Source organism: Cannabis sativa, chromosome 6 (assembly GCF_029168945.1).
Source record: "Cannabis sativa cultivar Pink pepper isolate KNU-18-1 chromosome 6, ASM2916894v1, whole genome shotgun sequence".
Classification (NCBI taxonomy): domain Eukaryota; kingdom Viridiplantae; phylum Streptophyta; class Magnoliopsida; order Rosales; family Cannabaceae; genus Cannabis; species Cannabis sativa.
In genome coordinates, this window is record NC_083606.1 from 66,394,251 (window position 1) to 66,466,339 (window position 72,089).

Genomic DNA, 72,089 nt, shown 5'->3' on the forward strand with positions numbered 1-72,089 from the left:
AGGTAAAGCAAAGGCTAAGGAGTAGTGAGCTCGAGCATATGAAGATTGTACATACCGGGGCGGTTAGACCTAGAGTGTTTAGATCTTCAGAATAACATGCCTCATTTTGATGGTCGCTAGGCGACAACTTTTGTAACTACTATATTTTGAAAACAGTTGTAACTTTGAAGCGAGATCCCAAATTATGTAAAGTATTTATGTATTTAAAATTAAAGTTTAATTATAAAAAAGTTAATCATTCGCATTTTTCAGTAGATCCTTTGGTTAGCAAAGGAGTGCAAAATAATTTGAAATCACAATAACATGCCTAATCTAGTGTAGGGCATTATAATTTGGTATTAGAGCCGCTACGTTGTCTTGTAAAGATCATTGCAATATGTACAATCATCATCAGAGATAAGCTCGACTCACAGTTCAATAAGCCTTTTTTTTTTGAAAAAATTCATCATCTTTATTAATTGCAATCCATAGTGATTACATGATTAAAATCTAAAGTAACATCACTACTCCTGATAACATGATCAGCAACTAAATAGGATGCTCGAGCTAAGAAATGAGCAACACTATTTGCAGAACGTCTAATAAAATTGACATAAACATCTCGCAAGTCATTTAACAACATCTTACAATCAGAAATAATAGTCCTAAAGTATGAAACAATGGGAATAGAGCTACGTAACGCTTGCACCACAATAAGATTATCAGTTTTAATGACAACCTTCCTCCAATCTTTCCGTTTAACCAAACTCAGTGCCTCTTTAACACCCAAAGCTTCCACCATTTCAGGTTGCAACACCCCTGACAAAGAGCAGGTAAAAGCTTCCACCAATGCGCCAGTTTCATCCCTAATTACCCCTGCAAAACTATAAGTTCCAGATCTTGAAAAAATGGCAGCATCTACATTAATCTTCAAGGTGTTTTTAGCTGGTTTGGCCCAAGTTTTAGCACCATCGACATCAGTAAGGAATGCAGCCGTAGGATTAAATGTTGACTCTTGAGCCCGAGTCCAATCTGCGAGTAAAGCTTGAGCTAAGTGAGCAACACTCGCAACAGTAAGGGACTTATCAGACCATACTAGCTCATTTCGATGTTTCCAAATTGCCCAACATGTTATTGCGATCAACCTCCTTTTCTCCCCATCCGCCTGTTGTAGAACCGTAGCAAACCAGTTGGCAAAAGAACCATCTGCCGTCAAATTAACACCAACAGCCAACTGTTGCCAACACGCTTTGGCAAAAGAGCAATCCACCAAGCAATGATAGATGGTTTCATCAGTTACTTTGCACACAGGGCAGATGGTATCAATAGGAACATGTCTAGAACGAAGTCTGGACTTCGTAGGTAGACAGTTAGTAGCAGCACGCCATAACAAGTCTTTCACTTTCGGAGGAACACTTAGCTTCCAAAGGGTATTCAAAAAGACGGAATTATCATCATGTGCACCCAACTCTTTGCTCAATTGTAAGAACTTATAAACTGATTTTACCGAGAAATGGCCCGAGCTCTCCCAACTCCAATACCGAACATCACATAAACGACTTGAAGACAAGGAAATACTAAGAATTAAGTTAGCATCCCTTTCATTAAACATATCATGCACCAAGTCAACATCCCAAGCCAACGTATCAGTTTCCATAAGTGCTTTAACATTTTGATCAATAAGAGCAGGATTATTCGAAGTTACTCTTGGATTATCTTCATTTGGCAGCCACGGATCCAACACTATATTAATTCGAGAACCATCACCAACTCTGCATATCGCCCCTTTTCGAACGATCTCTTGAGTTTCATAAATACTTCGCCACACGAAACTTGGATCGCTCCCCAACGCAACATTTAAGAAGGTACCATTACGGTAGTACCTAGCTTTAAAATCTTACTGACAAGTGAGTCCGGACGACCAAACAATCTCCATCCTTGTTTACAAAGTAAACTCAAGTTAAAGTCATGCAAGTTGCGAAATCCCATACCACCTTTAGACTTATGTATCGTCAATCTATCCCACTTTTTCCAATGGATTCATTTGTTGTTCTTCGACGATCGCTACCAAAACTTACACATCCATTGCTCCATCTCATTGCAAGTTTCCACAGGTAGCAAAAACACATTTAATCCAATAAGCCTTAAATATTTATTTACTCATAAAGATTTGAATATGAGACAGAGACGGTGATTGGAACTAGTTAAAGATTACAATTGTAAAATTCTCTATCATCCCGTGAAGGCCAATGTAGTGGCAGATGCCCTAAGCAGGAAAGGTCCCAGGCAAGTTTTCTGCATGAGTATTGTAACGCCCTAATGCTAAGGCACGCTACAGTGCTTTTTCAAATATTGTGCAATCTTTGCTAATCAAAGAATTTTCTCGAAAAACGTGTCAAATTAAAACTTTTGCTTTAAATACTAAACTTTGTATTATAATATAATATTTACAAATTCCGGGATCCCGTTTTCAAACTTTGTAGAATTTACTTTCTAAAGTATACATTTCAAAATACACCATTTCCAGGTCGCACAGCGACTTTCAAAATACAACTCCCAGATGTCCCGAGACCGAACACTCCAGGTCGCGCTGCTTGACATGTACAATCTCACCCGAGCTCAGGTTCACTCCTGTTCAGCCTTCGCCTAATCCACATTACTAGAGCGGTCATTACAAGTATGATCTCACCTCAGTTGGCAGATGACGTGGTAAAATCAAATATTGAGTTTATGGTTGACGAACTTAGTACTTTAACATTACAATCAAACTTGTTGGAGAGGATTAAAAATGCTAAGTTGGAGGATCCAGAATTGGTAAAGATCCAAGAAGAAATCTTAGCTGGCCAAACTAAATATTTCACAGTGTCCGGTAATAGAATGTTACTTTATAAAATCCGAGTTTGTGTCCCGAATAATGTGAAACTTAGAAAAGAGATTATGATTCTAGATGAAGCTCATACCACTTCATTACATCTAGTAGAATCTTGTAGATTGATATATAACTGCAACAACTTACTTCGAGGCTTCGAGCATTTTTCTTCATTAAATAAACGGTGCCGTTTGGTATCAAATAATGGATGATCTAATATCAACTGGCCAGTTTATTAGTGGTTTGTTTACTTGATTGTGAGAGACGATGCTTTATAGGAGGAGGTTGCACTACTGAAAAATGAGGCTTCTAACTTCAGATTTTACATATTTTTATCTCTTTTGAATAACACATAACCGAAGTTAAAAAAGCCTTTACATCACTTTTAACTTCAGTTTCGGATTCACCGCGGCAAAGAAATAAGGGCCGCGTTTGATTACGAGAAAAAAAGACATTAAACTTCCGTTATAAGCGAGGCGACTTCATCCCATATTCCTAATTGCAGGCTAATCACATGTTTATCATCTGCAAATTAATGATAATCTGTTCACTGAAACTAATATATGAATAAGTTGTATAGGTTATGTTTAATTAATAATAAATCATCCAACAAGAAAGATAATGAATGATTATTAATTCAGCAACCACAATGCTTATTGTCAAAAAAACAAGCTAAGTTTCCAAACAAAAAAGAAAGGCACTACAGCAATATTTCTTAGTATTGAATCACCTACGGTAAAAAAAAATAAAAAGAAAATAATCTCAATGCAAATAATTGTTGGTCTATCAAATAAAACTATACCTCACTGGAAATCTCAAACTCAGCACCTATTGGTAAATGATCACTCGGGTGATTTGAGTTCGGTAGTCCACCAACAACATCAGAAGAATCTGATTCCGGAAGCTCAAGCAAACTCACTGGTTTTATGTTATCAGAAGGAGAAAAGAAAATGTAATCCAATGTATCTGTAAAGTCGGGTGTGCAGTTGGTGAACTTCGGCTCCCCTTTTGTTATGTTGTAGACGCTGCATAAACGAATAGGAATGTTTTCTAGATCTTCTTGCACTGTCTCTGAGGAAGAGAACTTGTTGCATGAATTAAGGTATTGGTAAACCTGAAATAGAATGGAAAAGAAACGACACATTCACATCAAGCTTAAGGAACTTGAAGCCAGAGACTGTAGAATGTTCTACTACTCTGTTTTACTATGATTCTATACTTCCAAAAGAGAAATCAATTGTGTTTCTTTAGCTTACACAACTACTATTTTAAGTTCTTTAATCTTTATAGCATGGTAAAATTTCAGAGTTGCTTCAAATGTGCTGATGCAGAGCCTATGAGAAGCAATATGCATGTGTAGATTCATTTCATCAAGTGGGGTGTGTGTGCATTGCTAAGTAAAATGCATCAGGCTTCCCAAAAGTGATTAACTAAGTATGAAATCAAATTGAAGAAAACATTAAGGAATGTATACCAATTAATGAGAGAACGGAAGTAGACAATAAGCAAGAAAAAGAGAGCTATGAATAAAATGCTTAGTCTAGTGCTTACAAACCTTATCCCCTGGGATTGAATTGAAATCACCAGCCAAAAATAGTGAAGATGAACAGTTAAATTTGTTGGATACCAATGCTTTAAATTGAGCTAAACGAGATACAAGATATTTAGCCTGCGCAAGCTTCACATCGGCCCAGGCTGGATCCCTGTGGCGAAGACATTGATTAGTTCGAATATAGTCCAAGCTAAATACACATTAGCAGCAGTTGCATAGTAAATTATGCAATAATATTGAAATTTTACCAATAAAGATGTGTGCTTGACACTATAACAATAGGACTATGAGGACGCTTAAGTCTGAATGCAGCCATAATGCCAACACAATCACGTTTTAGCCTCACTCGAGGATCATTTGGATCCCCCCGATCTTGTGAATTACCTATTAGTGTAGTGCAAACAGACAAGAAGAAAAGTAAGCTTCCAGCAAACTGTTCCATTTGTAACCAAATCCTCAATGGGCAACAAAGTATCATAAAAGGAAAGGCAACATGAAAAGTATAAACAACGGAGAAATAAATGACAAAAATCCAGTGTAGAAGAAATATGCAGTTTATTGCATCCCAAGATCCACTGTTTATGGATTTATAGAAATAAACTGAGTAGCAAATCGGATGTTTGATAAGTCAATTTAAAGCTCTCAAATAGAGATTAATATTCATGTGGATGGCCACTCTTGTTAACATGTCTTCCCTTTATTTCTTTGTTTCGCATACATCATGTATAAGGGTTCGGCCAAAAAGCAAAACTACTCAAACAGAGAGTATACTTTAAGCAATTTGTAATCTGATCCAAGGAACAGACAACTATATAAATATAAAGAAAAAAGCAAATCGACCCTCAATCAATTAAACAAAAGAGAATAGGTGTACGCAGCATTCTAAATATAATTGAAATGTGTTTTGCTATTGTTATATGTAATCTAGGTACTACTGTAGCATATCTAAGGGCAGGTATTTAAAGTTATTTAAGCTCGAAAATTGAATAACAGATCATTCATTAGTCTATGCAATGACACCCAGTAGTACACTTGTGCCTGAATAATGGACTCTTAGGTGCACAGAGCTTCTTTCTAAACCTTTATCTTGTTTCCTTCTTTAGAAGAAGAAACTGTTTCCTTCTTTAGAAGAAGAAACTGTTTCCTTCTTTAGAAGAAGAAACTGTTTCCTTCTTTAGAAGAAGAAACTGTTTCTTTCTTTAGAAGAAGAAAGGAATAACTTAAAATGTCTACATAATAAAAATAGCAATTGTTGTTAACCACTTTACTTTTATAGAAAATCTAAGTTAAGTTCATAGAAAAACTTAAATTCCTGTGTGAGAAATAAAAACAGCAAAATTTATACAATAGACTTACCACTTGTCACTTCAGAATCTCTATTGTCGGAAGCTTTCTTGTCACTTTGTTCTTCATTGATCAATAAGCTTCCATTTTGAATTGAGTTTACTAGATCATTGTAGTCTATATTCTCCTGTAAAATTAACTCTGCACTGAATCAAACGCAAGACAGATAATTAAGAAGGCAAACATTGGTGTCGTATAATCGTAATCAGCAGTAGTACAAATGTGCAACTCAAACTTTTTATTTTTCGTCAAGCACACTGAACAACACAATCCTATAGTACCCAGCGGATTTAATGAGCATACACATTCAACTCCCATGTAGACATTATGAAAACATTCAGCACATAATAACTAATAAGTAGGTTCTATATACTCGAAAGATTACAGAATGGAACCTACTAAAGATAATTATCCCATCAATGATTGAGGTTGTTGGGTTTTATGCCCTAAATAAAACTCATTTCAATATAATCAGATTTACTTATTAATATAGATCAGAAATAACATTTAATGTTGCATGGTTCACATGATTTATTTCATGATTATATGTACATAATGTATAAATTCATCTGAAACCCTTTTCACATACTTGATCCTGTTTATTGTGCCGTCAACACATTGGAAAGTAAACATGACTATGTGAATAAAGTTTCCTAGATTTATCAGACACAGGGTTTTACTGATATGATAATCTACAACAAGAGTTTACTTGTATTTGGAGAAATACTATGTTCTTTCCAGAACATTGGTTAAAGTAAAGCTCAGGTTGGATGCATGGAATATGCATCGGAAGGGACCGATATTGAACTTTGACTTAGATTTATTAAACTTACCGTAATATCTATTCAAGTCAATATCGCCTAGTTGATCCTAGATCAAATGATCTTAATCCTGATATGATTAGGCTCAATCTTGAAAGGCTATTCGTGTTCTTTGATTTGTTAGTTAAGCCTACTTTTAGGTCAGGGTGATACGTACATTTTGGGAACACGGTAGTGCAATTGAGTGGGAGCGCTATCATAAACATGGAATCTATAGCTTCTATCTGGCGAATAGTAAGCAAAGGATGATCTCCTTCGAGCTTGACCAAACGAACATAAATGGTGGAGTACTCATTTCACATTAGCTGAAATATCATTTATACGGGGTCAAGTGTTTTAAGGAATAAATACATTGTAGGGTGTAACGGTAATTTAATCCCTTTACAAAGGTAGATCATTCATATAGAGGATCATTGATCACATTAGGATTATAACAATGGATAACTAATGATGTGTCTATATGGTGGAACATATAGAGCATTCTATATACTGAGAGTGCAATTCTAAGTTCTATGCGTGGATTCAACAAAGAATTAATAAGTTAGTGAATTTTAGTGTTAAATTCTTGATCTACTTATTGGAAGCTCGGTTATATAGACCCATGGTCCCCCCACTAGTTGAGATAATGTTGCTTGTAAGACTCATGTAATTGGTTTTGATTAATCAATTATAATTCACAAATTAGACTATGTCTATTTGTGAAATTTTCACTAAGTAAGGGCGAAATTGTAAAGAAAGAGTTAACAGGGGCATATTTGTTAATTATGATACTTTGTATGGTGCAATTAATAAATATGATAAATGACAATATTATTTAATAATTATTTATAGTTATTAAATAGTTAGAATTGGCATTTAAATGATTGAATTAGGAAATTGGCATTTTTGAGAAAATCAAATACAAAAAGTGGTAAAATTGCAAAATTGCAAAAATCAAGGCCCAGTCCACCTAGCCTAGGGCCGGCCACTTATGTCATCTTTTTTAAATGATTTTTTCATTATTTTAATGCCATATAATTCAAATCAAGCCCTAGAGGAATGCTATAAGTAGATAGTGAAGGCTTCAGGAAAATTACACTTTCTGAATCAGAAAAACCTGAGCCTCCACTCTCTTCTCTAGCCGCCACTCTCTCTCTCTTTTCTTCCTCAATATTTCGAACCTCTCTTAGTGATTAGAGTAGTGCCCACACACATCAAGTGATACCTCAATCATAGTGAGGAAGATCGTGAAGAAAGATCATCAGCAAAGGAGATTCAGCATCAAAGATTCAGAGAAAGAGATCCAGGTTCAGATATTGATAATGCTCTGCTACAGAAAGGAATCAATGGCTAGATATCTGAACGGAAGGAGTCATATTATTCCGCTGCACCCAATGTAAGGTTTCTTAAACTTTATATGTGTTTAATTTATCGTTTTAGAAAGTTCTTATTTAGGATGTTAATAAACATACTTGTGAGTAAATCTAAGATCCTGGTAAAATAATTTCCAACAACTGGCCTCAGAGCCATGGTAATTGATTTACTTACATGTAATTTGGACTTTAAAACGAATGTTTGTATGTTATTTGGATGGTATCATGTTGTATTGAGTGTTATTTGATGATTGATTGATGATTGTGAAATTTTCGTGAAATATAATTGTTATTTCGGTTCTGGCATTATTTTTATTGGATAGTATGGAAAAAATTAAGCAAGTTAGCCTTTTACAGAACTCAATTTGGATTTTATTTGAATTAGTTATGATTTTTTAAAGATTTGACAAAATCGGGGCTGTGCTGATAGTTTCCTGCGATCGCAGAACTGTCCGTACAGTTTCGAATTTTTTCAATTTTCTTCAATTTTTCATACTTTTTCATGGAATTAACTTCCAATTTTTTGTATGGTTTTGTATATATACTATTACTATTCCTAATTCAATTCTAATTATCATTTTGAATTAATTTAAATTTTTTTTTTAATTTAATTCAAGATATTAGTGTAATTTGAATTTGAATAGAATTAGTATTTATCTTTTTGCTTAAAAATCTATCTTATTTTTAAATTTGATTATATTTTTTTTAAATTTAAGGTCAGATATTTTAAGATATTTTAAAAATATCTTATCTTTTAAGATTTTTTAATTAAATCTTTTTAGATATTTTGACCATATTTAAATTTAAAATAAGATATTTATAATCATGTAATTTTAAATAGATATAAGATATTTTGCTAATTTTTTAAATTTTGTTATTTTATTTATTTAAATTACATTTGAAAATTTGAAAAAGATATTTATTTATCTTTTCTAATTTTTATTTAATTTTTATTTATAAAATAACATTTAAAATTTAAAAGTAGTTAGCAAATTTTTGAAATGATATTTAGGTTGGTTGAAACCTAATTTTTCAAAAAAAATTGTAGGTTTAATTTTAAATTTTTTTTTAAATTTCGAATTTTTTTAAATTTTTTAAAAATTTTCGAAATTTTTTTATTTATTTTTTATTTATTTAATTAATTATTTTCGAAATTAAATATTTATTTAAAATTAAATAAATCCTACATCCAACTATCCAGCTAACCTTGTTGCAGGAGTATGTGTTTTAGCTTATGTGTAAGTTTTTAAAACCTATTATTACTTGATTGCAAATAGCCATGGTTACTTTTTGCCAGATCTAATGATCTGATGGCTCCACTCGTCGAAGATAATAATTTGTAACAGGTATATTTACAATCTTCTTTCATCTGTGTATGACCTAGCAACATGATAGGACCCATCCAAAGTGTGCCTGTGTGAGCCTATGTGTTTAATTTTATTATAGATGCATATAGGTTAATGTTGCTAAATAAAATGTCATAGTCATTGATAGATTTTATTTAGGCCCATTTAGTTTTGGGCTTATTCAATTAATAACAGTTGTTCTTATTAAGGTTAAATTCCTCTCTTTTGGGCCTTGTGTGAGAGTTGGGAGCCATAGAAGTGGGTACGACATACTGAACCCGACTCCCCTCACACAAACCACCCCAATTGTGAAGGCCCATTTGCCTGATTTGAATAACTGTACTAGGTTAATTACACTAGTTTAACCTAATAAAAATTGATTAGCAACATAATTAATTTCATTTATTTTGAAATTAATTTAAGAAAAATATAGTTTAAAGAATTTTTTTATTCTAAGCTAAACTATATGTATTTTCTTGTATTTAATTAAATATAGAATTATAACCATCTAGATTCTTTCTGGAGCTTAATTTAAATTTTTCATTAAATATTCCTATTTAAGTTGATATTTAGTTATCTACAACTAACCAACTCAAATCTGAATATCTTTTGAATTTCAAATTTCAAAAAATTAAGTTGAGGAATTTTAGGCATTGGTTATTAAGATTCTTTAGATATTTTTTTTTAAGTTAATATCTTTTCGAATATTAACTTAAAATGGAATATTTTCAAATTAAGTGGTTACAACTTAATTTTTGATATTTAATTAAATTTAAATTTGAAAATATTTAAGTTCTAGATTTTTCTAGTACAACTTAAATTAGATATTTTTTCAAATTTTGTGGAAAAGATACTTAGTCAAATAAGATATTTTCTAGATAGTTATTTCTAGACTACTTATTATTTCTAATATTAAATGGGAAAATATTATACATTGTGAAATTAATTATTTAAATAATTAATTTTGGTACAATTTATTTTAAGTATATTTTTCTTAGTATTAAACTAGAAATTAATAATTAAGCCTTCTCTACACTTAATTATTTATTTCTTGAATTTAATACATTTAATTAATTTGAAAATTAAATATCTAAGTTGATTTTTATCATCATACTTAAATATTTCTTTTTCATGACATTTAATTAAATAGAAAATTATTTTTAGTTGAAATTTAATTTTTCAACAAAATTTAAATAATTTTCAAAATATATTTTTTCTTTATTTTATTAATCAATTTACGAAATTGCATTTCTTAAATGCTAGAATTTCGAATTTTATCTTGAAAAATAGATTAAGTTGTAAATTAATTATTTTAATTAATTCTTGGATCAACTTAAATCAATGATTTTTTCATTTATTGATTAATTTAAAATTAATTGAATTAAAGTATATTATTAGAATTTGAATTAATTAGTCAAAAGAAAATCTAGATAGGTGATATTTTTGCTTGAAGTATTTTTCTAGTGTATTTAATTAAATAGAAAATTAATATTTAAGTTGATTTTCATCATCATACTTAAATATTTGAAATTTTTCTTATATATTTAATTAAATAGGAAAATTATATTTTTTGTTGTAAATTAATTTTATTAATTAATTTTGGGCCAACATTAAATTAGAATAATTTTTCCAGGATTTATTTTTTATTTTACTATGCATTTTTCGAAAATTGTATTCTTATATACTATAATTTTTCGAAATGCAATATATATTTATAGAAAATTAAATTTGAGTTGTAAATTAATTTATATTAATTTTGTAACAACTTAAATTGAATATTTTTCTAAATATTTATTAGAAATTATTACTAAGATGGAAGAAATACATGTTATTTTCATATCCATCTAAGTAAAATTTATAAATATTAAATTAAAATTTATATTTAGAATTTTTCATTCTAAATTGGAAATTTTAAATAAATATATATTTAAAATAAATAAATTAAATAAAGAGAATCAAAGAAAATACAACTCACTTTAAATAATGAGCTTGATTATTATTAAGATATTCGATCTCCATTGTTGGTCTTACAAAAGTTAAATGTTTTCAATATAACCTCGAGACGCTAGACTTCGTCCCCCTATGGATGGTTATTCGTTGAACGCATTTAACACCGTAAGATTTCATTTGATAAGTATTTTGTAAGTTTTCGTCTCTATTAGACTCTCCCCTACGGTGACTACTTAGAGATAAACTTATGAAACATGAAACAATGGTGGAAGCTCATAAAATGAGAATAACCTTGACTCTCGCCTACCGGGACAACGTTGGATTCTTATTTTGATCGAATAAAAGGTTGCTAGAATGGTTTCTATTTTAGATGAGCTGACAACTCTATTCAATAAATGATACTTTGACTCTCGCCTACCGGGACACTGTATCAGCTTGTTGAAAACCTTGGAAATTATTTAGGATTGTATGTTTTAGTATTTTCACTAGTCATTCCTACTTGCTATATGTTTATAATTTCTGAATTGTGTATGAATTTATATTGAACCATGTTATTTTCTGTTATTAAGTTGTAGTTTAATTTCGAATCTTCATTGTTGGTCTAACATGTTTGTTTTTCTAATGAGATAAATCCCTAATGGATTTTCACCATTAGACATACATAATAGTGTTAGATCTCGAAAGATAAATATTGTATATGCAACATCTAGTTGTTCATCAATTGATGACACCTTAGACTAGTATTTTTACAATATGAAACAAGAAGATTACATAAATAAGATTACTTTGTCTTTCGCTAATCGAAGCATCGTTGGATTCTTATTTTAAACGAAATTATCCTAATTCCTCTTAGCTTATTCATTTCGAATTAGCTTCAAAACATATCATTGGATGAATGGTCTATAAATCATTTCATGTCATTCTATATTTTCTCATGAGAAATTAAATGACGCATATGATTATAATCCCGAAATTCTATTCCCAATTGATATAAAACCTCAATCTTAGAAATCTCCTACTTGTATGGGCAAATCTGACTTAGAGTTTGTATTAGTAGTGGTGGTCCAAGAAAGAATTACTCATTATATTTGGTTGAATTTAAGTCTTTGACTTTAATTTTAGAATCCAAACAGAGATTTTCTTATATTTCTAATTCCAGATACAATACAGTTACACTTTCTCAAGTGTTTAATATCCATATTTTATTAATGGATTCAAACTGTATGGAATATGAGTTAGGTATTCTGTGACCAGGATCCACTTGCACTATTCTAAGAACTCTTTGATGTAACTAAACCTATGTCATCATAGACACTACCACATTTTCTTAATCTATGGCATTTGTATCTTGTTCATAGTGGATTTGACAAGATGAATCTCTGCAAAGAGTTAATATGCCTATATCCACTGAAAGTAGTTCATCTCATTCGCAGATGAATGTACATTCAGGGGTGGATATGAGTTTTTCGTTGTATTCTTAAAACGATAACTCTAGATTATACCTTATGCAAAGAAATTTGAAATGTTTGAAAAATTTCATTAATTTCTAGCAATGGTTACACACCATTAAGGTAAGTGGTTAAAGATCTTGCGAACTGATAGGGGTGGAGAAATAGTTAGTAGATATGCAGTTCAAAGATCATTAAATTGATTTTTGAATTATATCCAAACTTACCTCCCGTAAATTTCGAGTTGCATGTTGATGATTAGTTACTAGTCGATGCCTAAATCCTTCTATGGTAATACAATTTCAGAATGATGTAATGGTTGTATACTTAATGTAAATCATTACTAGATTCATGGATGACCTAATCAAAATCTTAAGAAAAGCTAGAACTGTTAACCATGGTTTCTTAGCTATTCTAAGTGATTAGGGGTGGACCATCCCATTGTCAATAGATAAGAAAGTGTTTGTTCAAACAAATACTACTTTTCTAAGAAAATGACTAAGTCTGAAAAACAAGTAGCAAATAAAGGAGATATTTAATTCTTGATTCCAAAAGTGTTCTATCATCTTATATGACATATGATGATCCCACTGCCTCTGTTGTCTTGTCACAACCAAAGAGGTTAATACCATTTAGTTTTCTTCGACATAATTCGCGGTACCTTGTCGTAGTGGGAGAGTTTCTAGGAACTCACCTTCTTATGACTTGGGAGACACTAGTGATTAAAATCCATTGTGAGTTTAAACAAGTAATGGATTGTCAAGATAAGAAACTAAGAAGAAAGCCTATAGAACTATGGTTTAATCCATTCACATGGAATAACCTAAAGTTTTCTATTACAAGGACATAAAAGGAAATTTTCGTTTATAAGTCTATTCAATGGACTTAACAAAACTTCCTGTTCCTAGTATTACAGGTTTGAGTTTATCTAAACCTATGGCTTGTGGTATACACAGTAATTACTTACTCTAATGCAAGCAACTTACTTTAGTAAAATGTCAAGCATTTTCTTTCTAATGGCAATCTATAGAAGCTTCACAACTTCTTAGGTATAGATTTTATTTATCTAAGGAAAAGTCTTAACTATTCCAGAAAAGATAAAGCCATGAAAGAATTTCTTATATCAACAGTGAGAGGTCTTAGATATGCTTTTGTATGCCTTAGACCAGACATCTGCTGTTGAGTGGGAGTAATGAGTAGGTATCGATTAATCCAGAGAAGAACATTGGAAGACAATCAAGTAAATTTTAAGATTAAGAAGAGGAACTATATGTTAGTCTATAAGGGTGTGTTTAAAACTCTTAGACTACACCATATCAGATTTCGAAATTTGCCTATGTGCTAGTAAATATTTCTGATAAGATGGTGGTTACTACGGGGGTGGAATAGTGATTTTGGAGAAGTGTAAAAACCTATACGAATTCTCTAAGTCTACCGAGAGAGAGATTGAATGTTAAAGCTGCAGGAAAGTTACTTATTCAGTCTAAGGAAAGTTCTATACATCTTTGGCACCATTCCAAATTGCCTTAAACTACTAGTGTTAATTTCCTGATTAACCAAAAGTAGTTGCCAAAGGTATAGAATCCAGTATCCCAAGAGCGTAGACATATAGAGAGGAATTTCACATTATCAATGATTTTGTGATTAAAGGAAGAGTAATGGTGGAGAAAAGGTTGTGGTTAATTCAACCTTTCAGATCCTATTACGAGGAGTTTACTACTACTACACTTGATTTGTATATCAAGGTGTTGAGATTATTTGAAACGCACTTTTTGTTTTATATTAGTGCAAGTGGGAGTTTGTTGGGTTTTATGCCCTAAATAAAACTCATTTCAATATAATCGATTTACTTATTAATATAGATCGAAATAACATTTAATGTTGCATGGTTCACATGATTTATTTCATGATTATATGTACATAATGTATAAATTCATCTGAAACCCTTTTCACATACTTGATCCTGTTTATTGTGCCGTCAACACATTGGAAAGTAAACATAACTATGTGAATAAAGTTTCCTAGATTTATCAGACACAGGGTTTTGCGATATGATAATCTACAACAAGAGTTTACTTGTATTTGGAGAAATACTATGTTCTTTCCAGAACATTGGTTAAAGTAAAGCTCAGGTTGGATGCATGGAATATGCATCGGAAGGGACCGATATTGAACTTTGACTTAGATTTATTAAACTTACCGTAATATCTATTCAAGTCAATATCGCCTAGTTGATCCTAGATCAAATGATCTTAATCCTGATATGATTAGGCTCAATCTTGAAAGGCTATTCGTGTTCTTTGATTTGTTAGTTAAGCCTACTTTTAGGTCAGGGTGATACGTACATTTTGGGAACACGGTAGTGCAATTGAGTGGGAGCGCTATCATAAACATGGAATCTATAGCTTATCCGGCGAATAGTAAGCAAAGGATGATCTCCTTCGAGCTTGACCAAACGAACATAAATGGTGGAGTACTCATTTCACATTAGCTGAAATATCATTTATACGGGGTCAAGTGTTTTAAGGAATAAATACATTGTAGGGTGTAACGGTAATTTAATCCCTTTACAGTGTAGATCATTCATATAGAGGATCATTGATCACATTAGGATTATAACAATGGATAACTAATGATGTGTCTATATGGTGGAACATATAGAGCATTCTATATACTGAGAGTGCAATTCTAAGTTCTATGCGTGGATTCAACAAAGAATTAATAAGTTAGTGAATTTTAGTGTTAAATTCTTGATCTACTTATTGGAAGCTCGGTTATATAGACCCATGGTCCCCCCACTAGTTGAGATAATGTTGCTTGTAAGACTCATGTAATTGGTTTTGATTAATCAATTATAATTCACAAATTAGACTATGTCTATTTGTGAAATTTTCACTAAGTAAGGGCGAAATTGTAAAGAAAGAGTTAACAGGGGCATATTTGTTAATTATGATACTTTGTATGGTGCAATTAATAAATATGATAAATGACAATATTATTTAATAATTATTTATAGTTATTAAATAGTTAGAATTGGCATTTAAATGATTGAATTAGGAAATTGGCATTTTTGAGAAAATCAAATACAAAAAGTGGTAAAATTGCAAAATTGCAAAAATCAAGGCCCAGTCCACCTAGCCTAGGGCCGGCCACTTATGTCATCTTTTTTAAATGATTTTTTCATTATTTTAATGCCATATAATTCAAATCAAGCCCTAGAGGAATGCTATAAGTAGATAGTGAAGGCTTCAGGAAAATTACACTTTCTGAATCAGAAAAACCTGAGCCTCCACTCTCTTCTCTAGCCGCCACTCTCTCTCTCTTTTCTTCCTCAATATTTCGAACCTCTCTTAGTGATTAGAGTAGTGCCCACACACATCAAGTGATACCTCAATCATAGTGAGGAAGATCGTGAAGAAAGATCATCAGCAAAGGAGATTCAGCATCAAAGATTCAGAGAAAGAGATCCAGGTTCAGATATTGATAATGCTCTGCTACAGAAAGGAATCAAGGGCTAGATATCTGAACGGAAGGAGTCATATTATTCCGCTGCACCCAATGTAAGGTTTCTTAAACTTTATATGTGTTTAATTTATCGTTTTAGAAAGTTCTTATTTAGGATGTTAATAAACATACTTGTGAGTAAATCTAAGATCCTGGTAAAATAATTTCCAACAGAGGTTCCCTTTTAGCCAGTTATGTGAATTTGCCATTATAAATTGATAGACACTTGAACACAGTTCAGTTCTTGAAAGAACTATGAAAGGCTATTTATTGATAAGAGCCAAAGAATAATACAAATTCCCAAGTTATTCGAGAAACTTGCCGAAACTCCTGGGTGATCTTCTACTCTAAACAATCACAAAACAATAATCAATACCTTTCATATGATTTAATCTGAATATTTACTAACATATACTCCTAACCATTCAACCAATGGAACTCTAAATATTTGACACCCTACCAACAGTACCTCTCAGCCATTAAAGACTTAACAACTGAGCAACCATAATCCTAGCTAAACTTTTCTTGTGCAATAAAATATATTTTAACTAATTTGAGGCCTAACATAAATACCAAAGCTGTCTAATTCAAATCTAACAATACATGTGTTTGGCTTTCACAACAACAAAATCAACATACCGATCATTCTTGAAAAAAATCCCACAGCCATCGCGCTTCTGACCACTTCTCTGAATGTAAATACTAGAATAACCATTTTTCTCCATATTTGCTTTGTAAAAACTCTCATACTCATCAACTTCCTGTGAAGTTTCACAATCATAAGCAATGAGATTGTATTAAATACCAAATTTCAATAAGAGTAAAATAGGCAAAATGTGATTCCAGATACAACATACCTGAAGGCAAAGAAAGTCAGCCCCAAGATTCTTGAGAACAGTTAACACTGCTTGTGACCGAGCTTTCCACCTATAACCAAAGCCATTAAAGATGAAGAATTCACCAAAAACAACAGCTTCAAAAAGTATAATTAGCAAAATAACTTTCTCATTTTTACACTAAGCGACCAAAAGGGGGTCAATTCAAATTCAGTATTCCACAAAAATGAAATCATTCAATGTAGTCAAATTCCATATACCTGAGACAAGGAGATGGAGAATGCGGAAAATAAGAGCTCTTCACATAAGCCTATATACATATATGAGAGTATGAGTTTATATATATAAATTGATAAATAGATGTAATGATAAATTAATATTAACCTGGGCGAGAATGTTATAAGAGACCAAAGTGAATGTGGAAATAGAGTGAGAGTGAGTTGGAGAAGGAGTTTGTTGAATGGGAAAGAATTTGGGGATTTTTGGAGTAATGGTCGTAGTTGGGGGTTTGGCTTTGGCTGAGACTGAGAGGGAATCCATTTTTCTGGAAGTGAGAAAAGATGGAGAAGTTTTTTGTGTTGTGAAAGTAAACAAAGAGGAAGGCAAAGGAAGCGAAAGAGAAGGGATGGTCTTCTTTAGCATCATTTGACTTTACTTCTTTCTCTCTCTCTCTCCTTTTTGTTTTTTAATGTTAAAAACTCAACCCAACACAACTCCTTCGCCGCCGCCCTAGTTCCCGTTCCTCAAACAACTTCCTTCTCAAAACAAGCTTAAACATACAAATTTCCTATAATATATTTGGAAATTCTAGGATAAAATAAAGAAATAAGAAAAACCAAATTGGGTCCATTCTCTATTTTTATATTATAAAATATAAAAATTTACATGTTCTCTCCATTTTTTTTAGAAAAAAAAAAATAAATGATTTATAATATGCATTGTCAACTAAAAAGAAGAAGTTTTTTTTATTTTTATATTTTAAAATATTTTTTTTGTATTTTTATGGAAATTAAAATAGCAACTCATATAAAAACTACCGAAGCAACCACTAGAACAGCTAAATTTGAAAAAAAATATAAAAAATAATGTATAGAGTAATTTTCTAAAAAAAATAACTATGATAAATATGAATTATAACATGAATTCCAAATTGAATACTTGGTAACCTTTACTTCCATCGGTGATTGGTCAGAACCAAGAAGACCACAATTCCTCAAGTGTGGCTCATGAAGAAGAAAACTAGCAGCCCTTATGCTATCTAACAAATTAACCAATTGCTAATGATGTCTCGCCACAACTCCAGTTGAGTCAGACTTCAGCAGAATTGCTAATGAGAGCAACAAATAATTTCGAGTTAGAAAAGTATAAAATGTAAAAAATAAGTACAAAAGAATAAAACTTATGTGAGTTTTTGAAAAGTTATGTAATAGCATGGATAAAGTTTGGTGGTCTAAAAGAATTGATGCTTGAATTCCTTATTGTTGGGAAGATCAACAATAATCGTCGTGCACTCGTCCAAGTATGTCCCAAGATAAAAGAATCCCCCAAAACAAATCTTCCTCACAAGAGTCACTTTTAGGGTGTACAACCATATGATTTCATACGTGTGGTCATTTGGACTAGGACATTTCCTAGTAAAAAATCATTTTCAGGAGTTTTAAAATATAAAACAATAATTTTTTCTAATAAAAAATCATTTCAAATAATTTGTTACTTAAATATTATATATTACTTAAATTTAAGTCTGATTTTTCCAAATACTAATCTAATTACGATTTTTGTTTTCTCTATTTTTCAGCACTAATCTTGGGATTAGATTAATTACTTTCTATGGTGGGGGTTTCATTTTAGGTCTCCGTCGGTGGTGGTGAGTTGTTTCCATCTCAAAGAAGGTGGGACAAGTCCTTTAGCGCACAGAAGATCGACTCTTTTGTCGTGCAGAGAAAGTAGATTCGGGGATAGAAGGGAGGAACCATGGGGTTTTGGAGACCAATGTTCCTAGGTTTCTTTGCGAGATGGTGGGGTCACAAATCTGCCGCCATTAAAGCCGGTGAAGCTCCATTTTTTCAGTGAGAGAAAGATATGGAACAAAGAGAGATGAGAGCATAATGAATTTTGAGAGGCTGCAAAACTTATGGCAAGTGAACTTCTACATAGCTTCATAATGGTTGTCCTTGCATGTCCTTGCAAGATTTCATTGCTTCAGTGAATGGTTCAAAATAAAGTTCTCTAAAAGAACAAGAAGTTAAGGCATTTTTGAAATGCTAAAAGTCAATTAATTAATGCATTAAATTAGTATTTTTGCAACGAGAGATGCTCGAGGGCACCAGTAGTGCCTAACACCCTCCTATTTTTATGTGTCAATATCGTTATTGGTCCAACTAAGTATCGGGTCCCATATAATTTAATATAATAACTTTTAGGGAGTATCGCTAGTCAATCGCAACGCGACATATCGAGAAGGTGCTAGACACCACTAATGCCTAATACCAATACTCTTTTGCAATATCCATAAAAATGAGTAAGCATGTAAGAAAGAAAATTAGTCAGTGTGAACCAAAATACAAACATCAACATGTTTTAGATTTATGAAATTAATTCTGAACAAAAACATACATATACATTAATGAGGAGCCTCATTACTTCACTCAACTCATTCTTACTCTTTTTCTCATTAGTAATGAGAACTTCCATGGCGATTATTGATATTAGAGCCCTTTGAGTACAAGTACGGATAAATATGAAAGAATTTATATTAGAGAAATGCTAAAGGGCACCACTGGTGCCTAGCACCCTCCTACGTGTCAATATCGCTATTGGTGTAATTAAGTATCGGGTCCCATATAGTTTAATATAATAATTTTTATAGAGTATCGCTAGTCAATTGCAAGTCGACACATTTAGAATGTGCTAAGCACCACTGGTACCCAATAGCAATGCTCTTTATATTAAACTAAGTAAACAAATATGCTAATTACATGGCGAATAGTAATAAAGTCATCTCTTATTCTTCTTCTTCTTCCCTTTTTTTCTTTCTTTTCCTTTTTCATTTTTTTCTTGGGTAATTTGCGGCAAAACCTCCTAAAGTGGACATGTTTTTGCAACTAACCCCCTTATCTAAAATTTTGGTGGTAAAACTACCTAAACCTCTAGTCCGTTAGCAGTTAGCCCTTTCCATCCATTTTTGACTGTTAAGTGCCAGGTTGGAATGTCCACGTGTACACAGTGTACACGTGGCGCAATTTTATTAGTCCACATAAATAAATATTTAAAAAAATAAAAAAATTAATTATTTTAAAATTAAAAAAAAAAAAATTATTTTTCTTTAAAAATTAAAAAAACAATTTTAAAAAAATAAAAATTTAAAAAAAAACTCTAATTCCCTCACGCCCTTCTTCTTCTTCTTCTTCTTCTTCTTCTTCTTCTTCTTCTTCTTCTCTGCTAAAAAAACCCTAACCTTTTTAGTTATCAATGAATATTCTCTAACACAATAACCCAAAACCAGATCATTTCTTCTCATTTCCCAACAACCAAACACAAAAAAACCCACTTAACAATTCCACCATAAATTTCATCTCTACCCAGTACATCTCCAACAATATAGAAAAAAAATCAAAACTTAGTTTCACCTTGGTTCACATTCCCAAATTAGCTTAAGAGTTTAAGCATTGAGCCTCAAATTTCCAATACCCAATTTACTCACCTTAGTTCACATTCCCACTATTTATTAATACACAACAACAAAAACCCAAATACCATATCATTTTCTTCTCATTTCCCAGCAACTAAACACAAAATCCCATCACAAATCAGTACAGCTCTAACCATATGAATAAAAAAGATCAAAACTTTAATCCCAAAAATAAATTACATACAAAAAGCCCAGTTGAAACCTTTAGCGCCTTCTTCTTTCAGCTCCGATTTTCCAGGCTTATGATCCTTTGAATACGAAGAAGATGATGGAGAAGATGATGATGATGATCGCACCACCACCGCCTCTACCACCCCTCTTATGCTTATCTCCAACTTCCGCCCCAAACCCTTCATTCCTTCTCTCTCTAACTTCCGCCCCAAAGCTATTTCATCCTTCCCCCAAACTCACCGACCCTTTTCTCTCCCCAGTTGCTCCATCACCATGAACTTGCTCAACAAGCTCGGCTTCGCCTCCAAATCCCCTGAATATTCCTCTGAATCATCGTCCATCGCCTAGGGTCCCGATGAGGACGTGCCTGTCCCAGGCCAGGAGTTTGCCCAGTTTGTCCTAACCCTAAAAGAAGAAGAAGAAGAAGGAGGGGGAGGAGAAGGAGTGCGTAGGATAGAAGAAGAAGAAAAGAAAAAGAAAAAGAATTAGGGTTTTTTTAATTTTAAAGAAAAATGTAAAATTAATTTTTTTTTTTAATTTTTAAAGAAAAATAATTTTTTATTTTTTATTTTTCAAATAATTAATTTTTTTTTTATATTTTTAAATATTTATTTACGTGGACTAATAAAATTGTGCCACGTGTACACTGTGTACACGTGGACATTCCAACCTGGCACTTAACAGCCAAAAATGGATGGAAAGGGCTAACTGCTAACGGACTAGTGGTTTAGGTAGTTTTACCACCAAAATTTTAGATTAGGGGGTTAGTTGCAAAAACCTGTCCACTTTAGGAGGTTTTGCCGCAAATAACCCTTTTTTCTTTATTATCCCTTTCTTCTAATTTCCTTGCTTATAGAGGTTGTAACTACATATTCTATTTTCAAATATACTATAGCTACCTTTCTTTTCTTTATGTGCAACATATCATTTGGAATTATATACCTTCTTTTACGTCTTGAATTTTCTTTAATCAATATTCTACACATAATTTTCTTCTTTTTGTCTATATGTCTATATAAAAAGAATTTATTTAATATCAATTCACTCAACCCCAGCCCTAAACTTCCTGCTACTCTCTTTTTCTCTTAAAACTTTTCTCCTTCAAATTGAATAACAATTTTTAAACTACTTAGCTTATTTGTTTGCCAGAAAGAAGCTATTCTACAATGGCTATTCATACTAGATTTCTATCGAGACGCGATGATGATGAACAAGATTGTAGAAGAACCCTTCTCCAATTATTGGAGAAAATAAAAATGTTAGAGGAAGAACTGAAATTGGAGCGAGAAGGAAGATTGAACCAACAACAAAAGAAGAAATGTCACATATGTGATAATGAAATTTCTGATGAAGGTTCTTCATCTGGGTGCAAATTTTGCAATGACTTGCGCAGGCGCAACCAAGAACAACATCGTCCAATCCAAACTCCCTTTCATTCTTCCCACCCACTTAAATTATGTACTGATAAATTTCAAACCTTTATATGCAACTCTTGCCATAAATTGCATGAAAATATTGATATGTATTTTACATGCGAACAATGTGATTTCTTCATGGACGTAAAATGCATGGTTATGCCCCAGCCAACATGGTACGATGAATTTGAAAGTGTAGGTGGAAAGTTCATACAACATTCTACACATCAACATCGTATGCCACTTATTAAAGACGGAGCAATTAATGACGATGTCAGTTGCTTTGTCTGTCGCTTGAAATGTTCAGGTGAAGTTTGTTATGGTTGCAAACGTTGTGAGTATTTTTTGCATGAATCGTGTGCACAATTACCACCTCAAATTTATGGTTCTTCTTTTCATAATAAACACCTTTTATTCTTTCATACTTCTAATCGTGCATTTCGTTCTTGCAAGTCTTGCAACAAAGAAAATCTAATCTTCACTTATGAATGTCGTCAATGTGATTGTATTTTATGTGGGGATTGTGCCTCTACAATTCCACATGGTGTAAAGTTCGATTATCATGAGCATCCTCTTTACCTCCAAAGCACAGATGATGATGATAATCTAATGAAGTGTGATGGGTATGATTCCTATTGCAAAAGGCCTACTCTCAATAATTCAGAGGAAATTAACGGTACAAAATCGTACATATTTTGGTGTGCAAAATGTGATTTCAAAGTTCACATGCTATGTGGGTTGTTACCTAAAATTATTAAATATGACTATCACATACATTCTCTTGTACTCTTTGATTTGGCTTTGGAAAACGAGTTTGGAGAATACGGTTGTGATATTTGCGAAGGTAAAAGAGATCCACGATTTTGTGCATACGTTTGTGAAGAATGCAAGTTCATTGCTCATGTGCATTGTCTAACTTCTCAGGTACACAATTAATCACTAGCTATATTAAATTATTAATTATCATTATAGTCTCTGCCTAATTATAACTTAATTAATTCTCATGTGGTACACTCAAATTGCATACACTACAATAAAAAATAATTAATGTGGTTCCCATATATAGATTTATGGTAAAAACACATTATTAAAAAATTTTGTTGAATTTTTAAGTGCGTTTGGTAATACTTTTTTAATTAATTTTTTTAAAAAAAATTAAAAAATAAAAATATTTTCTAAAATCATATTTTATAAAAAAAAAAAATACTTTTTAATTTTTTAATTAATAATTTAAATTTTGAAAAAAAAAATTACTATCAAAATTTTTTTAAAGTTTTTTTAATTAATATTTTGGACTCTAATCTCAACTTAAACCTTAGAAACCGAACCCAAACCCGGCCCCAACCTTGGACCCGCTCCCGATCACGACCTCGGACCACACTCAAATAAAATCAAAAAATAAAAATAAAAATGAAATTTACAAAACACATTTTTATTTTTTATTTTTAAAATTTAAAAACAAAAATAGTTATTTACAAAACACATTTTTGTTTTTTAAAAATAAAATTTTAAAAACAAAAGTTTTACATTTATATTTGTGATTAAAAAATTAAAAAAACAAAAATATTACCAACCAGCATATCATTACTTGTTTTATATAGCTTAAGTTTTATACTTAATAAATTAGACAAAATTTATAATTTATATTCAATTTTGGTGCCAAGTCATCGTAAAATAATTGAGTTGTTTTTATTTTTTACTAAAACAAAAATACTCTTTACTATGATCAGATTATGAAAGTTCTAAAAGGAGATCTGAAAAATTTGGAACTTCATAATGTTGGAGAGATGAAACTTTCCAATGAAGTAAACAATGTTTGGGTGGTTGAGAAAGAGCAGGGACGTTCAGTAACCACCTTAATGGATTTACTAAACCAAATATCTGAAGTTGAATCAGAAAAGCTCATGGCTTATTTTCACTTTGATGTGGTCAATAAAGGAAGTGATCATGACAAAACTACTCAACACCAGCTTCAACATAACAATAATGATGAAGTTCTTCAATTTTCTAACTTTATCGAGAGCCACCAATTTATATCAGTACTTTTTGATGAGTTTCATTCCAACTTTCAGAAAAGAAAGCTTGAAATAAAGTACACTGATTTATCATTGAGAGTTGTTCCTTTTAAAGGTTATGCAATACCTCTGAATTTGGGCTCTGTTTTGAAAAATCTACTTGAGAAGTATGGTGATATTGGTGAGTCTTCCACATTCTCCCCAGCCATGAAAAGTATAGGCATTTTCTTCACATGTAAAGTACTCAAACAAATGCAATTGACTTTGATTGCAGACATCAATAAAGATCATCTTCGACATTGGTATTTCTACATAATATTTGCCAAGGAGATTATGGGGTTTGAAGTGGAATTTTTGGAAGTGTCTCTAAAGAAAATCACACAAGTTTTCTTCTATCGACAAGTTAGTAAGTTACTTGACATGGATATTAAATCATTGCGACAAAGTAAGATGGATGAGCTTGAAAATGAAAAGGACAAGTGCAAAGTGAAATTTGACAAGCTTAGGGAGTTTCAAGAGTCTTCTTTTAGTAATCAATTTATAAAGAAACGCTTGAATGAGGGGTTGAAACTGATGTGGAAGACTGTTGGGGAAGTTGGCTTTAAATCTCATAACTAATAAGTAACATATATGTAATATATTGTGTTTTATATTACTTGTTTATGTTTATGTTTATGTTTATGTCATTTGTTTGGTGTGTCTCTGTGTGTGAATATATAAAGAATAACATATGGATTTATCGATCCTTGTTCCTTTCAAATGAGTTAATTTAATGACATTTTATATTTTTTATTTACTTGATATTATTATAGGAACAAACTCTAAAACAGAATGCAATAAAATTTAAAATGTATAAAAAAAATTGATAAAAAAATTATTAAATTTTTTTTGTTATACTAGAATAGTCTTTCCTCTCATTTTAAAATGGAATAGTCATTTAATTTTTTATTTTTTAAAATTGTTTTTTTGAATTTAAAATTTTTTCATTTTTAAAGAAAAACATAATTTTTTTTTATTTTTAATTTTTTTAAATATTTATTTATGTGGACCAATAAAATTGTGTTGTGTAGTTAACAGCTAAAAATGGATGAAAATGTTAAATTACTAATAAAACACGAGTTTAGGAGATTTTACTACTAAAATTTTAGAATTGAGAATTAAACCTCGCCACTTAAAAAAGTTATTAAAAAAGTTATGACACAAATTAGTCTTATTTTGTTTAGCTTAATGAAAATAACAATTAATTACTTTTTATATTTGATTTTTAAAAAAAAAAAAAACTTGTATGATAGTTTTTCTCTTTTTTTCTTAAAAAAAAAAACAAACAATATTTCCATATCTTTTCTTCTTCTTCTTGTTCATATCTAGACAGTAGACACCTCACAGCAACCAAATACAAGAGGAAGACCCCAACCATTTATTATCCTTTTACTCACTAAAATTTTTGATTTTTTGCCTGATTTTCTTTCTCGCAATGCTCGTGAAATTAGGGTTTATGGCCGTATTTCTCTAATACCTGGTGTACCGAAGCCTCGATCAAAACCGCTGGTGCAAACTATAAAGTAAGTTTAATTGCCTTGAACTCTTCGGTTACAATTAAAGTATTCGAAATTTCAGAGAAAAAAACTTTGATACAGAGTATTTTCTTTGATGATTTTCTCTTAATTAATTTTTCAGACAAATATAATTTTCGACCCCTACGAGTTTTCCCTCTATTTTTCATTTGCTCAAGCTTCACTCTCAAGTCTCAACCATCCATGGATTTTTTCTATTATATGAACTAATTTACTATTTGCATTGCAAGTCATTCCTATTGAATTGAAACAGGCGTGTTTCTATCTTCCATATTGGAAGAGGAAGGTGAGGATACCGTGATGATAGCAGTGATGATGCTCAGTCGCATATAGAGAAAGAGCCTCTTCAGATGGGGGACACTCCCGCTTACAAGGAGTACGTCGCCGGCTTACTCGCAGGAGTTTCCACCGTCGCCATAGGTCATCCCTTTGACACCGTTAAGGTAATCTCTCATCTTTCTTCTTATTGGATTATGTCAACTTATCATGGGTTTAGCTTATAATTTAGTATATTTTTGTTTATTGCATTGCTAGTGAAATTGATAGGACTTGGGGTTCAAAATCCCGAGACCAATTGTTTTTCTTTCAATGAATCTAGCATCTAAGTTTAGAGCAAATGTCTTACAAAGCCATGACTGTCGACCGATTTGCTCTGCTTATCGGTCTTAGCGATTTTCTAGATGAAATTCGGAACATATAAGTATTGACAAATAATATCTTACAAGATTGTTTTTGTGAACTGAAAATGAATTTAGAGTTTGTACATTTACTTATTGCAAACACTTTCGTGTTTTTGATTCCTCTGATTTATATGTATAGTTTAGTTATTGAGTGTGTTAAAACCTTTGTTTTTTTATCAGGTTAAGCTGCAAAAACACAATACTGAAGCACATGGTATTCAGTACAAGAATGGTTGGCATTGTACTACTAGGATACTAAGGACTGAAGGAGTATGCTTCTGATTTAGCTAGTCATTATTTTCTTATATGCGCATTTAAGCTGGATGAAGAAGTGATAAAATACCTGTATATTGCTTTGTTTTTTTTTTTTCGTAAACAAGACTTGAAATGCAAAAATTGAGCTAAGAGTTCTTAAATATTTCCCTTTTGCAATTCATTTAGTCAAGGCATTGTTGCTTATATAAGAGCTAACATTTGGTGCCATGGGTAAGTAAATATTTCTAATTTGTCTATATAGCTTATTTTCTCCCTTTTTTGGGAATATTAACAGATACATTTTTGACAGATTAGAGGACTTTATAGAGGTGCTACATCATCTTTCGTTGGGGTGTCTTTTGAGAGTTCCCTTGTTTTTGGCATTTATTCCCAGACGAAACAGTTTTTGCAGGTAAACTAGAAAGCTGCTCAGGTCATCTGTTCATCGGTTTACGGATTGGAATAGTGCTCTGTCAAATATTTTAGTTTTGAACATATAAATCATAAGTGATTTTTGTGAAGTATGACCACAGGCATAACCTAGTGTAAATAATACACTTCTTCTCACAATTGAGGATGTCCCAAGTTCAAATTGCCTCCTAAGTCAATATGTATCTGTATATATATATATTTTGTGAAGTAGAGGTTATCTCTCTTATTTGGTTGAATTGTGTGGTTTCACTTTTCTTATTCATCTTTTTTTTTCTGCTCACAAAGGGAAGTACACAGAGTAGTGCTCCACAGCCCCATATAATAATACCATCTGCTGCTTATGGGGGAGCTATTATCAGTTTTATATTATGTCCATCAGAGCTAATTAAGGTAAATAAAATGGGAGAGTTTTGGATTTCACAATTGCTTCTCGTGGTATGCTTCATGTGCCTCTCTCTCCAGTGTAGGATGCAAATTCAAGGAACTGATTCTTTGGTTCCATTAACTAGCGGATATAGCGGTCCTCTTGATTGTGCTGTTAAAACTGTAAAAAGCGAAGGGGTAAGAAAATTCCCACCTCATGATAAACCTATATAAATTATGATATGATTATGTGCTGATAGAACACCTTTCAGGTTAAGGGAATCTTCCGTGGAGGCGGTGCAACATTGCTGAGGGAATCCATTGGAAATGCAGCCTTTTTCAGTGTTTACGAGTATGTTCGCTATCACATGCATTCACAACTGAATTCTGCTTCATCTGATAACAGCAACTTAATTGACGTGGGAGTTGGAATTATCAGTGGTGGTCTTGGTGGTATAGCGGTATGCATCTTCATGACTTGGCCTTTTTCTAAAAATAAAAAGCAAAAGATATCACATATTTCTATCTGTTTTACTAGAACTTTCAAGCTAAAGAATCTCTTTGGGTTTCTTCACCAGTTTTGGTCTGCTGTCTTGCCCTTGGATGTGGCTAAAACCATAATCCAGACTTCCCCAGATAAGAACACAACACGAAATCCCTTTCAAATCTTGAATTCAGTAAGTCTTTTCTGCTGGCATGATAACACATCCTTTTTTCCTGTTCTCTTATACTAAGAGTTAATAGACTAATAAGCAAGGGTGGGCATTGGTTTATTTGTGTTAGATTTACAGAAGAGATGGAATCAAAGGATGTTATACAGGTTTAGGTCCCACAATATGCCGTGCATTTCCTGCTAACGCAGCAGCCATTGTCACCTGGGAGCTAGCCATAAAACTTCTCGGCCTCAATCGTAATTGATAACAATATTCGACCATATGCCAGTTAGTTACTCTCTCTATATATAAAGCTCATCTAACCTGTTTTTTGATTCTTTAAAACTCTAAAACATTTGTTAGTTTTCCGCTTAGAATATATTTGATCCACAAATTGTTGAGTTAAAAGGGTTTGTTAAGCTGAAGCTAGCTCTTTTCTTCATACATTAGATATACAATTTTTGAAAAAAGATTATTTGTAGTATTTTCATGAGGAGATTAATAAGACTATCTGGAGTTTTCTGACTTGAGCATTGAAATGGAAGTTTTTAGTCTTAGTGAAGAGGATTTCTCATACTGACGATTTTTGCATTGTATAACACTCAAGTTTTTAGTCTCTGCTTCTCGTTGACGCTTCTTCCTCTTTTGTATGAACTAAAATGTTAGACATTAATAAATAAAGGGCTCGTTTATAACACTGTATTAGGTCGTATTGTATTGTATTGTATTGTATTGTATTTTACAATATAATACAATACAATACGACCTATTTAAAACTATATGTGGTACTAATTTTTATGGACACCTAAATATATAATATTTTAGTATAAATTAAAGTTTAACATAGTATTATATAAAAATATGATATATATAATCTAATTCAATATAATACAATACTTCCTACTACGATGTTCCAAACGAGTCTAAAAAAGTTTAAAAATGATACAAAAAATGTCCTTATTTATTTGGCCCTGACACCCCGTGCCCTTGTTTGGTTTACTTTGATATTGGGCCTTTATTACATAAAGTATTTTTTAAAAAAAAAAAATTACATCTTTACATAAAGATTTTTTTACATATTTTTACGCTATTTTATAAAAAGAGTAATTTACAGTGTAAATACTTAAATTTAACTTTTAGTTGTAAATAAATATTTAAGTTTAATTTTTTGCGATAATCAAGGGTAGATGCACACTTAAGGCTATAGTGGTCATGGCCCCCTAGAAAATATACACTTACATAATTTTTTTAACAAATTTATATTATGTGAACTTTTTTTTTTTTGGTATTTATTATATGGTGGCCCCCATTGATAAAAAAAAGTCAAACTAAAATTTCAAATTTTTAATTTTTTTTTATCATCAGAAAGTTAAAGGGAAAAAAATAAAAAAATACAAAAAAGGAAAAAAAATTACAAAAATACTTTGGGCGGCATTAAACATTTATACAGTCCACATACAAATATTTACAAAAATACCACATGCACTAAGCCTTCAGCTGTACAGAGCGAACCATGAAGATGAAAATACGCGCTCGTTTCAAAACCGCAAAACAACCAAAATGAAACCAAAACGAGAAAAATACAACTATTAATTCTGGCAAAAACAACTGGAAAAAAATACCTGCAATGATCTAAACTGAAAATGACGAAAAAAAAAATCAGAAAAACTGTGAAGAAACTGAAATTACACATTTGTTTTCTGTTTTATACGATCAAAACAACTCCCCCTAATATCGAAATCCAGATTCATGAAATGTAGATCTGTAACAAACAGATCTAGACCTCCCACCAAATTCAAAACAATGTATGATGTGAAAATTTTTAAAAAAAACCTCATGAATAATACATCTACGTTATATACAGTTTCATTTTGATTTATTTTTTGTTTTGGTTGCCTTATAGTTGCATTATCGTTTTATGATAGTTTATATATTATGCAAGAATTTAATTTGATGGGGACTAAGAAATAGTAGTTATACATAGTAAGTTTTGTGCAAATAGTTGCATATTAATTTTATAGTGAAATAACATATGCCAGTAGCAAAACTATAATAAAACTACAAAACAACTGTATGCAAGTGCAAATAGTTGCCTTATAGTTGCATTATCGTTTTATGATAGTTTATATATTATGCAAGAATTTAATTTGATGGGGACTAAAAAATAGTAGTTATACATAGTAAGTTTTGTGCAAATAGTTGCATATTAATTTTATAATGAAATAACATATGCAAGTAGCAAAACTATAATAAAACTACAAAACAACTGTATACAAACTAAAATACAGGAAAAACTCTTTGAACATCAACATCCATGATAAATCTCATTGTTACCCATTGATATAAAAATGGACAGGAAACAACTAGATAAAAAACATATTAAAAAAATACATATAGAAGGTGTAAAATTTCAAATATGGGAGAAAACCAAAAAGAAACCGAAAACAAACCTCGGTTCGAACATCAGCACCAATATTAGCTTTTTTCCCAGAAACGTTGACAATGAAATCTCTGCATTATTTGTTGAGCAAACATACATAAGAAGCACAATGATTTCTATACTCTTTCTGGCTTTATTCTCTACACAGTCGCTCCATATGTTATCAAGGTCCGTTTCTTCGTAAGAATATATAAGAAACTAGCTTTACAATTAAAAATTAAAAATAAAAAGAAAAGAAGAATTGTTATGTAAAAAAATTTAAAATTAAAAACTGAAATAAAATTAAAAATTAAAAATTAAAAACTCGAAATAAAATTAAAAATAAAAAGAAAAAAAGAGAGTGAAATGATGGATTGATTGATAGAAGTCAATCCTAGACCTAAGCAACAATATATAAGAAACTAGCTTTACAATTAAAAATTAAAAATAAAAAGAAAAGAAGAATTGTTATGGAAAAAAAATAAAAAATTAAAAACTGAAAATAAAATTAAAAATGAAAAATTAAAAACTGAAATAAAATTAAAAATAAAAAATTAAAAACTGAAATAAAATTAAAAAAAAAAGAAAAGAAAAAAAAAAGAGTGAAATGATGGATTGATTGATAGAAAATGAAAAAAGAGAGGGAAGAGAGTAGGATTTGATTGATGATGGATGTAATGATGACTAAGTGGTATTTGTGTAATAAAAGCAACTTTGTAAGTAAAAATGTAGTCATAGGCGTGTGTGAGTAATTTTGTAATAAATTGTGTAAAATGGATTTTTCATGTAAAAATTTCAAAGTTAAATGCTAAATTAAATACAATTTCTTTTCATTTTTTATAAAATATTTATATGTTTCCTTTTTACAAAATATTTATTTTTCTTTCCTAATAATATTAATTAGTCTGTTTTCCTAATCTAGTCACCATAGTCACTTAGTTGAAAACTAATTAAAATATGTTTATCTATTCAACTATGAATATAATAAAAATTACACTTTTTATGAAAAGATTGAATTTTTAAGTGACTGTTTACTAGTATATATTGAAAGAAAAAGAATAATTTGTGGCATAATACCTAAGTTTAACTTTATATCTAAGTTTAATTTTTAAAGGTAATAATACTTAGTTATATTTTTAGAATTTCTGTAGGTATCTAACCGTTAAGTGTTAAGTCAATTGCCATGTAACAATCCCTAATTAGTTCAGGTCAATAATTTTTTTTATTTTTTATTAAAAATTAATTTAAATATATCAATAAAAAATGACATTTGGATAATAACTTGACACTTAACGATCATGTACCTACAAAAGTTCTAGAAATATAACTTAGGTATTATTACCGTCAAAAATTAAACTTAGGTATTTATCTACAACGGAGAATTAAACTTAACTATTTATACTGCAAATTACTCAAAAAAAATATTAAAAAATTTAGTGTAAATTTACTTATAAATGACTTTCGTAATATGCAAGAGAGACGTTATATATTTTTATTTTAATCATAAATTAATAATATATTTTGAAATATTTGTCACTTAAATATATATACAATTTGGCGCCCCTTAATTTTTCATCCTGGCTCCGCCCCTGGCGGTAATAATACTTAACCAATAATTCTGAAACTTTCGTATGTACTTAGCCGTTAAATGTCTCGTCATTATCCACGTGTCATTTTCTTATTAGTTATTTAAAATAATTTTTAAATAAAAAATAAAAATTTAATGACATGAACCAATTAAGGATTGCTATGTGGCAATTTAATTGACACTTCACAGTCATGCATTTATTTGCAACTAGAAATTAAATTTAAGTATTTACCGCAAATTACTCATTATAAAAATAATAAGAAAATTACATAAAAGTTACAGGAAAATAACTTTAAAATAATATAAATAATAATAATAACAAATAACATATAAATAATAAAAATTTAACAATAAATTAATAAAAACACAATATAAAAATACATTAAAAGATTGTATGTTTGTATTTTTAAATTTTTTTGTATTTGTAAAATAATATTCACTTTTACTTGAAAAAAATAAGGCTAATTAGTAATTTTTCTCCCTGAACTTTGACATGTAGTAAATCGTGCCCCCTGAACTTTTTTGGTCGTTAAAAATTCCCCCCGAACTATTGAGATTGTTAAATTTAAGGACTTTTGTCTAATTTCATTCAATTTTACTGTTTCAGTGATTGTTTATGTACTAAATTATGCTCCCCAGACTTTGATATCTACCAAATCATGCCCCTCAAACTTTGATATGTACTAAATTATCCCTTGAACTTTCATCTATGTTAGAATTTTTTTACTAAAATTAGACAAAAATCCTTACATTTAACAATCTCAATAGTTCGAGGAAATTTTTAACGGCTAAAAAAGTTCAAGGGGCACGATTTAGTACATGTCAAAGTTCAGGGGAAAAAAATACTAATTAGCCAAAAAAAAATAAAACAAAACAAAAAATTTTAATGTGCTATGATGATGGAAGCGGTCATTAAAAAAAATAAGGATAATTGTTTTTTTATTATTATTTAAAGCAACTTAATTTAAAAAAAAAAATGAACTTACCATTGGAAAAGAAAAAAAATAATGGAATCTTATTTTTCTTTTCTCTAAATAAAAAGAATAATCTGAATTTTACATAGTAAAAATAAAATAGTAATTACTAAAATATTATTGGGTTAAAAGCACGGAATGTATTTGCACCATCACCATCTTCAAATAAAGTGTTTTCTACGGTAGCACCATGAATAGCACATAGCAAAGCAGCGCCCAAGACCCCTGCAACTCCCATCATATGAAATGGGTTCAATGTCCAATTATGAAACCCTTGAAAAAAGAGGATGAATCGAAATATAGCTGCTACACCAAAACTAGGCGCAAAGAACCAACCAGACTGACAACTAATCCCTTTTCGAATTAGAATGCTTTCTTCCTCTCATTCATTTTTTTTGATACTTTGGTTTCTATTTTCTGCTTATTTATCTTATGGTTAGTGTTGAGTTAAATTGAGTTAAATAGCATTCTATATCTATTAGAATAGAAAACTATTGATTCATTCGATGGAATTTTAAATGGCATGGCATTGAAATCGGACAATATTAAAAAATTATTAAAAATTATTAAAATATTATTAAAAAATTAAGGGATATGCCAACATGTGCTAAACTCCACATTATTTATTCCCATACTCCTTCCTCCTTAATTGTCATTGGATCTTTAATCAATGTATAATAAAATGTCCACATACATAGATAGGGACAAAACAAGCTTTCTTAGCATAGAAGTATATAAAAATAAAACTAAAAAAAGTGGAAAATTAAATTAATATAATAAAAGAAAATATAATTAATATAATTAATTTAGTAATTTGAACATCCATTAATAATAAAATAATTCTATGGTAGTGATTATAATTTTTATGGTAGAAACACTTGTTTTGTCTCTATAATATGAGGATATTGTTTTAACCATATATAGTGATGGCTTTTAATGGCACACATTAATTATTGTGTAGTAAACACATACAATTAAGAGCATTGTTATTGGGCACCAGTGGTGCCTAGCACCTTCTAGATGTGTCGCCTTGCAATTGGTTAGCGATACTCCATAAAAATTATTATATTAAACTATATAAGACCCGATACTTAATTGCACTAATAGCGATATTGACACGTAGGAGGGTGTTAGGCACCAGTGGTGCCCTTTAGCGTTTCTCTACAATTAATTGTATTATTCTATAGAGAAATGCTGAAGGGCACCAGTGGTGCCTAGCACCCTCCTATGTGTCAATATTGCTATTGGTCCAACTAAGTATTGGGTCCCATATAATTTAATATAATAGTTTTTAAGGAATATCTCTAGTCAATCGCAACGCAACATGTCACAAAGGTGCTAGACACCAATAGTACCTAATAACAATGCTCTATTCTATAATATAAGGATATTGTTTTAACCATACATAGTGATGGCTTTTAATGGCACACATTAATTATTGTGTAAGTAAACACATACAATTAATTGTATTATTCTAAAGAATCTTGAAAATATAAAACAATTTTATATAGATAAGTGAGAATAAGACCATATATATAGTTAGAATTTGGAATAAGGTGAATGGTGTTCTATCTCAAAACTAATTGTCAATGGGAGGAGTAGCCTGTTCCGCTTATATATTCTATAATCTTTCCACACATTAGCAATGTGAGACTCTCTAACAATATATAATGTATAGGTAACAAAGAAGAGAAAGAAAAATTATTCTTGAAATTATTTCAGTGGGATGAGTATGTATATATGTAGTACATCGTGGCCTCAAAATAATTTATGAACTTTAACCAAAAAAAAAATATTTATCTGAGACAAAAACTCGTGTTGATAACATATTATAAAAACTCATTTATTTTAATGAGTTGAATTTTTATTTATACAAAAATAAAACTAAACGAATAGGAAACTCAAGTAATCATGTTGATAATTAATTTAATAATTTGGACATCTATTAATAATATGAATAAATATTAAAAGGTAATGTAGTATTTAGTATTCTTTTCAGTGTCATATTATTATTAGTGTAATTAAGTATCAAATTTTATATAAATAATAATTTTGAAGATATTATTTTTTTTAAAAAAAATTTTAAAGAAATTATTAACTAATTATAAAATATTATCTTTAGCAATAATATAAACATAACAATATAATACTTTATAACAAGTATAGATTTTTGGAAAAAGCTTCCATTCTGTTACTCTTCTCTCAACTTTGACAAGTGGTCAAAGTCAATGTAGGTGAGCGTGGCGACTAGGAAGGAAGAACATGAATCTTCTTCTTAATCCTTGATTAGTCAAATTAATTTTATTTTTCTTTCCTTTTTTAAAGAAAAAAAGAAACATCAAATTTGACCAAATGAAATGAGTTGAGAAATTGGAGTGGAGAGAAATGTGATTATGATTGAGGAGGTTGAGTGAGTTGGATGGATAAGGACAAGACAAAAGTATATTATGAGAGCCATACATGCATTCATTCATTCATTCGTGTTTGTTTTGTTTGTTTTGAATTGGACCCATCTCATTAAGAAATGAGAGGTAGTTAATTGAACTATGTTTCCCGATGCATATTCACATCATCCATTACCTTTTCCATTTCTCTATGTTTCTTAGCCTTTCCTCCATTCCTTCATTAGTGGTTTTTAATATAATAAGGACTTTATCTTCCAATTTTAGTAAAAAAGTTTAACATGGATAAAAGTTCAGATGTCATAATTTAGTACATGTCAAAATTCGAGGGACATAATTTGGTATCAAAATCTGGGGAGCGTGGTTTAGTACATAAACAATCACTGAAATAGTAAAATTGAATGAAATTAGACAAAAGTCCTTAAATCCAACAATCTCAATAGTTCATGGGGCATTTTTAACAACCTTAAAAAGTTCAGGAGTATGATTTAGTACATGTCAAAGTTCAGGAGACAAAAATCTTAATTAGCCTATTTTAAATAAAGTAGTTATAATAAAATAAATAATGATTAAATATCTTATTTTTTTTTTAAAAAAAAAAATTATGTTTTATTTTAACATTAACAAACCATATTAACTTAAAAATTTTCATATATACTTGAGTTTCTGATTTTTTTTTTTTACATTTGATAAAATATAATATAAAAACATTATAAATTATTTTTATCAAATGCATATAAATTTATCGATACGGTCCTCTCTCTTCTTATTACTCTTACCTCTCACAACATTTCAACCTTTCTATTTCTTCATCGTTGTTCGTGATCGCATCCCCAGTACTTACTTCTCCATCGTTTTGATCCTCTAACAAATTATCACGGTAAATATCTCTCTCTGGTTTTCTTTTTTTCTTTTTGTAGACTAAATTCATTCCATTTTATATAGCCGTATTTCGATATTATGTGAATTGTGATAGTGTTTTAGTTGGTGTATATACTGTTGGATATAATCTGTGTGATTCGTGAAAGAATTGGTTATATTAAGGACCAGTGATCACGATTTTGAAGCAACTTTTCTGTAGTTTAATACCTCTTGATCAGATTCATTGTTCAAGTTACCTTAAGAGTTTTCTATTTCAATTTTATTTGTCTATCGTTTGTTGCTGTAAATGAGTTCAATATTTTTCTTTCTTTTGTTTCACAACTCTTTTTTATTTTTTCTTTTTTCAATGTTTTCTTTTTTTGTTATAGGTTTGTTTTATATTGATTTTGTTCTATTTTGCGCCATTATTTATGGCTTTGGCGCCTTACAAGGCTTTAGCACCTATTATATGGTTGGACCCCTAATTATTTAGGGTAGTTTGTTTACATTTTCACGTTTTTCGGTATTGAATGTATAAGAAAATTTTGACACATTAATATTTTAAAGTTAATAAGTTATGCACTATACAGATTTATTAGTCGGAATAAAAGGATTATTTTGGTTAAGGTATGTTTTAAAGAATATTTTTAATTGAAATAATGTTTAAGAGTGTTTACTTTAAACGCTAATTCCTATTAGCTATCTTTTGGTTTATATTTTTTTAGGAATTTTCAGCATAAAAGGAAAGTGTTTAGAATTTTAATATTGAGATTCTAATATTATAATTAATTAAGTAAATTGAAGAATAAGAATCTTGAGGATCTTGTAATAAAGGGAGGTGGAAACACTAATGGTCTAATGAGAATATATTAGTTCAGATATATTTGGGAAGTCAAATTATTATAAAAATTTGGTTTGTTGTCAATATTTTGGGAATGTACCAAAATTATTATATTTATTTGTATTTTTAAAGAATTTCTGGATGATTGGTATTAGTTTTTTTATGGAAGAATTGGAAGTACAAATTTGATGGATGAGCTGCACCATTGTTTATGGATTTGGTGCCTTTTAAGGTTTTCACGCATGATTTATGGCTCGTCCCTAATTATTTAGGGTAATTGGTTAAAATTACAAGATATCATGAATTGTAAAAATATTATAAAATTTAATAGCTAACAATTATGGTATATAATTATGAAATTATTGCCTTATTAGTTTATTATAGATAACATTATATTAATTTTGGGTATATAAATTATAAATATAAATTTATTATAGATAACATAATATTAATTTGGTATATAAATTATAAATGTGGGATTTTGTAATAAATTAGAGGTAGGGATATTAATTGTGAATTGAGTATACTTTGTTTTATTTTATTTTTTTGGGAAGATATTGAAATAAATGGGAAGTAAATGCTAATGAAGATTGAGATTATTACCTTATTAGTTGTATAGAAAGATACTAATATGAATAGTTTTATAATAATTTGAATGGTATAATAATTAGGAGGTTATCTATTTAAATAATAAATAAGGAAGCATTATGTCATAATACCGAATTGGATTAATTAATATTAATTTAATATTATTAATTAAATGTATGATGAAGTGGTGTTAGGAAAATGGTACTTTTGAATGTGAAAAGTGCAATCTTAAGTTTTAAGGATATTAATACAATTTTAGTTTAATTTAGGTTGAATAAAGATTATAGATACATGTTTTACGCTATAAATAAAATAATAAATAATTTGACTTACTAAAGAATTTTGACATGTTTTATTCTATAAATAAGTAATATTTTTAAGAAAAAAAATAAAATAATTAGTATATAATATTTTGAATATTTAAGGAATAATGGATATTTAAAGGAAAATTTTATTTATGTTTGATTTTAAAAGAGTAAGAGTAGGGAATAGGGATCCTATGAAGGTTATGAAGTAGAATGCTATAATTTAGTTGTTACTAGCCAAAGGGTAATCCCTTTGGCTAGTTCTAGTATTTTATAGGGAGATCTAGTTGCTTAGTCTTGGTGGTTGGTTGATTCTCTTCAATTTGAATAGTTTTCTAATTAAAGTTTTATGCTGTTTTTGGTTTTTTTCAGGTGGAACTTCAGTATTTATTGAGTTATTAGGAGCGTTGTTTGAAGATGTTATAGCTTTATTGTCTAAATTTCCGGGGGCAGTTTTGTCCCATGTGGCTCGCTCTGAGAACTTAGCGGCCCATGGCTTGGCAAAGCATGCTCTGCGGTTAGACGATGAGCTATCCCGGTTCGAGGAGGTTCCAGCGCCGGTGGCGGACGTGGGCGTCGTAAATTCACGAGTGATTCTAATCACTTTGTCAAAAAAAAAAAAAAAATGCATATAAATTTATACTTTGAAAAACATGAAAAAAAATATATATATAGAAAATAAAAATGTTATATAAAATAAATACTTATATATTTGTGATTATAAAAAAACTAGTTATATCATTATCACTATCATTATAATAGATCTTAACAATTCGTAGTACTTTAAAATTTATAATTTATTAAATACTTAACTCATTTTTTTCCTACAATTCTGCTGCAGCTGCTGTTTTTCATAACACAACTACAACTATTTTTCCCCATAGTACACATGTGCCAAACAGGTCAGTTTAGACCGTGCATTAGTTGCCCAATCAATGTGAGTATGGTGACTATAAATACTTGTACTGCTGCTAGAGTTTAGTTAACTCTTTCACATTTCATTATAAATTGTAATATCTTTAGAAAAAAAAAAAAAAAAGTCTTTGTTGTGTAGAGGTTAGTGAGTTCAACTTTACCTCTATTATTAGTGTCTTTGTAATTGTTTTGAGTCATCAAATAAGTCTACAAAAAAGAAGAATGAAGTGCGAAACTTTCGGGAGAAGGTTGTTAAGTCTTGCATCAGGAGGAAGCAAATGCACTTCAAGCAGATCGAAGGGAGTTCGAGTTCTTAAAGGTTTAGAAAGGTTCATACGTCAAGGGAGAATACATCAAGCTTGCATGATACAATTAGAGAGAATCTATTTATGCATAAGTCAAAAACTTTATATTTTTGAAATTTTTACTAATGAATCTTTATTTTTGGGTGTAACCCTGTGCAATAGTATAATCTGTAAGGATTGCTAATACCACTTATAAAATTTTTGTGTGTTTTTATTTTTCTGCACTTTAGTTCTTTACAAGTTTGCTAGTCTCTAGTTACAAAATTTTGATCTGTAGCTACAAATAATCTATTTCAGTATCAATTTTATTATTTCACATTTAATTAATTGATTAATTAAATAATAAGTTGGTGATTATAAAATACAAAATTTCATTTGTAGGGGCTTTTTAAAGTATTATCAAATTCAAAAAATAGTTATTTTTAAGTGGAACTCTGTTTAGTGGAGGCACTATAATATTTATAAACTATCAACTAAGTTTGTTCATCGTCCTTACAAAATAAAATAAAAAATTCTAGGTTTGTTCATCGTTATAACAAATATCTTACGAAAAATTTACATAATAAATCAAAAAAATTTAAAAATTATAGAAATACATCAATACAGAAAAAAAATCATTTTTATTCTTTTAACTTTTTTATTTATAAAAATACCTCATCACTAAAAATAATAAACCTTTTATTGGTTATTTTATAATTGTCATGAGTTTATTTTTCTGATATATTTATTGTTTTATAATTTATTTAGAGTTATCATAATGTTGATTTGTCATTGTTTTTTTTATGTTTTGTTAAATAAATTGTATTTTTATAATTTTAAAATTTTACACGTATATTTTTATAATTATAAATTTTAAATTATAAAATTATAAATAAAACACAAAAGAAATATATTTTTAAAATTTTTCCTTATTTTTAAGTGGAACTCTTTGAGTGGGGGCACTAACATTTATAAGTTATCAACTAGGTTTTGTTCTTTGTCCTTACAAAAAAATTAGGTTTGTTGCTCATTATAACAAATATCTTATTAATTTTGAAATAAATTTAAATAATTTTAAGTAGTGTTTAGTAATAACTTCAAATTAATTAATCAAAACTAAGAGAAATATAGAAAAGTTTCATGTATATATTTTCATCGAAGACTAATAAAATTTTTCAAAATGAAAATTATCATTGAAAAACAAGTTCCATCTTCTTAGCCTAGTTCGGTTTAGTGCCCCCTGTCGGTTTGAATTTGATGTATAAAATGATTGAAGCCCCGGCCGAAAGACTGCTCAAAGTTAGCCGTACCGGCTCTTCCCAGCTTCCTAACTTAGTTGGTACCTGACCTAACCTACGCTCATCTCACTCCGGCCTTGCTTCTTAGCGCTCCCTGGAATGAAATAGTCTGGTTTGATCCGTACGAAGTTTCTTCCTAAGATGAAAGATTCAAATTTTTATTGTTGCCTAAGTATTAAATATTTGATCATTTTGTAATTAAAATTTTTGCCCCCTGAATTTTGATATATACCAAATCATACCCCTGAACTTTTAAGGTCGTTAAAAATGTCCCTTAAACTATTGAGATTGTTGGATTTAAGGATTTTTGTCTAATTTCATTCAATTTACTATTTCAGTGATTGTTATATACTAAACCATGCTCCATAAACTTTAATATCTACCAAATCATGCCCCTCGAACTTTGACATGTACTAAATCATGTAATGTGCCCCTGAACTTTCATCCATATTAGACTTTTCTTACTAAAATTAGAAAAAAGTTTTTAAATCCAACAATTTTAATAGTTCACCAGCATTTTTAACGACCTTAAAAGATCACGAGTATGATTTGGTACATGTCAAAGTTTAGAGACAAAAATCCTAATTAGTTTTTTTTTTTTTTACAAAATCAGTAATTATTATTTAACAAATGGTTTTATTTATTTTTTTTTTGAAATAATTTAACAAATGATTTAATTTATTTGAGGATGAAAAATAGGTTTTGGTTTTTGGAAACTCAATCCAAAAGTATATTCTTTTACCCACTTTTCCACCTAAAACCGACCTTGGAGTTCTATAAGTGGTGGGGGACACCACAACATCACCTACATGTGACAATAAATTCTTCACCATAACGCGAAATTCGCCGTTGCTTCATAAACATAATCTATTATTTCATTCATTTCTACCCTGAACCTTCTTCTTCATTCATTCATATCATATTATATATATTAATTTAAAGAGAACCAAATATTGGTAATAATTGAGATAATATCTCACAGATATCAATCACTCCTCTCTCACCGGTGTTTGACTTCTTCCAGAGATTTCTATTCAAACGAAAATGGCTTCTTCAATCAATATTTCATCCCCTCCTACAACTACTCTCTCGCGACCCCAGTAAGCTTTTTTATCCTTTAATCCCTTGATTATGGAGTTTTTCATGGCTTATATGTTTTTTTTACGTTAAACCCCATCTGGGTTTTTCATTTCTATTGGGATTTCTTCGCTGTAATCTGTTTTTGAAGTCTTTGAAGTTTATTGTTTTAACAGAGTTTGATCATCAAAGTTTTTGATTTTGGAGTTTTTCATGGATTATATGTTTTTTATGTTTGTTTTATTATCATTAATTTGTTGGTGAATTTTCTTAAATTGTTCAGAGTATCAGATCCAACTTGTTTATTCAGCAAAGCAGGTCTGAGTTCCATGACAATGGTTATTATGAGATTATGGTTTTGGAGAAAATTGTTGAAAAGAGAAAATATAAACTAGCATATTACTTAACTGAAGTTTGTTTCAATTTGGAGGAAGTATGAACTATGAAGTAGAAATTAGAATAGAAACAAAAACATAGGACACCATAAAGCTGACATTCTTTTGCTTTTGATAGCATATTATTAAGAGCATGAACAAATAGACCTCTCTTTCATTCTTCCTTATAAATTTGAGCAATGAAGATTCAGTTTTGGGATGATATATGCCTATGTTGGGATTTGGTTTACCCTGACTTTTATCTTTTTGTCTTTGTCATTGGTCACAATTACTGTGCAATAGGACATAAAATCTAAATTCCTCAAGGCATTACCACACGGACATTGTATTGGCATGTCTGTCCGATTTCTACATGTTTGGGTAGACAAATGTTATTGTTACTATCAGCCGTAAACAGTAATGTTTAGAAATTAGTTTTTTTTTTTGTGGGGTGGAGTGAAACTTTTGGCTATTTATGGGATTTTCCCCATAAGTTCTTTCTCTTTCTTTAGCAAAGGGCAAAAGAACAGCAGTGCTCACTGCTTCGCTCTGCTTTCACATATTTTCTTGTAATTGATAAACTATTGGTTGAATTAGTAATTTTATGTTTAAACTGTAACATTTGTGATAGTTCTTTTCCTGTTTGAGTAATCCTTTTATAAAAAATGTGTATCTTACCTTATGTTACATGCTTTCTATCATTTGTAGAGCAAGCAAAAACTTCAAATTGTTTAGTGGATTGCACGCTCAAAATGTTTACTTTGCAAATGGTCATACCTCCAATTTATCCATGGTCCGGCTGGGTGGTAAAGTTTCATTTAGTAATAAAAGTCCCGGGATGACTAGAGCTGCATTGGTATCTGGAGAGGGTGACCTTTTGGCTTATACAAATGGAAATAATATACTGGAAGATAGTACTCTTCTTAGTGATCATACTGTTGGGATTGAGATGCAGCCTGATGCAGTTTCATTTGGAGCACTTTCAGCAGATACTGCTCCAACAAGTAGCGGTTTTTCTGACGACAATGATGAATTTGATCTCGATCGCCCAACAGAAGGTTTTGCTTCTATTCCAGAGGCCATTGAAGACATTCGTCAAGGAAAGGTGAGCATTGGTTTGTGGTTTTTATTGTTAAAGATTCTCGTATTGCAGTAACTTCTGTTTCACCAATTATTTTCACTTATACATTGCTAATTTAAATATGGAGCTACAGATTGTAGTGGTTGTGGATGACGAGGACAGAGAAAATGAAGGAGATCTCATAATGGCTGCCGAATTGGCTACGCCAGAGGCTATGGCTTTCATTGTAAAGTATGGAACTGGTATAGTTTGCGTGAGCATGAAAGGAGAAGATCTTGAGAGGTTGCAAATTCCTTTGATGGTACACCAAAAGGAGAATGATGAGAAACTTTGTACTGCATTCACTGTTACTGTGGTATGTATTCATATCTGAAGTTTAAATTTTGAGACTATGAAAAATCTTCTCATTCTTCTAATAAGCTTTTCTTCTACGGGGTAGTTTGAGATGCGAATTTTTAGTTGTATTAACATACTAGATTTTCACTTTCAATATTTCATATCCAATATCTTTCGACGTTTTTCATTGCCACTCTTTCTCGTGTTTCTTTTTTGTATGAATGACTTGTTTTTGCTCTTTCATAGGATGCAAAACATGGTACAAGCACGGGAGTGTCAGCTCGTGATAGGGCAACAACAGTATTGGCTCTTGCTTCCGGGGATTCTAAACCTGATGACTTCAATCGACCAGGCCATATTTTCCCACTGAAATACCGGGAAGGTGGTGTTCTTAAACGGGCTGGACATACAGAAGCTTCTGTTGATCTTGCAGTACTAGCTGGTTTCAATCCTGCTGCAGTTCTTTGTGAGGTTGTGGATGATGATGGTTCCATGGCTAGATTACCAAAGCTTCGCGAATTTGCAGCAAGGGAGAACTTGAAAATTGTATCTATTGCTGATTTAATAAGGTAAAGCTATTACCTCACTTGGTCAAGCGTACCTGGATTTTGTATTTATTATACATAAATGAACCAACAACCTCTAATGCTTTTAGAGTTAAGTGATTGCTAACTACAATATTTTAAGATCATTGAATGGCATAAACATTAGAATAACATAAAGAAACTATTTATTTTTCTTTTTTTCTTCTCTATCATCTTTCATATTTCTTTAGAGTTCATGTAGTAGTCTGTTAGTTTTTATGGACTTGTGCTAAATTCTTAATACTCACAAGCATTTAAATTAATAGCCTGTTTTCTCTCAGCTGATTGTGATACAAACAAGGTTTGTAGAAAAACTTGCTTGAATCTTTATTGGTATAAGAACAGAAATTACAGTTCCAAGAATTCGAGAACTTGGAAATTTCCCACTGACCTTTCACTCTGTTTTACACAAAAATAATCAGATGCCTCTAAATGAGGGGCTAACATCTATTTATAGGGTATCAAGGAGAGACTTAGGCCTAACTAACAGTTAAAACAGTCAATTATAATAAGCTGGCTTGGACATTCACATCAGCAATACATTTAATTAAGCCTAAAGATAGCAGAAGCTAAACTGAATAATAAGACTTGGGAAAAATTACTCAGCTAAGCTTCTGTTTTGTAGCTTTCTTCCTCCTACGAATTTCAGGCCTAACAGATTATTTTGCAGGAGTGAGTTCATATGAAAGCTTTTACTAAGTTAACAAAATCCTATTTTATATGCTGCATTCTGCTAAATTTGAAACAGCTTTAGGAGTACTTTGGTGGGGATTTGGAAGAAATTTGTTGGTTTCACTTTAAGTGACTTTAACTAATGTATCTATGTTAGTGGACTTTATATCCTTTCTTAGAATCTAATGAAACATTAAAGATATTGACATTTTGTTTCTTTTACTCTTGACAATATTTTTTAAGGGTATAGCATAAAATATACTTTCATGTTATTAAAAACTCTTTAAAGTTATATGAAAATAAACCAAGGAAAGAAGAAACATTACACTGGTGAGGAAACAAGTGGTAGTTCTTTAGAAGACATGCATGCAAATAACAAACTGCTCTCACAATGCTCTTTATATTATCGTGCGGTCCTTGTTATGTCATACATATGTTACACTGATGTGGAAAATGATATTAAGAAAACAATTCCTATCTAAAATACTAGTGCTGGAGGTTTTCTCTTGTTCAGTTGTTAATCGTCTATATTTGTTCTAATAATTTGGTTCAATTTTGACAGATATAGAAGGAAGAGGGATAAATTAATCGTGCGTTCTGCAGCAGCACCGATACCTACAATGTGGGGACCTTTCACATCTTACTGTTATAAATCTATCCTAGATGGGATTGAACATATTGCAATGGTTAAGGTGAGAAATATTTGCTTTGTAACAAATATTTGTTTTATCCCAGACACAGAAAATAGAAATCCATTTGAGGCTAATGACTCAAGCTGATATTTTCCATTAACATCTCTGAGACTGCTTAATGTCTGTTCTGATCCTCAGCCAAAATGTTTGCTTAGGATGACAATTCACTTGTTCAAAATTTGATTACTCTTCCTTTAATTGTTTGAATTGAAAATAGAAGCCTTACCAGAAAATGTTCGTGTATAAACTAATCTTACTTTACAAACAGGGCGACATTGGGGATGGACAAGATGTTCTAGTAAGAGTTCACTCAGAATGTCTAACGGGAGATATATTCGGATCAGCCAGATGTGACTGTGGGAACCAGCTAGCACTTGCAATGCAACAAATTGAGGCTGCCGGGAGAGGCGTCTTAGTGTACCTCCGTGGACATGAAGGAAGAGGCATTGGATTGGGTCACAAACTGAATGCTTATAACCTTCAAGACAAAGGGCGTGATACAGTGGAAGCCAATGAAGAGCTAGGTTTGCCGGTCGACTCACGTGAATATGGCATTGGTGCACAGGTAACACTAATTCTGCTGTTGCTGTGAAATGTTACTTCACCGGTTCTCCAAGCTCGCCTTTATTATGTTGTCTCAAGTCACAACATTGAAACTCTGATAAGTTCATAAAATTAACTAACTTTTTTCTTTGAATAATGCAGATATTAAGAGATCTGGGTGTTCGAACGATGAAACTCATGACAAACAACCCCGCGAAGTACATCGGGCTTAAAGGTTATGGCTTGGCTGTTGTGGGAAGAGTCCCATTGTTAAGTCTGATTACAAAAGAGAACAAAAAGTACTTGGAGACGAAACGAGCGAAAATGGGGCATGTTTACGGGTTTGAGCCCAACAACCGTTTGATCAACGTTAATAACAGCAATAGTAAACAGGGTGTGGAAAGTTCATCTGATGCTGTCTCTAACTCATAAGCTCTTATTGCTATCTATTAGAAGAACACATCTCAGTTGTGATATGCAGACAACTGTATAACTTGACAGAAAGGTGATGGCATGATATTGTTACCATTTGTTATTCTAATTCAATTTATTTTTACACTGAGTTCATCTGAGAATATGATTACAAAATTTTGCTTAGTGCAATTGTTCTAAGAATGCCTTTGTATTTATGCTTAAGGAATTTCAATAATGAAAATTCTTATCATCTTGTATTGTTCATTGTGGATTTTTGGGTCCTCTAGATGGATGGAATTTGAATAAAAGAAAATATAGAATTATTATTGGGTCCAACTGGGTTGTGCTATCTTTTGAAGTTTTTATTCTGGCTAGTAGTTGAGATTGTTTTATCTTTACCAGCAAGGTTGTCTTCAAAATAATTTTCATGGTTTCTTTTCATTTTTGCTTTCATCATGAGACTCCATATTGGCATCTTTTCACTCTTGTTTGAATTCATGTTTGTTTTGTAAGATTATCTATGATAGAATATTGAAGAGAAAAAAGTCTAATTGAAACCAGTGTTGCAAGTGATAATCCGGGTACCATGGACTTATAATACTAAGGTCCAATAAATTACATTATTTTTTAATCTCACCAATTAAATAATCATATTTATTAATTCTATAATTACTCCACTATAAATATGAAATTGAAATTTTATTAATTATAGAATTAAATTTACTGAGTTCAATTGCAGTGTTCATTGATATAATTAGCACTCCTTGTGTCGATTCATAATTAATTTTAGTTAAATTATCGTTTTACTCTTCTAATTATATAATTATTTTTTAGTATCATTAATTCACTAATGAAAGTATAATTTAGATCTAATATAAATTTGTGCAAATAATTAATACTTAAGGGGAACCAACATTTGATTTATTGGGAAAGTCAGTATTCTATGATTGTAAATCAAATTCCTAGCCATTCATATTATTAGCTTCCAAAAATAGAATTTGTAAATATCATCTTCTCTGAGAAATTTTAACGAGTGAATCAAAGAAACTAATAACATGAACATGAGTTCATGATTACTCAGGATTCATGTCGATCTACTAATTGATCATCGTTGTGATGTGAATTAGGCATTTATAGTAAACGATATGTTTGATAAAGATAACTTCGGTCCATATCATATATAATTTCTATTAAATACTTTTCCTTCACTTAAAAGTCTTTCTACATTAGTAATCTAAAGGGAGATTGCTTGCATCGAATAACGAGCATCAATGAACCGTATTAGCAACCGTTGATTAAAGATTCTATAATTATAATATGTTGCTGACTAATTTATTCATGGTTAGTGATTTTAATTCTTTGTACAATACAAGTCACACCCTCATATATGAATGTAGAATTTTTCGATATTTATATATAATTTATTCAATATAAAATATCAATAATTAAACATTTAAGCATATATCGAAATGTTTAACTAATGTTTATTATCAAAAATATCTTTACAGACTTTTCAGGGCATAAACTCTAACTGTAATGCCTACTAGCTTCGGCATATTATCGTGTTTTTCTTAATTACTATGCTAATCTTTGTTAACCGAAGAGTTTAATGTAAAATTTGTGTTTATATAAAACTTTTTAAATAATTATAAACTTCACTAAATAATATATTCAACACTAAAAGTTTTATAAATTTCAGGATCCTTAATCTATTTTTTTAACTTATACAAAATACAACCTAACAAAAGTATCGCCCATCGACTACAAAATTGAGCCCATGGTTTCCCAAAAATTTGAATCCTCCAGGTCTAACTATCTAGATATGTACAATCTTCATTAAGCTCCAAATTCACTGTTTTTCGGTTTTTCTTTTGCCTTTACATACACATAGAAAATATATCAGTGAGTCGACAAACTTAGTAAGAAAAATATAAAACACAAACATGTACATAGGGGAGAGGCTATAATGCCCTTTCAAATTAGGAAAACGCCTTGATTACGTTTCCTTGTCATTATGGAGGGAATGACATCCGAGGCTAATTGACACCAAAACATCCAAGACAATTCTAACACCATGATCCCCAACGACGAGGAAACCCTTGATCTCTAGTATGTTCGGGCTCTTCTAGACTCGAGACATACTCTTTTCTCTCGCGCATTGTATAAGGAGAAACATGAATCATCTTCTTGAGATATTTGTCAGAGCATGTCGATGTATGTTCATTCGGGATACTCCAAGGATGACACGTCTTCTCCATGCCTCTTGTGGTGTGGTAACGTGTGTCCCTTGGAAATCTAGGTACAACATTATAAATAAAATATAAAATAAATATATTTACAATATATTTAAATGATGCAAAGAAAAAATATATAATTTAATATTTGTGGTTATATAAAAAAAAATATAAATTTGGTTATATATTTTAAATAATAAAGTAGAAAAACAAAAAAATCTTTAAACATCAATGTATGAAATTTTCTTATTTTAGGAAAGAACAAAAAAGATACTTTTATCAAATTGTTTGTTTTGAGATTTATTTTCATCCTTTAAAAAATAAAAAATAAAAAATAAAAATAAGATGTTTTATCATTTTTTGAAACGAAAGAAGATCTATTCAATACCTAATATATTTAGGATTTTCCGTAAAAAAAAAAATTAGGATTTTAAACTAGAGAAAAATTAGGATTATTTTATAAAAATAGTCTTTATTAATTTTTTTTTAGGAAAATTACCTATTGTACAACCTTTTCCAACTTTTTTGTATTTTTACGTTCTCTTTTTAAAATTACCTATTGACTTTTCAAATTCATTCTTACCTTTTGTTGCTGAATATATGTAAATAAATCAAAGCTAGTGATTACCGCACACCAAGGCTAGTGACAGATCCAATCTTATCTTTGGATTTAGTTTTTATGAGATTTTTCTTTTTTATTTGTAAGGTTTTAGAGATAATCAAGATCTTACATTTTCTTTTACAAGTTTTGCTGGTTCAGGCATTCATGCTTCTCAGGTTTAAGTCATACTGAGTGACTATATAAACGATTATTATGATCGCAAAACGACTATAGATTTACACTGCGTGACTATCATGGTTGCATATAGAATAAATTAAGTGAAATTATTTTATAAATTTTAATACTTCATATTGAAATTTTGCAAATTTTTTCACATTGGCAAATTTTACAAAAATTAGTGTAAGAAAGTCATCATATAAAATACCTAACATTAATAAAACAAAGTTGTCATCCACTAATTATTGTTTATACAATATAGCATAACCTATCATATTTTAATATGAAGATCTTCTCTAGAGTCTTAGATTCCCTTAATTAATTCCCATAATTATTATGTTGAATTACTAGTTGTAGAATGAAGGTGCTCGTGGTTTGCACACTATTATATAGCCTGTTCACACAGAGAATCCTCAAGTGATTTAATTGTTATTATAATTTTTGTTATTAAAATATAACTAAATTATCTTTAAAAAAAAAAAAAGAAACTATATTATCAGCAATCTTTTGAAAAATTATCTCACACACAAAAAAAATGCTAGAACCCTTCCTACTGTATTAAAAGCTTAAATTTATTAGAAAATTCAACTTTTTTATTATTTAGACCCTAATGTTTTAGCTGTCAAATTATGATGGTTTACATATATATGTGTCTTTTTATCAAATAAAAAAAAACAATTTTTTAAGAGAATAAAAAAACAATTAATTATAACAGATGTGATGAAAAAAGGGAAAAGAAAAAAAAACTTAAATATATTATTATAAAATTTAACTTATTTATTTATTATAACCGAATGTTTTAGCTGTCAAATTAGGATAGTTTAGGAAATTTAGTTTAATATGTAAAATATGGTATCTTAATATAGCACTCAATTAAAAATAATATATCTATACTTTTATTATTCTTTTCCATAGCTAAAAAATATCCTTACATTTTAAAAAAAAGTCTTTCACTCTAATTAAGTCTTGTTGTCTCCACCCCAATACCTTAAAATCTATGAGCTCAACCACCTCGAAATCCTCAAAATCCCTACTCATCGTTGGAGTTCTTCACTCGCACTACAAAAAATTGCTACTTTTAGTGACAACTTTTTAATCACAACATAATTTTTTTGTGATTAAATGTGACTTTTAGTCACAATAAAATTTTACTTGTGACTAAAACATAATATTTTAGTTACAATATCACTAATTTAGTTTTAGTCACAACAATTATTGTGACTAAAAATACATTTAGTCACAACAAATCGTAATTTTTGTAACTAATACTTTTAGTCACAACATAGGAATTATGATTTATAATTTATAATTAGTCACAAATTTTGTTGTGACTAAAAGTAAGATTTTTTGTAGTGTCGCTCATTTTCTGTATTTTTTTTTCTTCTGATTTTTGACGATGTCGCGAAACATTGCTAAATGTCTCTATATCGCAAAATATCGCTAAATGTCTCTAATTCACAATATCACTAAACACACCGCTAAATATCGCGAAATCACACTCAAGTTTTCATGATAATTAGCGATGTGCTGTGAATTTTTAGTCTCATATAACAAATGCATCGCTAAATACGCAAAATATCGCTAATTATTGCTACATTCATCCCTAACCTCAAATTCGGTCTATCATTGTAAATACATTACCAAATATCACAAAATATCGTAAAAATTTGGAAAACCAGAAGAAAAAAAAATGCAAAAAACGAGAGAGGTCATGAGAGAAGACTACGACAGGGGCTTGCGACTGCGCTTTTGGGTCTATGTGTTCAACGATAGGGGTTCTAGGTCGGGGTTCAACGCCATAGAGTGAGATAGTTAGAGAGATAATTTTTTTTTTGAAATGTAAGGATATTTTTGGAAGAAAAATATGTTAAATGTATAGATATACTATTTCTCATTGAGTAGTATATTAAAACACTATAGTTGTAATGACCGCTTTAGTAATTTAGATTAGTAAAGGCAATTAGCACTAATTTTCGTTAATTTTATAATTATTTATGAATTAATTATTTGTGGACCCCAATACTTAGAAATGAATGTTAGAGTTATAATTTCTCAATTCTAAAGATTTTATTAAACTCTAGGGGTATTATTTGACTTGTATGTGAAATATGTGATTTTTGTAATTTTTGCTCGGGGACAACGAAAAATGCGATGGATGACTAGTTTGATCACATGGGTAAGTTTAGAACCTTATTTCTTAGTGGGAAATATTTTAGAGAAAATATAATATCGGGTTTGAGCGGGGTTACGGGAGTTGACCATTTTACCCCTAGCCTTGAAAATACCCTAGTTTTATGAGTAAGGGTATTTTAGTAATTGCCAAGGGAGAAGATAGGTGGCTGCCTAGTGACTTGACACCTAGCAAGCCAATACCTTCAGCCAAGGGAAATTAATTTTCCCTAATTTGTTTTATTTCATTTTGTAAAATTAAAGAGAAAATACCAAAAAGTAAGAACAACTCTCTCCTTCCTTCTCTCTCTCTTCGAAACCAGCAAGACCAAGGGGGTTTGCTGCTGAACTTTGAAGTTTTCAGCTAGGGATTTAAGCAAGATTCAAGTGGAGGTAAACCCTAGACCATTAGTTTCATGTTTTTAAGCTTTTTCTTTAGTTTGAGTATGTGATTTCTGAGAATAGGGGCTGTTAAGGTTTAAAGTTTGTGTAATCTGATTTCTAGGTTGATTTTAAGTTTTGGATATTAGTTTTGGTGTAGGGAGATGGAATTGAGTATGCTTGAGCTTTGAAGCTCAAGTTTAGGGGTTTGATGGCATCCTTTGATTTAATCATTTTTTTTTTGGGAATTTCTGGTTGGATTATGTTGTATATGCATTGTACAGGTATACTGGAAAGTTTGGTAGAGTTTGGCTTGATTTTGAGGTCATGGGGGCATTTTTCGGGTTTCCAGCACAGAACTGGAATTCCGGTTCCGGGAAACCTGTAGCAACCGGCGACCGGTTGATGTCCCAGAACCGGACTTCCGATTAGGAACCGGTCTGTCGGTTGGGGCAATTTTTGGAACCCTAGTTTTTCCCATTTTTGAGATATTTAAGGTATTGCCATGTTATTTATCGATAGGAAACTATTAGTTTCAAATTTAAGTCCCCGGAAAGTGATTTAGCGAGTCACTCATCTATGTTATAATTAATGTGATTAGGGCATCCATCTAGCACGAGACTTTCCGTTCAGGTCGGCCAGCACACTTGAATTCGGAAAGAAGGTAAGAACTGTATATAATGTGTGATATAGATATCTGAGTGTATGTATATGTTATGTGTATATGCATGCTTAAAATGTTAGTTGCACTACCAACACTTATACAATTATGGTATAGAGTGCATTGGTATAGTGAATGTTATCTGAGAGTACCGATACCAGCATAAGTACGGAGAGGTACTGGGAGTGCGTGGTATATCACTCAGGGGTACTCAGGGTATGAACAAACCCTACCAACACTCGTACATCTAGGTACGTAGTGCATGTGGTATAGTGGCTATACCCTAGTATGGAACGTTCGTACTCATCTGTTAAGCCTTGTAAATAGGTGTATGAGCGCCTAAGTACAAGTCAAAAATTATATGATATGTTATATGCTTTTCTTACTGAGTTTGTCGACTCACAGTTTTACTTTCATGTGTAGGTAAAGGAAAGGTGAAAGCTGAAATGGAGTGAACTTGAGCTCGGATGAAGTTGTACATGTCGGGGCAGCGCGACCTGGAGTGTTCGGTCTCGGGACATCTGGGGATTATATTTTGTAGTCGCTGTGCGACCTGGATTATGTGTATTTTGAAATAATAAGTTTAAAAATTTGGAAACGGGATCCCGGCACCTGTAAATATTCTATTATATTATAAAGTTTATTAATTAATATAAAAGTTTTAATTTGACACGTTTTTCAAGAAAATTATTTGATTAGCAAAGATTGCACTGTAATTGAAAAAGCACTGTAGCGTGCCTTAGCATTAGGGCGTTACAATAGTCCTGTTTGGCTTAGCTTCTATAAGCTCTTTTTTAGCTTTTAGAATTAAAAAAGTACTTTTAACGGTGTTGGATGAAAATGAAAAGTTTTTTTAATTTAGAAATTCTTTTGGAATTAGCTAGGATTTGTAACTTCTCCCACAAGTATTTTTGAGAAGCTATTTTTAAAATTAAAATAATTTACATAATTTTTAATTTACTCAAAAAAAAAATCATTTTTTAATAATATCTAAACATTTTAAAAAATATTTTTCATCAAAAAAAATCTTCATATAATAATTATCGAAACAATAAAAATAAATTAAAACTTATATTTATTTTATATTTTCAACTATAAATAAAAGTAGAAATTTAATTAAACCAAATTTTTCATTACATATATGTCTTTTATGTGAAAAAATAAAAAGCTTCCTCTAAGTTTCTAACTATATAGAATGAGTCCTGATTTTTTTTATGTATATAATAATATATATATATATATAAAAATTGTTTATAAATATAAGATAAAAGACTAAGGGCTCGTTTGGTACACCGTATAAATGTCGTATTGTATTAAATAATAAATAACATTATGTTTGGATAAAACAATTTATTGTATTAATTATTACGACTAAAATTTTTAATACAATGTATGTTGTATTATAATATTTACAAATGATTTGGGGTTAACACCAATCTCCGACCCGAACTCGGACTTGGGACTCGAACCCAGACCCGAACCCGAACGTAGACCCAAACCTGGACCTGTATCCAAACCCAGACCCGAACTCGGGACCCGGACCTAGGACCCGGACCCAAACCCGAAACTGGACCCGGACCCAGACTCGAACCCAGACTCGGACCGGGACCCAAACCTAGACTCGGACCCAAACTCGGGACCCGGACCCAGACCCCAGACCTAGACTCTGGACTTGGACCCAAATCCAAACTCAGACCCAGACCCCAGACCTAGACCCTAGACTCGGACCCAAACCCAAACCCAGACCCGGACCCGAACCCGAACCCAGACCTGGGATCGAGATTGGGACCCGAGACCCAAACCCGAACCCAAACTCGGACCCCAACCCGAACCCAGACCCCAACCCAAGACTCGGGACTCCGACCTGAATCCGAACCCGTAGTTGATGTTGGGGTCAAGTGTATTGAAAATATATTATAATTTTACACGATCAATTAATACAAGTCAATACCAAACATTGTATTGTATTAAATAATACTACCATAATATAATACAATATAAAATAATACAGTACAATACAATATGATACAATACGGCATACCAAACGAGCTCCAAAAGAACATTACATTTAAGACATTATTAGGAAGTGAGGAAGCCTCGATGGTTCCTGTAATGTATTTATTTTTGGAGGAAAAGGTCAAATGTAAACGTATGTACATATTTTTGGTACATATAAAAATGAATATGGGTCCATGTACTGATGTACAGACTCCAATACAGTCATATACTCATATTAAGTAAGAAAAATACAGCTTCTACTCCATTATTTTTTATTTAAAATTAGCTTAAAAGAGAAGAAAATTATAAGCTTGGAAAATAATGAAAGAAAAGTGTCTTGAAAGTTGTGCACATACATTCTTTTGGCTGGCACAATGATGCTGTCACAAAACACTTTGACAACTCATCTTTCATGTATGTTGTGATGTGTTATATCACTCTTGACATTTTCCAATGATAGACTGAATTTTTAAAGACTACTCTTTTAATTTTTTATTTGTAATAATATGAAATATTTTTGTTTTGAATTACTATATGGATTTTATGTTTTATTAAAAAATAAAATAAATTTTATTTTTTTTTAAATAGTATAAATAAGATTTTGAAATAATTTTTTATCAAAATAAAATTTAATAATAATTCGATTTAAAAGTGTTGTGACAAAAATTTTTATTATTTTTTGTATCTGTTCATGTTAAAAAAAAAATTCAAATTAATTATATTAAAAAAATTATCAAAAATTAAGTTTACGATACTATTTTTACTATTTTAAAAAGGCTAATTAGTAATTTTTCCGTTCGAACTTTGACATGTATTAAATTATGCCCCTAAATTTTTTTTAGCGTTAAAAATTCCCTTGAACTATTGAAATTTGTCTAATATTAGTACAAAAATTCTAACATGGATGAAAGTTCAAAGGGCATGATTTAGTACATATTAAAATTTAAGGGGCATGATTTGGTAGATATCAAAGTTTAGGAAGCATAATTTAGTACATAAATAATCACTAAAACAGTAAAATTAAATGAAAATAGACAAAAGTACTTAAATTTAACAATCTCAATAGTTTATGGGGAATTTTTAACGGCAAAAAAAATTCAAGAAGCACAATTTAATATATGTCAAAGTTTAGCGAAAAAAATTACTAATTAACCTTTTAAAAAATAGAGGATCATCTCTTAGTGAGATTTTGATTTTTATGTGTTAGACTACGACTTTCGCCAATTAATTAACCTTGAATGAAGCTTCCATTTTCAAAAAAAAAAAAAAAAAAAAAAAAAAAAAAAAAAACATCTATCCAAATATCTCATAATCGGGACCCTCCTCCGGAGGACTGGATCAAAATCAACTGCGATGTCAAAGTTGGTGGAGACTCCATGTGCATGGCGGCCCTGGCGAGAGATCACACCGGGTCGGTGGTTTGGGCCATTATTTCCAGACTCAACTTCAGAGACCCGTTGATTGGTGAGGCGGCGGCGTGTCTTCTAGCTCTTGATTCGGCTCGCATCAGAAAGCACAACTATGTATTGGTGGAGAGTGACTCGGAAACTGTTATCAAAGCGCTGAAAGGATCTCATTATTTTTGGAATATTGATAATTATGTCTCTGTTTGTAATCAACTCTCTAAGTGTTTTTTATCTTGTAATTTTTCTTTTATTTCTAGATGTTGTAACTTTGCTGCCCATAATGTGGCTAAATGGGCGCTACCCCAAAACATTTCAGGTTTCGTGGAGGTTTCCTCGATACCAAAGACTATCATTTGTAATGACCGTGAGGTCTAGTTTTCCGATTAATCTATCACTTTATTTTCAAAAAAAAAAAAAATATCTCATAATCGTGAAATGTTCACTAAAGAATCCATGTTTTTTTTTTTTTGCTATGTTTTCCTTTTTTTTTTAATGAACAAAAATGAAATCATGTTATATGTACGAGTTGCCCAAAATGGGGTGACAATCAAAATTAATGTGAATCATTGAAACAGCTGGACCCATGTCTGTTATGGTTAATGGTCCCCCACACATTTTCCATCTTCAAACCCACCCAACAACTCTTTTATACTTCCCACAACACTCGCCCATCCCACCGTCCACCATCTTACCGTTACCACATAACTTTTAATCCAGTGATTCATATTAAGCCACGTGTCAATTATAGTGTTGAAAGCTTGAAACGGCTACTATCCCTTAACCGTGTCAGACCGAGTCGGTTTACTCGCTTTCGTATAGGTCAGTTCCAAGTAATTGACTATAAAGACAATTGAATCTAGGCCGTTGATTTTTGCCAGATCATTCACAGAATAAACGTCTCGAAATCCAACGGTCATCTCAACTTTTGCTTTTTTGACTCTTAAGTCCTTTACTTTTCTCTATAAATAGCCTTAAAAACCATTTAGGTAACTCATAACTCAAACAACCCAATTCTTCTTCTTCTTCTTTACTTGTATCTCTCTAAACTCAGAATATTCATTCTCAGAGAAACATTCAATTTCTCACTCTTTAAAATGGCTCGTGTAAGCTTTGCTTTGGTTGCAGCAATGGCAGCAATGCTAGTAGTCTCCACCTTCGCCCAATCCCCGGCTCCTTCTCCCTCAGTGCAAACACCAAGGAAGATTTCTCCTGCTCCGGCTCAATCGCCGACCACAACGGCCGCTCCTGCTCCATCGGTGACCGCCACTACTCCGGCGACTGCTCCTACTCCATCCACCGATGTTACATCTCCACCATCTCCTTCACCAGTAGCCGCTGATGTCCCAGCCTCATCTCCATCATCGATCTCTGATTCTCCTTCAGGCTCTCCTTCGGCGATCTCTGATTCTCCTGCTGATGCTCCTTCACCAGCTCAAAACGGCGCCGCTTCGGCTTCGTTCACTGTCGTTGGATCTATGGCCGTTGTCGTTTTGACCTCAGTTTTGGTGATGTAGAGAGCTGAATTGATCATTTTCTTTCCTTTTCAGGGGATTCGTTGATGTTTATAGATATTTTTTTTATGATATTTTTGTAACCATTTATTTGATTCACGATTTATTATCATTAATTATATCATATGAAGGCACCATTTGCCATTTTGGTTTACATGATTATGTTTTCTTTTGCGTAGTTTAGTATGATAGTAAGTACTTTATTCCCATTTATTCAAAAAAGAAAGAAAAAGAAATCGTATTTTTCTTTTAAAAAATATCTATATAATTTCTGTGTGAATTTAAAAAACTGTGTATTCTTAAAAAAAAAAAATGTTTATTAAAATTAAAAACTTCATTATTTTTGTGTAGTAAATAATATTTTAGAGTAATTTTATGTGTGTAAAACCAAAAATTTTCTAACAAATTTATTCTCAAAATATGTATTTTGTTTGTCTGTAATAATTTCTTTATATAAAAAATGATATTTTCTATTAAAAAAAATAGACCATCTGTGTGCACACTATGCAGGAGATTTTTATATAAATTTTAACATAAATGCTTTTCTTTAACATAAATTTTAACATTTCAGATGTACATTTAGTATATTTTCTCATAACTATAAGATTTGTGATAGTTAGGGCCACAATGGCACTTGTGGGAAAAAGTTGTGCTGTAATAGGACTATAGAAAAAGTTGAACTGGTAAATTATAAATTTTAAATTGTTAAGAGATTTGTTTTAATGATAATGATAAAGTTATAATTAAATTTATTATAATCACAAATATATAAAAAATTTATTTGATATAATATTTTATTTTCTAATATATTTTTTATTTTGTAAATATAAATTTAAATGTATTTGATAAAAATAATTTATATTATTTTTATATTATGTTTTATCAAATCTAAAAAAAAAAAATAGAAATTAAGTATATAAGAAAAATTTTAAGTTAATATTAATTGTTAATATTAAAATAAAATATAAATTATTTTTTTTTAAAAAAATAAAAGATTTAATAATTATTTATTTTATTATATAATTAATATATTAAATATTTATATATTTTTTAATATATAATAAATAAGTAAATATGGTTTTAGTACAAAAATTAAATTGGAGCAGCTTTTAGTTGTTTCTCCAAAAATTCTCCAAAAAATTGTTTTTTGATTACTTACCAAAAACACAATTTTATCACAGTTTTTTCAAAAAATAGTTTTTAGCTTTTTCAAAAGTAGAACGGACCCTTAATTCTCTAAATTAATTTTTTTAGTGGTAAAATTTTCCAAACTTTTAAGTATATATTTTTTGAGTGATCATCATAATTTTAATGGTTTAAATTATAAAAATAATTTATCACAAAAATTTAAAATTCTTAATTATGATAGAATAGAAATTCCAAAATGATAGTAGATTAAACTCAAATCATATTTTGAGTCAAAAAAAAAAAATTAACCTTATTTAATACAAGATTAAAATAATACAATAAATTTAAATATGAAAATAAAAAATAATGACTATCATTAAAAACTTAAAATTAAACCCAAGAAATTGCCCTCCATATTTGTTGAGGAGCATATTCAATTGGTGCTTCAGACCATTTCTAATGGTTGTATTATTTTAGTGTGTAACTTTTACTATTTTAATGTAAATTTTATTACTTTTATTATAATAACTCTAATAATTGAATACCAAAGATGATACCAAATATAAATATTTTGTTTAAAAGATTTCATATTTTATATTTTATATTATTTAAATTAATAACTCTTATCTGTGTTTTTAGATAGTTTGTAAGTGGGCCGCAACGAATGCCCAATGTGGAAGTGAAGCCCATTCCTCGGGCCCAAGAATATCCCTTGGGTAGCTCGTCCATCTAAATGGCCAAATTCGGACTCTACGTTCGGATCCATCAAGATTGTTTGCCAAAAAGAAAATTGGAGACGTGAAGCCGGAACAATTGACAAATACTTGACAAGAGAACAAGTGAAAAATAGAAGAAGGATGTTCCCAAGAGACATCTAGGAATAGGATACGAAAGGGCGTTTCAGAACCTAAGATCACGGAAGCCAACCCACGTGGCACTATTTTGGCACGATCTATAGAAATCAAGCAGTTTGTCCCCTGTGTAACACCACAGAATGGCTCATAGCTAAAGGTAATCGCCTTTCTTATCCAACATCCACTACTCTAACATTCTCCTTCTCAATACCGGTGACACACATAGGACTGTCACTGTCAACTAGGGATGCACACGAAGTGAGAAATTAGCGGGGAGTGCTGCCCCCATCCCCATCCTCGTTAAAAAATTTAATTCTCATCCTCACTTATTCACCATCAGCGATGGGACTATAAATCCCCCCATGGGGGCAGGGACGGGGCGGAGAATTTCCTAATAAAAAAAATTAAAGTTTATAATAAAAATTCAAATATATAAAAATATTAAACTACATAAAAAGTTAAAACATTACCCATTAATAATTATTCAATAAACTAATTATTATCCAAAATACAACTTAAAATTCATAAAAGGATATTAATATACTAAAAATTATAAATTATAAAATATTATTAAAAATAAAAAATAAAATACTAAACGGGTCCCCATTAGAACAGGTAGTGTCATCTCCATTCCCGCCCCGTTTAACATTCAGGGACAAAAAATAATTCTCGTCCTTGTCCCGTTCTCCATTTAGTCGGGAAATCCCCATATGAGGAAATCAGAGTGAAGAATCTAAAGTTGAAATGCTTTCTGCGATGCTTGTTTTAATCAATTAGAATATATAGGGTACATTTATATGTAGGCGAAGACATAGAGCTAAGTTAGTTATGGGATTAACTAACTCTAGCTGAAATGTAGTAACTAACCCGAGTAACCAATATAACCAACTTAACTGATTCTAATAGGCCCCCTTAAGATAAAGTATATATATTAGAGACATTCATCTTGGATACAATGTTATTAAATGGAGAAGGGAGAAGAGCTTTTGTAAAAATATCAGATAGATTATGTTGGGAGGAGACATGAAGTAGTTTAATGGCTCCTTGCTGTATTTTCTCTCTGATGAAGTGACAATCGATCTCGATATGTTTTGTGCGTTCATGATATGTGAATTGCAGCCGTGTTGTCACAGTATAGGTATGAAGGTTTGTTGTGGGTGATGTCGAAATCAGTGAGGAGAGCAAGGATCCATGTTACTTTAGAAGTTGCATTTTCCATGGCTCTATACTCATCTTCAACATAGGATCGAGAAACAACTTGTTGTTTCTTTGACTTCCAGGATATGAGAGATTGGCCAAGGAAGACACAGTATCCAGATATGGATCGTCTTGTTGTTGGAAATTATTTTACCAGGATCTTAGATCTACTCACAAGTATGTTTATTAACATCCTAAATATGAACTTTCTAAAACGATAAATTAAACACATATAAAATTTAAGAAACCTTACATTGGGTGCAGCGGAATAATATGACTCCTTCCGTTCAGATATCTAGCCCTTGATTCCTTTCTGTAGCAGAGCATTATCAATATCTGAACCTGGATCTCTTTCTCTGAATCTTTGATGCTGAATCTCCTTTGCTGATGATCTTTCTTCACAATCTTCCTCACTATGATTGAGGTATTGCTTGATGTGTGTGGGCACTACTCTAATCACTAAGAGAGGTTCGAAATATTGAGGAAGAAAAGAGAGAGAGAGTGGCGGCTAGAGAAGAGAGTGGAGGCTCAGTTTTTTTTTTCTGATTCAGAAAGTGTAATTTTCCTGAAGCCTTCACTATCTATTTATAGCATTCCTCTAGGGCTTGATTTGAATTATATGGCATTAAAATAATGAAAAAAATCATTTAAAAAAGATAACATAAGTGGCCGGCCCTAGGCTAGGTGGACTGGGCCTTGATTTTTGCAATTTTGCAATTTTACCACTTTTGTATCTGTTTTTCTCAAAATTGCCAATTTCCTAATTCAATCATTTAAATGTCAATTCTAACTATTTAATAACTATAAATAATTATTAAATAATATTGTCATTTATCATATTTATTAATTGAACCATACAAAGTATCATAATTAACAAATATGCCCCTATAACTCTTTCTTTACAATTTCGCCCTTACTTAGTGAAAATTTCACAAATAGACATAGTCTAACTTGTGAATTATAATTGATTAATCAAAACCAATTACATGAGTCTTACAAGCAATATTATCTCAACTAGTGGGGGGACCATGGGTCTATATAACCGAGCTTCCAATAAGTAGATCAAGAATTTAGCACTAAAATTCACTAACTTATTAATTCTTCGTTGAATCCACGCATAGAACTTAGAATTGCACTCTCAGTATATAGAATGCTCTATATGTTCCACCATATAGACACATCATTAGTTATCCATTGTTATAATCCTAATTTGATCAATGATCCTCTATATGAATGATCTACACTGTAAATGGATTAAATTACCGTTACACCCTACAATGTATTTATTCCTTAAAACACTTGACCCCGTATAAATGATATTTCAGCTAATGTGAAATGAGTACTCCACCATTTATGTTCGTTTGGTCAAGCTCGAAGGAGATCATCCTTTGCTTACTATTCGCCAGATAGAAGCTATAGATTCCATGTTTATGCTAGCGCTCCCACTCAATTGCACTACCGTGTTCCCAAAATGTACGTATCACCCTGACCTAAAAGTAGGCTTAACTAACAAATCAAAGAACACGAATAGCCTTTCAAGATTGAGCATAATCATATCAGGATTAAGATCATTTGATCTAGGATCAACTAGGCGATATTGACTTGAATAGATATTACGGTAAGTTTAATAAATCTAAGTCAAAGTTCAATATCGGTCCCTTCCGATGCATACTCCATGCATCCAACCTGAGCTTTACTTTAACCAATGTTCTGGAAAGAACATAGTATTTCTCCAAATACAAGTAAACTCTTGTTGTAGATTATCATATCAGTAAAACCCTGTGTCTGATAAATCTAGGAAACTTTATTCACATAGTCATGTTTACTTTCCAATGTGTTGACGGCACAATAAACAGGATCAAGTATGTGAAAAGGGTTTCAGATGAATTTATACATTATGTACATACAATCATGAAATAAATCATGTGAACCATGCAACATTAAATGTTATTTCTGATCTATATTAATAAGTAAATATGATTATATTGAAATGAGTTTTATTTAGGGCATAAAACCCAACACTTGTGTCCTAGCAACCTCCCCAGTCAACATCAGCAAAGAAAGATAATTGAACATTAGCTGTAGACAAACTGGTTTCTGCATAGGCTGAATGTCTAAGGGAGGAGTTGGCAGGGAAGAACAATCCTTGACCTAGAGTTCCTTTGAGGTATTAGAGGATATGAAATACAACCTATTGATGTGCTGAGAAAAAATGGACTGGAAACATCCTCGTGGGCGAGATGATCGTGAGAAGAAGATCGTCTGGTAGGCATGACAGATTGTGGTGCATCTTCAATTGGAGCATCTGTAACTGATTGGACAGGACCTGGTGTATCGAGATTGGTTTGAGATCTCATTCTTGAATTGTGTGGTCTTCTTGGAGCAATTGAAGAATGAGGAATAGGAGCGGAAGTAGCATCTGATTGAGACTCTAATGGAGGTGGATCGTTTGTTGATAGAGGAACACTATCTTAGGACCTCGTGGATGGTCTCGCCATGGATGCAGTACGAAGAATTTCGTTAGATACCATATGAGTAAAACAAAGTGAAGAATCTGAAGCTGAAATGCTTTCTATTATGCTTGTATTAATCAATTAGAATATACTAGGTACATTTATATATAGCCCAAGGCCCCAAGATATAGAGTTGAGTTAGTTATAGGATTTACTAACTCCAGCTGAAATGTAGTAACTAACTTGAGTAACCAACATAACTAACTTCACTGATTCTAATACCCCACCCCATTAGGGGTGGGTCCTCATGGGGCCCATTCCCATGGTGAAAATATGCATCCCTACTTTCAACAGTGTGTGTCCCTGTAAGGACAAAAATTACTCACAACCCAAATCTAATTTACCCGACCCAATAGCCAACATTTAATTGTATTTACTACATCACTGGGTTTGGATCATGAATAAAACCCTAATGGATCGGGTCTGCTCGACTCGTTAGTCGAAAGGCCTATAAATATGGCTTCATCTCTTCATGCAAAGAGTTAGCAATTTCATTTGTAAAAAAAAATAATGAATACTCCATAGCCAAAGAGCTTAATAATATTGACTTGTGAACTAAGATTTATTAATGCCTCATTCACCTAAAAATCTTACATTATTAATCTTTTATTTTTATTTTCTTTAGCTCAATCTTATTTTAATTCGATTTTTAAAAATTTTAGTAAACAATAACTAACAATAATTAATTTATGATATAATTACACATATTTTCAACAAAAAAAAATTAACTAATTATATTTTAAAATAAATTAAAAGAATCGTGAAAATGAAAACAAAAAATTATGCACTAATTTAATATAGATTTAAAATCAAATACTACTAATGGTGTAAAATTTAGTGCACACTATATAATATATACTTCAAGTAAAATAGTATAAAATTCTACATAAGAAAAGCATTGCATTACTATGCTTTAACGTCTTATAATTAATTATACTTTTGTATAATTTTTATTAAACCAAAATAAATACACCTAATATTAACAACAAATAAAAATACTAAACATGTATTTAGCATTTCTCTCTATAGAATAGTGTAGCACTAGTGATGCTGTCATGGAAGATCTCTATTGGGTAATATCTACCTTATGTATACTTTTTCTTTTCTTCATGGAAAAAAAAAAATTATCTAGCTTCAAATTGCACTGTCTTCATTTCATCGACGGTTCATATTCCGCCAGGTGTAGGTTAATTAATATATTGCTTAAAACTGGAAACGGCTCATTGCCCTTAGCGTTTCTTGTCTTTCCAGACCGAGTCGGTCACTCGTTTTCGTATAGGTCATGCCAAGTAATGGACTGTAAAGCAAATTAAATCTGTACCATTGATTTTAGCCAGATCATCCGTAAAGGAAACTTCTCGAAATCCAACGGTCGTTTCAGCTTTACCTATTTTGACCCTTTAGTCCCTCACCATTTTCTATAAATAACCTCTAAAGTCTAAACAATTCCACAAACTCAGAAAGTCATCAAACAACACAATAACACTACACTTCTCTTCTCTCTCTCAGAGCATTTTTGCAAGATTCAGTTTCTCTCTCTAAACTCTCAATTTTTCTCTCTCTAAAAATGGCTCGTGTAAGCTTTGCTTTGGTTGCAGCAATGGCAGCAATGCTAGTAGTCTCCACCTTCGCACAATCCCCGGCTCCTTCTCCCTCAGTACAAACACCAAGGAAGATTTCTCCTGCTCCGGCTCAATCGCCGACCACAACGGCGGCTCCTGCTCCATCGGTGACCGCCACAACTCCGGCGAATGCTCCTACTCCATCCACCGATGTTACATCTCCACCATCTCCTTCACCAGTCGCCGGTGATGTCCCAGCCTCATCTCCATCATCGATCTCTGATTCTCCTTCAGGCTCTCCTTCGGCGATCTCTGATTCTCCTACTGATGCTCCTTCACCAGCTCAAAACGGCGCCGCTTCGGCTTCGTTCACTGTCGTTGGATCTATAGCCGTTGTCGTTTTGGCCTCAGTTTTCGTCTTGTAGAGAGCTGAATCGAGGATTTTCTTTCGTTTTCACGGGATTCGTTGATGTTTATAGATTTTTTTTTACAATTGATTTTTTTATATTATTATGTATCCATTTATTTGATTCACCATTTATTATCATTAATATTATATCATCTGAAGGCACCATTTGCCATTTTGGTTTACATGATTATGTGTTCTCTTGCGTAAATGTTTAATGTTAGTAACTTTATTCCCATTTATTCGAAAAAGAAAAAAGGAAAAAAAATATCGTATTTTACTTTAGAAAAAAATATATATATTTGCCCCAGAAAAAAAAAAAAACTAATTTTATATTTTCTTCGTGATTTAAAAAAACCGCGTATTAAAATTGAAAGACTAATTTTTGGTCTGAATTTTGACATGGACTTTTGTCTAATTTATTTTACTAAATTATGTTTCTCAGCTTTGATATTTATTAAAGGGTAAATACTAATTTGGACCTCTGTTTTACAAAAGTTACCGATTGGACCTTGTGTTTTGTTAAATGACAAAATAGACCTTGTATTTTCTAAAATAGTACAAATAGGATCCTGAATTGATTTTTTGTCAAAATAAAGTTTAATTATAATCCGATCTAAAATTGCTATGATAAAACTGTTTACATTTTTTGTATCTGTTCGTATTAAGCATTGTCTTCAAGTTGGTTGTATTAAAAAAAAAAAGTGATCAAAAATTAAGCTCAGTTCCTATTTTTACTATTTTAGAAAATACAGGGTCCATTTTGTCATTTAACAAAACACAGGGTCCAATTTATAACTTTTGCAAAACACAGGGTCCAAAATAGTATTTACCTTTTATTAAATTATGTTCATTGAATTTGACATATATTAAATTATGATCCCTGAACTTCCATCGTTAGACTTTTACTAAAATTCGAAAAAAGTCTTTAAATCCATAAAATCTCAATAATTTAGAGGTCATTTTTAACGACTTTAAAAGTTTAGGTCATGATTTGGTACATGTCAAAATTCATGGGGCAAAAATGAATTAAAATTAAAATAAACAGCTAATAGTATTGTGTAATAAATAATATTTTGGAGTGATTTTATGTGTAATTTTAATAAACTTATTAAGCTTTTTTTTTTTTTTTTTGAATGAATAAACTTATTAAGCTTAATTGACTTGAAAATGGTAAACAAAAAAAGCTAACTAATTATTTGTTTATTCTCTTGCTTTCATATATTTTTGGGTCTGAATAATAATAATCCCAGTTTCTTCGAGATCTATTGTAGTGGCCCCAGATCTATTCGTGGGTTTGTACAAAGGGTATTTATATAAACAACTATATTCCCAAAGACATGTCTAATGGATTTAGGGGCCTTGATTGTCATAGAAGATTATTCAATCTTGCTGTTACAACAAGGAGCAATTGTCTGGAGTAGCAACATCAAATTCAAAACTACCTGTGGTGAAGGAGGAGGGTATATCAATTGCAAAATTAATCTTCAAGACTATAAATTATTTGTTTTTTGAACTTGAAACTTCATTTAACTAAGAAGAAACAAAGCATACAAGCCATTACAAGAAAGGTAAAGAACCATTCCACAACAACTCTTTATCTAATCTTAAGCCTAACTTTGCTAAATTATGAGCATTAGTATTCATATCCCTGCTATAACAAAAGCAACTCGAAGGCTAGAATTAAAGGACAAAGAGTTTTTAACATCTACAAGCAAATCATCAAAAACGCTATTATTCTAATTACAATTATTAAGTTTATCCACAATACTTTTGCAATCGGTTTTAAAGACCTGGACAGGCAACTTAATCGAATTAGACCATGTGACCGCAAGAGGAACAGCCTTCGCTTCAGCTACCGCAGGAGCAACTAAACCAGAAAAAGGCTTAACCAGCCCTGCAACTATTTGATTTGAATCATTCTTCACCACTACACTTAGGCTGTAAATCCTCTTCTTAACATCTAGTGCTGCATCTGTAAAAACCTGACACCAACCTAGAGAACACCTCATGACTTCAGAAGAATCCTAATCACATTGGTCACGAGGAGCAAGTCTCTTCTATTGAGCAATCAAATGCTGGAGGAGAAAATTTTGACACTAGGCAAACATCTCTTTCGGATCAAGAACAAACCGATTAAAGAAAGCATTATTCCTTTGATTCCAAATTGTCCACAAGATACACAGCACAATATCTGCAGAACCTTTATCCAAACTTGAAAAAATATTAGTAATAAAATGCATAATATCAAAATGTTTATTTTGTAAGTAAAAATGGGCAAAGTTTGAAGCTTTCCAAGCTTTCCTGGCTCTAGGACACTCTAGCAAAGCATGCACAATTGTTTCAGGATGATTATTATACAAGGGGCACAAATGAGAAGGGATAATATGCCTTTGAAAGAGCAAAACAACCACAAGTATAAAGTTTGAAACAAATCTCCACATAAAGTGTTTAACTTTGGGAGGAACATTTACATGCCAAATTTTAGTCCAGAAGGATTTCAAAGCTTGGAAAGATGAAGTTTAGGGAATGTCTCTATTCTCAAGGGTTAAATGATATGTTGATTCTACAGTAAAAAGACCAGAGCTATCCCTCCTCCAAATTTGCTCATCTTAACCATCAAGTACTAAGAAAGGAACCTCCAAAATATCATTGATAGTAGAGGAATCAAAACAAGAATTAAGCCTATCAAGGTTTTAAGGGCCTGACTGATCAATGAAATAAGAGAGTTTAGACTGCTGGCAATCTATATCACAAAGGGGTTGCTTAAATTTAGAAGTAGGAAGCTTATGATCAGTAAGAGTATTAATAGTCTCCCCATCATCCACTTTCCACACTAAACCAGAAGTTAATAAATCCATCCCCCAAAGAATACTACGCCAAGAGAAAGAAGGATTATAACTAGCCTTAGCATTTAAGATAGAAGAGTGAGGAAAGTACCTAGCTTTGAGAGTAAGACTCAACAAAGAATCAGGTTGAGTGAAGATACGCCAAGCCTGCTTAGCAAGCATAGCTTGGTTAAAATGGACAAGAGACCTAAAACCCAAACCCCCAACAAATTTTGAACGACAAAGAGACTACCAACTTTTCCAATGTATTTTTCTAGAATCCCTTGAAGAGCCCCACCAAAATCTGGCCATCACACCCTCAATTTCCTTACAAAGCTTCACAGGCAGCCGAAAGCAAGCCAGCGCATAAGCAAGAATGGCTTGAATAACAGCTTTAAGAAGGATTTCCTTCCTTGCCTTAGAAAACCATTTAGAATGCCAGGAATAAAGCACAGAGGAAACTCTATCCTTAAGAAAAGAAAAAGAATGAAGCACAGAGGAAACTCTATCCTTAAGAAAAGAAAAAGAATGAAGCACAGAGGAAACATTTTCTTTTATTTTGATTTCCAAAAATCTCGGTAAATAATAACTAAAAATAACTAATTTATGATATATTTATACATATTATCAACAAAAAATTATCTGATTATATTTTAAGATAAATAAAAAGAAGAGTTAAAATGAAAATAAAAAGTTATGCACTAATTTGGTTTAGATTTGAAATCAAACACTATTAATGGCGTAAAATTTAGTGCACACTAATTTAGTATATACTTGAAGTAAAATAATGTAAAAATTCTACATCAATTTTGTAGAATAGTGCACTACTAACTCATAATTTTGTTAACATTTAATGAGACTAGATAATTAATACTTTGAATATACATAATCTAGAGTAAAGCGTCAAAAATTAATACTGAATAAAAGAGAGATTTTTTAACATAGTTTTGTAGTTAATTCTATATACTTTACGAGTCTATATTATTTCTGAGATTGTTATAAAGATGGATACAAATTGATAGAATTTCTTTAAGTTTAAAATTTGATCGTCCCATTTACCCATGCGTTCTTGCTATTTATAGGGGTTAGATATCATTTATTGGATCTTATCTATGTAGCGGTTTATGAAATGTGGATATTTCTCACGTTTTATTTATCTACAAATAGGTGGAAACATTTATAACCAGTATTTAAAAATGAACAACCATTATTCTATGATTTGGATCTTTATTGCGTTATCGTCAAGCAGCTTCAACTTAACTTTACTCTCCTCGAAGAATACATCCAATGATTGGTGTATACTGAATGTGTAATACCTCGTGAATCACTGAGATGGATTAATCCTTTCTTGTCGATTACCAAAAGAGTGAAATGTGGATGAAGGATCTCACTCCTCATTAGTAAGTTTTTTGAAGTTATATCTCTTGTGCAAACTAAGTTAAAATACATTCAATTTCGTTATAAGTAACACATCTTCTTAGGAAACTCCTGACTAAGTATTATTTTGTTCTGAGTTACCCAATGCACTATATACATATTTTCTTTATATTCATTCCGTTGGCTGTTGTATCATTAGGACTTATAATTCCTTATTTTTCCAAGGCGTATTTATTGAATATCAGGCCATTCAATATGCAAGCCGATTTATCTTGCAGAATTGTATACACGTGTCATATGTTGAACTCCAATTAGCTGCTTGAAATATAGATTTAACATGTATCATTAGAGATGTTCTCATGGAAGGTCTCTATTGGGCAATATCTAGCTTATATATACTTTTTCTTTTGTTACGTTTCGTGAAAAAAAAAAAATCAGCATGATAAAAAAATTAAAAAATATACATAATGACTAAAAATTGTGAAAAAATTACAAAAATATTTCAACATAGAAATTCTTTTATCTTTACATTAAATTTTTTTTATTTATAAAAATACATTTTTAGAATATCAATAAACTGTTTTTTGATTGTTTTACAGTTGTATTATAGTTGCTACGAGATTGTTTTTTTGATTATTTTTTTTTTTGTTTTATAATTTATTTATAGTTAATTTATAATTATCGTAAATTTAATTTTTCGTTATTTTTTTTACTTTTTGTTGAATAAAGTGTATTTTTATAATTTTAAAATTTTACAAACATATTTTATAAATAAAAATTTTAAATCGTACAATTATAAATAAACATAAAAAAAAATATTTTTTAAAAACTCCCTTAAAAAATTATATTGTCTTCGTTTCATGGACGGCTCATGGTCTGCCACGTGTAGGTTAATTAATATATTGCTTAAAACCGGAAACGGCTCAATGCCCTTAACCGCGTGTTTTGTCTTTCCAGACCCAGTCGGTTACTCGTTTTCGTATAGGTCATGCCAAGTAATTGACTGTAAAGCAGATTAAATCTGCACCATTGATTTTCGCCAGATCATCTCTAAAGGAAACTTCTGGAAATCCAACGGTCATTTTAGCTTTACCTATTTTGACTCTTAAGTCCCTCACTCTTCTCTATAAATAGCCTCTAAACTATTCCACTAACTCATAAACTCATCAAACAACACAATACAACTATTTTCAGAGCACTCAGTCCCAAAAAGAATCACTTTCTCTCTCTAAACTCTCAGTTTTTCTCTCTCTATAAATGGCTCGCGTAAGCTTTGCTTTGGTTGCAGCAATGGCAGCAATGCTAGTAGTCTCCACCTTCGCTCAATCCCCGGCTCCTTCTCCCTCAGTACAAACACCAAGGAAGATTTCTCCTACTCCGGCTCAATCGCCGACCACAACGGCCGCTCCTGCTCCATCGGTGACCGCCACAACTCCGGCGACTGCTCCTACTCCATCCACCGATGCTACATCTCCACCATCTCCTTCACCGGTCGCCGCTGATGTCCCAGCCTCATCTCCATCATCGATCTCCGATTCTCCTTCAGGCTCTCCTTCGGCTATCTCTGATTCTCCTGCTGATGCTCCTTCACCAGCTCAAAACGGCGCCACTTCGGCTTCGTTCACTTTCGTTGGATCTATGGCGGTTGTCGTTTTGGCCTCAGTTTTGGTGATGTAGAGAGTTGAATAGAGGATTTTCTTTCCTTTTCACGGGATTCGTTGATGTTTATAGATTTACATTGGTTGATATAGATCTACAATTGATTTTTTAATTATATTATTCTTTCTTATGTAACTATTTATTTGAGTCAGGATTTATATTATTATGATTTTCGTTATCATCTTTATTAGTGCATCAGTATGAATTGATAATTTTTTTTAGCTTTCACCATATATATATATGGGTGACTATTCAATGGTTACATTTTTATTGTAACCAGTTACATTTTTCTTTAACATGTAATAGCAGGTTACTGTAAACTTTCTTTTTTTAGATTTAATTAATTATAATTAACTATTTTCTTAAAATAATTAATTAAATAGACATTCCTTTTTTAGAATTATTTAATTATAATTAACTATTTTCTTAAAATAATTAATTAAATATTTAACAACACCTCTTTTAGCAATTAATATTTATATTTAAATCCTTACTTGACTTATTTTAATAATTAAACCATTTAATTATAATATTTACAATAAAATTTATTTTTTTTTTACAAAAATTAAACTTCTTTTGACACAAATTAAAATTCTCTTCTTATAATAAATTTTCAAATAATTAATTATTTTTAAATGATATTTAATTATTTTGTTATAATTATATGAACTAAGTATGAGGTCTCAAGCTAATCAATCGATAACAAGTGCAGCCATTTTTTTTCTAAAAAATCATTCAACTTATTTCATTTTTTACTTTTTAAATATTTAAATAAAAAAATTAAATAATTAAGTGTAATAATTTAAAATTAAGATTACAAGTATAATAAAATTTAAATTATGAAATTATATGTGTATAATTTTAAATTATAAAAAGTTTTGCTATAAAATTTTAAATAATTTAAGTATAAAAAAGTAAATTGATAAAAG

The 72,089-nt window shown here is 31.0% G+C and overlaps 7 protein-coding genes across 8 annotated transcripts; 5 read left to right on the forward strand and 2 right to left on the reverse strand.

Moving 5' to 3' along the window:
• Nucleotides 1-3,452: 3,452 nt before the first annotated feature.
• On the reverse strand, nucleotides 3,453-17,844 carry LOC115695991 (carbon catabolite repressor protein 4 homolog 4). Its single transcript, XM_030623108.2, has 8 exons — nucleotides 17,386-17,844; nucleotides 17,262-17,311; nucleotides 17,023-17,092; nucleotides 16,805-16,926; nucleotides 5,757-5,890; nucleotides 4,649-4,784; nucleotides 4,404-4,551; nucleotides 3,453-3,962 (listed from the first exon to the last, which is right to left on the reverse strand). The coding sequence occupies exons 1-8, from the start codon at nucleotides 17,644-17,646 to the stop codon at nucleotides 3,645-3,647; spliced, it is 1,239 nt and encodes a 412-aa protein (XP_030478968.2). The 5' UTR covers nucleotides 17,647-17,844; the 3' UTR covers nucleotides 3,453-3,644.
• Nucleotides 17,845-21,682: 3,838 nt separating this feature from the next.
• LOC115724886 (uncharacterized) lies at nucleotides 21,683-25,053 on the forward strand. Its single transcript, XM_030654252.2, has 2 exons — nucleotides 21,683-23,202; nucleotides 24,009-25,053. The coding sequence occupies exons 1-2, from the start codon at nucleotides 22,030-22,032 to the stop codon at nucleotides 24,909-24,911; spliced, it is 2,076 nt and encodes a 691-aa protein (XP_030510112.2). The 5' UTR covers nucleotides 21,683-22,029; the 3' UTR covers nucleotides 24,912-25,053.
• Nucleotides 25,054-25,578: 525 nt separating this feature from the next.
• On the forward strand, nucleotides 25,579-28,775 carry LOC115695934 (mitochondrial arginine transporter BAC1). Of its 2 annotated transcripts, none has more exons than XM_030623031.2 (9): nucleotides 25,579-25,855; nucleotides 26,098-26,310; nucleotides 26,728-26,817; nucleotides 27,113-27,214; nucleotides 27,520-27,624; nucleotides 27,697-27,795; nucleotides 27,870-28,058; nucleotides 28,176-28,274; nucleotides 28,381-28,775. In XM_030623031.2, exons 2-9 carry the CDS (start codon nucleotides 26,218-26,220, stop codon nucleotides 28,513-28,515), a joined length of 912 nt encoding a protein of 303 aa, XP_030478891.1. In that variant the 5' UTR covers nucleotides 25,579-25,855; nucleotides 26,098-26,217; the 3' UTR covers nucleotides 28,516-28,775. The 2 variants fall into 2 exon arrangements, with proteins under 2 accessions (XP_030478891.1, XP_030478892.1); XM_030623032.2 differs by having other exon boundaries at nucleotides 25,638-25,855; nucleotides 26,121-26,310.
• Nucleotides 28,776-41,498: 12,723 nt separating this feature from the next.
• Nucleotides 41,499-46,834, forward strand: LOC115725035 (bifunctional riboflavin biosynthesis protein RIBA 1, chloroplastic). The gene is made up of 7 exons (XM_030654447.2): nucleotides 41,499-41,825; nucleotides 42,885-43,281; nucleotides 43,391-43,612; nucleotides 43,840-44,162; nucleotides 45,412-45,541; nucleotides 45,810-46,106; nucleotides 46,247-46,834. The coding sequence occupies exons 1-7, from the start codon at nucleotides 41,770-41,772 to the stop codon at nucleotides 46,514-46,516; spliced, it is 1,695 nt and encodes a 564-aa protein (XP_030510307.2). The 5' UTR covers nucleotides 41,499-41,769; the 3' UTR covers nucleotides 46,517-46,834.
• Nucleotides 46,835-64,895: 18,061 nt separating this feature from the next.
• On the forward strand, nucleotides 64,896-65,315 carry LOC115695433 (classical arabinogalactan protein 1-like). Its single transcript, XM_030622496.2, has one exon. It carries the CDS (start codon nucleotides 64,896-64,898, stop codon nucleotides 65,313-65,315), a length of 420 nt encoding a protein of 139 aa, XP_030478356.2.
• A 2,677-nt stretch (nucleotides 65,316-67,992) lies between these two features.
• On the reverse strand, nucleotides 67,993-70,583 carry LOC133039354 (uncharacterized). The gene is made up of 3 exons (XM_061118229.1): nucleotides 70,494-70,583; nucleotides 68,423-68,634; nucleotides 67,993-68,332 (listed from the first exon to the last, which is right to left on the reverse strand). Exons 1-3 carry the CDS (start codon nucleotides 70,581-70,583, stop codon nucleotides 67,993-67,995), a joined length of 642 nt encoding a protein of 213 aa, XP_060974212.1.
• A 175-nt stretch (nucleotides 70,584-70,758) lies between these two features.
• On the forward strand, nucleotides 70,759-71,178 carry LOC115695648 (classical arabinogalactan protein 1-like). The gene has a single exon (XM_030622703.2). It carries the CDS (start codon nucleotides 70,759-70,761, stop codon nucleotides 71,176-71,178), a length of 420 nt encoding a protein of 139 aa, XP_030478563.2.
• Nucleotides 71,179-72,089: the final 911 nt, after the last annotated feature.

Excerpts from the sequence above, each read along its gene's own strand:
- LOC115695991 (XM_030623108.2), bottom strand. The coding sequence starts at position 17,646 with ATGATGCTAAAGAAGACCATCCCTTCTCTTTCGCTTCCTTTGCCTTCC. Across the intron at positions 17,093-17,261 it reads TCTCCATCTCCTTGTCTCAG|GTGGAAAGCTCGGTCACAAG; the intron begins GTATATGGAATT and ends CTTTGGTTATAG. Across the intron at positions 3,963-4,403 it reads ATTCAATCCCAGGGGATAAG|GTTTACCAATACCTTAATTC; the intron begins GTTTGTAAGCAC and ends ATTCTATTTCAG.
- LOC115724886 (XM_030654252.2), top strand. The coding sequence starts at position 22,030 with ATGGCTATTCATACTAGATTTCTATCGAGACGCGATGATGATGAACAA. Across the intron at positions 23,203-24,008 it reads TGCATTGTCTAACTTCTCAG|ATTATGAAAGTTCTAAAAGG; the intron begins GTACACAATTAA and ends TACTATGATCAG.
- LOC115695934 (XM_030623031.2), top strand. The coding sequence starts at position 26,218 with ATGGGGGACACTCCCGCTTACAAGGAGTACGTCGCCGGCTTACTCGCA. Across the intron at positions 27,625-27,696 it reads GTCCATCAGAGCTAATTAAG|TGTAGGATGCAAATTCAAGG; the intron begins GTAAATAAAATG and ends CTCTCTCTCCAG. Across the intron at positions 28,275-28,380 it reads CCTTTCAAATCTTGAATTCA|ATTTACAGAAGAGATGGAAT; the intron begins GTAAGTCTTTTC and ends TATTTGTGTTAG.
- LOC115725035 (XM_030654447.2), top strand. The coding sequence starts at position 41,770 with ATGGCTTCTTCAATCAATATTTCATCCCCTCCTACAACTACTCTCTCG. Across the intron at positions 41,826-42,884 it reads ACTACTCTCTCGCGACCCCA|AGCAAGCAAAAACTTCAAAT; the intron begins GTAAGCTTTTTT and ends TATCATTTGTAG. Across the intron at positions 43,613-43,839 it reads CTGCATTCACTGTTACTGTG|GATGCAAAACATGGTACAAG; the intron begins GTATGTATTCAT and ends GCTCTTTCATAG.
- LOC115695433 (XM_030622496.2), top strand. The coding sequence starts at position 64,896 with ATGGCTCGTGTAAGCTTTGCTTTGGTTGCAGCAATGGCAGCAATGCTA.
- LOC133039354 (XM_061118229.1), bottom strand. The coding sequence starts at position 70,583 with ATGACCGTTGGATTTCCAGAAGTTTCCTTTAGAGATGATCTGGCGAAA. Across the intron at positions 68,635-70,493 it reads GCTTTACAGTCAATTACTTG|GATAGAGTTTCCTCTGTGCT; the intron begins GCATGACCTATA and ends TCTTTTCTTAAG. Across the intron at positions 68,333-68,422 it reads GGTGTGATGGCCAGATTTTG|GTCTCTTGTCCATTTTAACC; the intron begins GTGGGGCTCTTC and ends TTTGGGTTTTAG.
- LOC115695648 (XM_030622703.2), top strand. The coding sequence starts at position 70,759 with ATGGCTCGCGTAAGCTTTGCTTTGGTTGCAGCAATGGCAGCAATGCTA.